The following is a 72,089-nucleotide window of genomic DNA, read 5'->3' on the forward strand; positions in this document are numbered from 1 at the left end:
CCTCCAGTATGTTCTGTGTAATGTGTTGATGAGGTTGTAGAACCCCGGAGTGTGTGTTTGCAAGAGGAAGTGGGATGTTTTTATCTGTAGCATGTTCAACAGCTCTGTGTATGACATAGCTGTGTATGTTAGGCAGATGTCAGCTGTGCCTGGGCAATGTGCACTGGAGTGTAGCCACAGTTGGCTGAGAGGGTCTGTGTATTGCATGTGTTTGAGGCTGGTAATCCCATTAGTGAGGTGTGTGCCCTGTCAGTGAACATGTACAGCACACATTATGGGTAGGTGTGTTAGATGTGTACATGGCCTACACCTTAGCTATGACATGCACAGTGAATTGCCAAGCATAGCCTTAAACCATACGCACCGGCATCCGGGCACTGCCTTGCTGGTATCCCAGAGGTACCTACATTTAGATGAGATAGAGTTGATGTCAGTGGCCACAGCTGTGGCATTGCTACAGGGTGTGTGCAGTATTACAGTAAAACAGCTGAAGTCCACAGTACTGCAGATTATGCACAACTGATTATCAGTACTACACAGCAACTGACTCCACATCTCACATATGCATGATCTACCTGTACAGATGCATGCACAACAGTGGTCTACTGATATGGCCTGGAACCTTACCTGCATGCTCCATGTCTGGTGTGGGTAGCACCCATCTCCATGACTGTATATGTCTGTAGCTGTTGTGGGCGGACAGGTGCCACCAGCCTCATGAGCAGCTTCTCCACTCTGGTGAGGGGGGGGATGGATGGTATGGCCCCCTGTTGCAAGGTAGTCACCCCACACGGCAGCTGCACGGCGACACTACAATGATGGCAGACCTGCTCATACGTACGATTGTGCATCCCCACCTTATTCACCCTGAGGACCACATCGTTCCGCATGGCAGTGCACGCATGCTGGTCCTGGCTTGTCCTTGGGAACAGCAGCTGGTAGTGCTGGATGATGCTGGTGAGTATTATATCATCCTCAGTGGCAGTTTATTCTGGATTCCTGGGGTGCTCCATAGTCTCTGAAATACATAAAGATGGAAATATGTCTGAGCAATTCATATGGTACGTTTACCATAATACAATACACATATCAGTCTCCCGCCACCATATCCGCTCCAACTTAATGTTCACACACCGCAAGTGGTATGTCTTCGGTTTATCTACCATTAGGACATATATTATATTGTACAACACTTTCTGCTATGTGTTTATAGACATGCTCCCTGTGGGGACACTAGAGTTGCTGGGCTGTTACAAAGTATTTCACCTGTATGCCCATTATCACTGCCACTATGTTTCCATATATGCATGTGGTATGCTTGCTATGTGATTGCTACACATCTGCCATTCTGTGTTATTGGGGATATCTATGCATGCTGTTTGACATGCTCTGGGATTGTGTGGACTATTACAACCCACATATGTAGCATGACAGTGACACAACAGTATGTGTAGGGGTTATTTGCCAGCAGGAACACCACTCCCACCTAATGTGGACATGTTACCAGTCCACATCACATCAACAACCCACCATGGAACCTCATTATCTACTGTTCCAGCACTACCTTCATGTGGAACCACCTCAGGGGATGGTGGCCACCCCCCCCCATGGAGCACACAGGCATATGTCTGTCACCCACAGTTAGGTCCAGGGTCTGGTGTATAGGGAGTTCCGCAGAGGCATGGGGTATGTGCTACATCACTTGGAGGCATGCAGTACACATGCACAAGGTTAGACATGCATGTTCCTCCTGCTCAGCGCACAGCCCAGGCACCTTTATGACCATGTAGATGCTGTTGTGACTGTCCATGGGTGGGCACCATGTTCCCTTTGTTCCCATATGGGGGCTCAATGGCCTCCACATTACAAATAAAACTACCCATACACAGTGTTTAACCACCACATGTGTCATGTACCAGCCTTGTATGCTGTCTTGTTTGTCACCCAACCAAACCTACATACCAATATGTGCCTACTACCCTTCACCAACATATATATCCCACCTTCTCACACAATTGCGATGCATTCCCTACACATACTGTTGTGTCACTGTCATGCTACATATGTGGGTTGTAATAGTCCACACAATCCCAGAGCATGTCCAACAGCATGCATAGATATCCCCCATAACACAGAATGGCAGATGTGTAGCAATCACATAGCAAGCATACCACATGCATATATGGAAACATAGTGGCAGTGATAATGGGCATACAGGTGAAATACTTTGTAACAGCCGCAGAAATACCTCACAAAGAGGATTACCAGCCTCAGACAGATGCCCTACGTTGACCGTCTCAAAAAACTCCAGCTTTACTCCGTCGCATATCGCCTACTCAGAGGTGATCTCTGCCTAACATACAAAGCTTTGTCATACCCAGAGCTGTTGGACATGCTCCACTTAAAGAAATCCCAATCCCTCCGAGCTACACGCTGTAGGGACCAAAACCTTGTCACCACAATAAACAGAACATTGCCAGAGGGATAGATTCCTGTCCCAGAGACTTCCCATACTCTGGAATAAACTACCTATCTATATCAAACAAAGCTCCTCATTAGCACTCTTCAAGAAAAATCTTGATGATTGAATGGGAAATAGGAAATTCACCCCGGGGATCACCTCTGTGGCTCTGCTAGACAGTGGCACAGGAAAATAATTTTCTTGGGTGGCAAAAGCCAGGTTACCTTTTTGGCTGGGCTTCTATAGGCCCCAGAGCTGATAGCCTAGTACCTACTTATGAACCTATATATCTGTCAATGAGTCCATGCATGTTCGGCTCATATTTTGGCTTGTACCTCACTCTCTTAGCAATTGACATGGATGAGCGCAGCATTGAAGTCAGTAACTAGTGCCGACACTTTTGTGTTCCAGACTTCATCTCCTTCTACATATGTGTTCTAATACATATAACTGTGTAACTAGCAACATTTTAAGTGTATTAGAGCAGTAGTTGACAAATCCCTATTTGTACCCACATTGTGGCATACTTTGTCCAGACTTCTTGCATTAACAGGTTGTGTGGTATGATGTTACTACATTTCCTGTACTGTTGACTGATTGTGCTGGATGATATGTTTGTGAAAACATCGGGTTATGTACATCTGCCATGGTTTAATGGTAAATCACTTTGTGTGTGGAGTTCAGGGTCCTTGGTTCGAGCCTTGCAGAGACAGTTTATTTTGTTGCTGGGCAGAACACGGGCCGTTGGATACAGAGTGATTAAGTCACTTTAAAGCAGTTGTACGCGGGTGTGAGTGGGTTTGCACGTAGCTAAGCAATACTAACCTCCGGTTACAGTTTATTACACTCACTTAGCTTCTACTTTGCTTAATCTGTCTAGGCAATGCGTACTCGTGCGCAAATGCACTTAAACATGCTTACTAGTGCTTATACATGCTTACTACTGCTTATTTGTGCTTAAACCTGCTTACTAGTGCTTTATTCATTATGACACTAACACTTCACATGTGCTTTTCATGCAGTACTCCAGTTCACATTAAAATGTTATTTAGTAGGTTATACAGTAAAAAAATGTTCATATACAGATTTCACATGGGGTTATGTGCTGCAGTGGGACTTGAACCGGGAATGCCCGCTCATAAGGCGGATGCTCTGACCACTACACTATTTATGTCCTGTTGCTGTTGTACACATGGGGGACTGTTAGTGGGGATATGTGGACACCAATGACCAGTCTCGCTCATTTAGTCACACTTCCTGCTGTTCTACTTTGCAGAGGCGTGTTTATTCTGAGAACTCTGTTCTCGGACATGCCCCCTGCACTCGTTCACACTCCGTGTAGGATTAGAAATTCAGGCAGCATGCCTTCATTAATATACATGGCACGCTGCCGTCCTCCTCCTAAACTGCCGCTTCCGTGCAGGACTAGACTAGTCCTGCATGGAAGATTAGTATGTCCGGGGCTATGCTTTAAGTTATAGTTTAATGGTATTTAAGTGTCTAAGAAACTGGATAATGTTATGAATAAAGTACCTTCAGTATAGGTTTTGAAAACAGGTTTTGTGATGAGTAACAAAATCGTGAATCACAGTACAAGTTAGCTAGTCATACAGTGCAAGATATTTAATTTATCTCGCAAAGCAAAGTTCTGCATAGTCCAATTTCTTTACTTTTTTATTTTGAATTACTGTTTCTTGTTCATTTGAGTAGAATGTATTAACTGCATATTGAATAGGATTTTATGTCATTTATGCAGGTTTTTAGAAATGGGTTGCTTTTTGAGAATATATTTTGTAATTTTGTGACATTGTCTTATTATTTAGTAGTATGGTGAGGGTTATGCCAAGATCTGTCAGAGTTATGGCTTAACTTTGTGGTTTAATTATTATTTCAGGTTGATGTTTAGATTCAAGTCTCTTTTGCCATAATATCATTTTCTGGTTGTCTGTCTGGTTGCATTTGTGATTTTTTTTTTTATTTTTTTATTTAAAATTGTATATATTTCATTTTTGAGGGCTCATTGAAACGGGAGTAATTGTTTTGTAGGTGGGTTGTGTGTATATGTTTTGGAAACATAGCATGTGAAGTTTATTTCCTGTGTTATTGTAACTGTGGCTGAATTACAGTGATTATGTAGACTGAGTAATAAATACTTGATGTTGCACTTAGTTGTGACAACTACTTGACACCATACTTAGCAGATATATTTTTATTTATTGTTACTCTAAGTTTCATGTAACTTCTTTAACCGCCCTTTATCTATGCCTATTGTAAGGATAAGTTGTGTTGTTTACAGAATGACTGTTAGTAAAACTAGCATATATTAATGCTGTTTATATTGTTGTTTTCTTAATGTACACAGCTGGAAAAAAAGTTCAAGTCAGATACATTATTAGATAGTTGAAATAAATAATAGTAACTGTTGAGCATAAAAATAACCCTTCCATCACTTGTTTGTTGAAACAGGTAAACCTTCAGGAAAGCTTTCAAGAACAGCTTGACTTTGATTCTTGAGTGTTATAGACAGTAGTGTAGGAAAGGATCAGCGTAAAATAAGCGAGTGGCGAGCTGTAAATGTGCCTTGTGAGTCTGTGTAGGAGCATGTCTTTCTCTGCCTTAAGATCAAATGGCCACTTTAGATAAGACAGTTTTGTCTGTTCCAGCCTCTGCAGTTGTTGTAAACCTATCTTAAAAGGCATTCTGCATCTTGCAGGACTGGTGTTCTCCATTCTTTAGTAGAGGATCTGTTTAAACTCTTGCAGATGAACGTCTCTCCCATTCCCCTCTGAGCATAAGTGATTATAGCTGTTGAGAACAAGCTATGACAAGGGTATCCTTTTCAATAGGCAGAGCTCCAAATGAATTAGATGATATTCATCGTGTTTCACTGTTGCAGTCATCACTGTTGGGTTCTTCCTGCCGGCAGGCAGTCCTCGGTCGGCCAGAATCCCAAAGTCTGGGTCCGGCGTCGGCTGTTCAGTCATGCTCCCTGATGTCAGAGCACCTGGAGTACAAAGCTGCCAGCCGACGCCATGTTCTCCAGTCTTTCTTGCCGTGCAGTGAAAGCAGTTCGCAAGTGCCGGTTGGCTGACTCCTGATATTTTTTCATACTTCAGTCCGAAGACTTACTTCTTCTTCTTCTCAAAGCTAAGTACCCCATTGGGGAAACTTTTTTCTTGCTCCAGTCCGATGTCAGAAAAAGTTAATAATTGCATTTCTTGTGGGAAGCAAATACCTCATAAGGATTTCCATTCTTACTGTATTCCTTGTTTAGACCCTGACCACGACGTAGTTAGTTGTCGGTTTTGTGTTGATTTAACCAATGTACAATTAAGCGGAGGTACGATTTCGCTTTTCACTACTTTGGTAGGTGATTTAATTATAAAATGTCGTCTGACACTCTTCCGACTACCGGAGTTCCCAAATGACGCAAGGATAAGGACAGGCCTCCGAGGTCCAAATCAGACGACGTAACACAACCAGAGCCAGCTTCAGGTTCGGCCATTGTCAGTGAGGCGCTTTCGCAGCCCCTGTTGTCGGCCATTTCGGAACCGATAGCCGAAACAGACTCCCACAAGGAGCCAACTAGGCCTTTGAGCACTCCAGCTGCAGGACCTTCGGACAATGCTCCCTCGGATGGATCCGGAGCCGCTGTGCAGGTACCGGCTTCCGAGGGGGTTTTCAGGCCAACACAGCTTCTGATAAAGGCAAAACCAAGGACAAAGACAAAGACAAAAAAATTTAAGGCACCAGCCCAGGCCACTTCTGATCCGGGACCCAAATCCCAGAAACAGTTACTCAAAATGGCTGAGGACTTGCTAACCATGATTAGGGGTTCACATCCCCCTCCAGACAAAAGGCCAAGACAAGAGTTGGATTATGAATCTTCTGATCAGGCATCTATTTCTTCAGTGTCTTCCTCTGAGCAGGAATATTCTTTCCCTACTTATATGGATTCTGATGCTGAGGAATCTATTCCTTCATCTTCTCCCCCTGAGGATTTTTCTTTTGGGGAAACTTTACATGACATGAGGGAACATTTTCAATAGGAGGGACAGGAGTACTCGGAATCTAAGAGAAGGCTCAGGGATTTCTTTCTTCCCCAACATAGACCCCTGGCTATTCCACCTATTTTGGATATTGTGGATGATGCCTTTTCTGAGGCTAATTTAACTCCTGATTCCTTTCCTCCAGCCCCTGCTAAGCCCGACAGATATTACAGGGTCCCTGACTCCCACCAGTTCCTTTACAAAAATCCTACTGCTGATCCAGAAACCATTTCTCAGGGTCCTAAGGGGGTTAAGGCTGCCTCTCCTAAAAATCCTGTTCCGACAGTTAAGGATTCCACAGCTTTGGAGAGATGGGGCAGAAAAGTGTATACTTCTGCTACTTTATCAAGTAGGGCTTTAAATTGCCAATTTCACATGCTAAAATATCAGCAATTTCTACTGTCTGTTATGAAACAAAAGTTAGGTACCATTTCTGCATGTGCAGATAACAAGGAATTACATGATTTGATGCATGCTACTGAACAAGTGGGGAAGCATGGTTTACACTGTGGTTTTGATGCCTTGGAGGCTTCTTGCAGGGCAGCTGCGTCTGGCACAGTCATTAGAAGACATGTTTGGTTAAAGGAACAAAATTTACCTGATCAAGTGAAAGCCAAGTTACTGGATGCTCCTGTTCAGCATAATGGTTTGTCTGGGCTTAAGGCTGAAGAGGTGATAAAGAAAATGGTGGATAAGGTAAAATCCATGCAAACGGTTAAGGATTTCTTACAAGTTCAGCCCCCTAGATTTAGCAGAAATTGGCCTACAAAAAATTGGTCTTTTCCCAGCTCGGACAGGTCTCAGAGGGGTAGATATAGGCGCACCAGAGGGAGGCCTCAAACACAGACCTCTTACAGACCTAGACAATGGAGTGCTTCCACCCCCAGGGGTGGAGAAGACAGACCTCAATCTTACAGAAAACAGGCTCAATGACTCCCCCTGCATGGTTCCAGGAACTTCTCTCCTGGTTGCCCCTCTAGGAGGAAAACTCTCTCTTTTTCAACAAAATTAGACTTGCATAACCCAAGACAAGTGGTTTCTGGATGTAGTTTCAAGAGGTTACAAATTCCACTTTCATACCTTGCCAAGACCACACGGATGGCCAGACCTACCAAAACACCAACGGTCCGAGGCATTAAACCAGGTGGAATCCCACATGACTATGAGGGCCATAGAACTGGTTCCACAATCAGAGACGGGGCAAGGTTTTTACTCAAGGCTCTTTCTAGTTCCCAGAAAGCAAAATTCATGGAGACCCATCCTGGATCTGTCAGTCTTAAGTACTTTCCTGGAGATACCAAAGTTCAAAATGCTTACTCTGCAGCAACTCCTGCCAATGTTGAGCAAAAATGCATGGATGGTGACACTGGATTTAAAGGAGGCTTACCTACACATCCCTATCAGACAGGAGTGCAGAAAATACCTCCGGTTCAAGGCCGGTTCGACAAATTCTCTGCGCTGCCCTTTGGCTTGTCTACTGTGCCCAGGGTCTTCACCAAGTACCTGGCAACAGTAGTAGCTTATTGCAGACTCAAGGGTATTCAAATTTACCCTTATCTGGACGACTGCCTTATTCAAGCAGACAGCAAGGATGTTTTACTCCAGCACCTGCAATTTGTTCAAAATCTTCTCAAGTTTCTGGGATTCACTGTGAACATAACGTCAACACAACAGATAACTTTTCTGGGTGCTCTTTTAAACACAACAACCCAGATGGCATTCCTGACAGCCAAAAAACAACTACAGCTGGCTTCCACTTTCAAAACCTTGGCTTCTATAACTCGGCTTACTGCAAGGAAATTCCTGCAGGCTTTGGGTTACATGGCTTCCTGCATCCTTCTCATACCAAATGCAAGACTACACTTGAGAAAAATACAATGGTACCTAAAAAGCATATGGTCACAGCATTGCCACAGTCTAGACACACAGATTGCTGTCTTGCCTTGCCTACAAAAGGAATTCCATTGGTGGACCATGGCATGTCTTCACAACAAAGGCAAAGCCTTCAGTCTACCTCCAGCCAGCCAAGTGTTAACCACGGATGCCTCGGATTACGCATGGGGAGCCCACTTGCAGGGAAAGGGTCTGCAAGGTTTTTGGACAGAGGATCAGAAGCACCTACATATCAATTTAAAAGAGATGTTGGCTGTACAGAATGCCCTCTTGGCTTTCAGGGATCTTCTACAACCAGGCCAACTACTGATACGAACAGACAACACCGCGGTTATGTGGTACATAAACAAGCAGGGGGGGCTCACATTCCTACCCCCTTTGCAGACTGGCCATGACTCTATGGAACACAGCACTAGCTTGCAAAGTGGAGCTACAAGCTCAGTTCCTGCCAGGGAAACAAAATACTTTGGCAGACAGCCTGAGCAGGAACCTGTCAGACCCACACGAGTGGATGCTAGACACCCACATATTCAAGATGATTACAGAAGCCTGGGGCTGCCCGGACATAGATCTCTTTGCATCCCCCCTCAACCACCAGTTACAGATTTTTTGCACAAGGACTTCTCACAAGCTAGCATGGAAAGTGGATGCACTATCATTCACTTGGAAAAACCTCAAGGGGTATGCCTTTCCACCACTGCCTCTTCTACCAGGGGTATTGTTAAAGATCAAGCAGGACAAGCCCAAGATGATGATTCTACTGGCCCAAAATTATCCTCGTCAATTCTGGTACTCAACACTGAAGAATCTATCTCAGGAGCCACCTTGGATTTTGCCTCAGATTTGCCAATCTTTTGTCCCAACACCAGGGACAGGTTCTGCACTCTCATATCAAAACTCTCAGCCTGGCGAATTCAGGGTCTATGATTAATCCTTCCCTTCCCAAAAAGGTCATGGATGTTATCTTAGAAGCCAGACAGCCTAGCACTAGAAAATCTTATGCAGGCAAATGGAAGAGATTTTGCACCTGGATGCATGCTCAGGATTTGGATCCTCTCATTCCTAATATCCCTCTGATATTGCTTTACCTAACAGACATGTTACATAATGGTTTATCCTTCTCCTCCATAAAAATGAATGCCTCAGCTATCTCTGCACATTACAATACAGACCCTCCAATCTTTTCACATCCTCTTCTGAAACAATATCTCAGAGGAGCAAAGAATTTAAGGCCCCCTAGGACTCCACCCATACCTGCCTGGGACCTCAACTATGTTCTGGAAAAACTCACTCTGCCTCCTTTTGAGCCTGCTGCCACAACTGATATTAAGTATTTATCATGGAAAACAGCTATCCTTCTGGCTTTGACTTCAGCCAAGAGAGTCTCGGAGTTACAAGCACTCATGGCTGTGGAACCTTACATTATTTTTCACCAAGATAGGGTGTCTTTAAGGACTAATCCAACTTTCATGCCTAAAGTGGTTTCCAAAGTGGCTTTAAATCAAACTATTCACCTGCCAACTTTTTTCACTAATCCACAAAATAAGGGGGGAAGGATCTTGCATTCCTTGGATGTACACAGACAACTTCATTTCTATCTGGACAGAACCAAGGATATCAGGAAAACAGAGCAACTGTTTGTTTCTTATGCAACAAACTCCCAAGGCAAAGCCATTTCAAAACAGACCATTTCTAAATGGATTGCGCATGGAATTAGATTTTGTTACTCTCATCATGGAAAGCAAATACCAGGAAAAATTAGGACTCACTCTACCAGAGCTGCTGCTACTTCAGCTGCCTTTCTCAGGGGAGTACCTACCAAAGATATTTTGGAAGCTGCAACTTGGAGTTCAGTGCATACTTTCTCTAAGCACTATAATCTCCCTCTTTACTCTAAGTCTAGGGCAGGCTTTGCTTCTGCAGTCTTGCAGGGCCTTCTAGCTGCCCCTTCTTCTCTATAACCACCACCCCTTATCTCAGCTTTGGGATTCAACCCTACAGTGATGACTGCAACAGTGAAACACGATGAACATAGTACAGTTGTGTACACTTACCATAAATGTAGATGTTCGAGTGTCTTCACTGTTGCAGTCTGGGTTACCCTCCCTCCTGTCCCCTCTTATACTTACACTAGTGTGCTTCCCTACTTGACCTTCTTCTGAGGTGTATTTGCTACAGGCTATGGGGTTTGTGGTGTGTTATTTTTTGGTTATTACTATTGGCCTTCATTTTTAGGCACCTGACATCTGGAGCAAGAAAAACTGGAGAACATGCCGTCAGCTGGCAGCTTTGTACTCCAGGCGCTCTGACGTCAGGGAGCATGACTGAACAGCCGACGCGGACCCAGACTTTGGGATTCTGGCCGACCGAGGACTGCCTGCCGGCAGGAAGAACCCAACAGTGATGACTGCAACAGTGAAGACACCCGAACATCTACATTTATGGTAAGTGTACACAACTGTACTTTCTTTGGAAAGGTACACTCTAATTTAAACAGTTCTAACAACCTGAACTTACATAGCCATGGTCCTGTCAAACACTTCCTCCTGACTATACTTTTCACCTAGCCCGAAAGTCTTTTAGCCCACACTGCTTTTCAGTGTGACTTACTGAGTAAAGTTTATGTGGCATTTCAGGTGTACTAGCACCAAAGTCTTAACCAGATTAAGCGATAGCCTGATGATTTTCCATCATTCTCAGAACAAGGCTGCATTATGTATGGACTGAACACGAACAGGATTGAAGACCAACAGGATATCATACACATAAAGATGTTGAACCAGTCTATACTTTCCTGTAGTTTGTTCTAGCTGCAGTATTCTGAGCAAAGGAGAGGTGACCAAAAAAAAGAGCAAAATGTGACTTAGCCTAGGGGAACCCTGTGATTGAAGTAGTGAAATGGGAAAGGTGGAGGTGGTAAAATTACCATGCCATACTTTCTTTTTACTTTCTGGAATCCTTCCTTCTCCCTTTTCTGGTGGCTGGGAGTCTACAAAGCTATAAGGATACCCCTAGTTTCTGCAAAGGCTTGACCACCAACATCTCACTGAAAGACAGAAGAGACCGCACTTTAAACTTTGGAATGTGGGTCTGTTCCCTGGTGTTTTGATTTGGTGGGGATTATAATACTGGACAGAGGAATGGTTGTGTCTGTATGCTTAAAAGCTTTAGGCAATAGGAGATGGGTGGAGACTTCTGCTGTGATGTTTGCAATCCTGTTAATGAAAGACTGCATGAACCCTTTTACATTCCATCTCTGATAATACACAATTTTGTTTTAGACAAGCTTGGCAAAGTTTTTGCTTTATTTTTCAGATAAAGTATTGGCATGTTTATTTTTGGGAACGTTTGAAAGAAGCAGTTAAATTCTTCAGAGGATAGTCATTTCAACTGTATTGTGTTTATCAAGGTTAAAGAAAAGAGACGAAAAGTGAGAAAGGAAAAGAAATGCCCATTTGTGGACATTCTCACGCAAGCGTATGTACCCAGATTACTTTGATAATGCCTTCAGTGTTCACTCTTTGGATACCAAGATGTATGAGAAGTAAATACTTATAAGCATTAACTAATTATGAAGCACATTCCTCATTTTGAATAATAAAAAATATATTCCATGTTCAGCCCTGCTCCACATTGAGCAGGCCTGTCAAGCATTCATTGTTTAATTGTTTTTAATAACTATCCATAGCAGATTATGTTAAATCACATTAATTCATCAAAAGAAATGTTTGTAAGTATTCATGAACAGTTTTAACCACATTGTCAGCTTTGTAATTGAAGTTGATAGTAAGTGTACCACATTTTGCCCACTTGTTCCACTTTGTGAGTGGTGGTGGTCCACATTTTGAAGACATAATTCTGACAGTTTTGGGAAAGAGTAGCTTGTTTAAACATATTGTTAAGTGGGAAATAATCATTTTCTTTTACTGATGAGATAATTCAAGATAACACCATGTAACACCATAAATATGGTTTCAATAGGAAGCAAGTAAGATGAGGAAAAGTGAAATAATAATAACGAGTCATGCATTGAAGGGTAGGAGATGTGAAAAACTGAAAGGCTGCCAGCCTAGTTAGATAGAATTTTGTAAATAATTCTATGTCATTTGTAAATATTAATGTAATCTTCAGGCTGGTTTTACAAATGTAACAGAGAACTATATGTTATGATTAAGCTATATGTTGTACTGGGCTTCAAAAGTGTAACCACAGTGCACTCTGCTGGAAGAAAGCTGACAAGTCAAGCATTGTATGACTGTTTGATCTCAAACCTGGAGTCCTGATATCTGGACCAGCAATTTTTTTTCTATTGTTTTGAGACCAGAGTTAATTGCTAGATTTTACATATGTCTTTTATTGCTGTGGCTTCCTGCAGGTGCACACTGCAAAAAGAAATGTAAATTTTGAGTTTCTGTTAGCCTGGGAAGCTAAATCAGAACTGATAAGAATGATGTAATCTAAAATGAGTCAGCAGTGATGTATTATCAATTTAAGACTTTCTCAGAGAGAGAGAATCAGAGCAATTTGCATTTGTCTTCAGAACTGACATCACCAGCACTCTGCCTTTGCTCTGTATGTAAGTAGAATGTAGAACAGTATCGCTCTTAAGAGTTAGATAGGACTTTAGCCAGATTTAGTGTAGCTGTTTTCTATATGCATGTCAGACTATCCAACAATATTGTTTTCAAGCATTTTCGTGTGATTTCTGAACTTTTGACTAGCACTGTATTGAATTAAGATTTGTCTTGTGTTTTTATTATTAAATATTTTTAAACCTTTCAACTGTGGCTGTTTTGTGTAGAGATAATTTAAGCTCTAGAGTATATTGCATGTATATAGTGATACTGTCCAAGTTGCTCCAATAAGCCTTGCTGTTCGTCATACTTACTAATTGGATAATAATATTGCACAGTAAAACTGGACACCCTTTTGTAAGGGCCTTATTAGTAGCTGATATTAATGGTTGGTTGCAGTGATTTCTACCTTATAACCTGGGCAGAGAAGGGGGCATAGCTGGAGAACCTGTGCCAGCCTTCCCCAGGAGTGTCTGTGTGTTTGTATATACCTCGTATCTAAAAGTGTGTGTGTCAGCTACTTGGGCAGGGGCACAAAGCACTGGTTGGACAGAGAGTGTGCTGGAGATTTTAGCTTGCCCACTAGGCTGAGACCTGTACCCTATAGTTGTGCCAGTGGGGAGTCTTATTGGGGGATCTGGAGAGAAAGGGAGAAACCAGCCCTGGACTGACTGTGATCTCTGTGTGCTCTTAAGAGAAATTGTACTTTACTGTGTGTGTTCTTGTTATCCTTCCCAATGTGCATGCCCCACACTGGTGCTAGTGGTGAGGATTGAGGCTTCTTGATTACTGGGCCAGTGCATGGGCATCGCATATTAATTGTTTGGCAGTGGAGGGATATCAACATCAAATATTAATTGTTTGATAGTGGTGAGTTAGCCACATCACATACTAATTGGCTTGTAGTGGTGTGGATAGTGAATTTCTGTAGCGTGTGTACAGTGTTAAAGAAAATGGAGGACAAAGCTAAATCTATGCAAACTGTCAAAGATTTTCTACAAGTACAGCCACCTAGGTTTAGTAGACACTGGCCTACAAAGAATTGGTCCTTTCCTGTGTCAGACAGACCTCAAAGGGGCAGATCCAGATTCCCTAGAGGCAGATCCCAGGTGCAAGGTTCCTATAGGTCAAAGCAATGGGGTGCTTCTACCTCCAAAGTTGGAGAAGACAAATCACAACCATACAGGAAACAGTCCCAATGACTTTCCCCTGCCTGCACCAAGCACCTATCTCCTGGCAGCACACTTAGGGGGAAAATTAGCATTTTTTTCTCAAAATTGCCACGTTATAACCCAGGACAAGTGGGTTCTAAATATCGTGTCACAAGGGTACAAGTTCCATTTCCATATTCTGCCAAAGGCAAACGACTGGCCAGATCTGCCAGAAAATCAATGGGCAGAGGCACAAAAACAAGTCTCATCCCTCATGGACATGGAGGCCAAGTACCAGAGCAAGAGCAGGGACAAGGATTTTACTCAAGACTGTTCTTGGTGCCCAGAAAGGACAAGGCCTGGAGACCAATACTGGACCTGTCTATTCTGAGCACTTTCCTGGATATACCAAAATTCAAGATGATGACTTTGCAGCAGCTTCTGCCCATGCAGGGCAAGAACGCTTGGCTGGTGACTCTAGACCTTAAAGAGGCATGAAGTTACCTCAGATTCAAGGCTGGCTCAGTGCATTACCAATTCTCTGCACTGCCCTTTGGCTTATCTACTGCACCCAGGGTCTTTACAAAGTGCCTGGCACCAATAATTGCATTCTGCAGACAAAGAGGAATACAAATATATCCTTACTTTGATGACTGTCTAATGCAAGCAGAGAACAAGGACATTCTTCTACAGCATCTGGCGTTTGTGAAAAGACTTCTAACACGCCTAGGGTACACAGTCAACGAAAAAAAATCAAAACTAGTATCCTCTTAAGAGATAAGATTCCTGGGTGCAAGCTTAAATACAACTGCCCAGATGGCTCATCTCACACCAGACAAACTAAGGCAACTGACTACCTATTTCAAAATGTTGGCAACAAAGGCCCAGTTATCTGCAAGAAAAATTCTGCAGGCTTTGGGATTCATGGCATACTGCATCCTACTAATTCCATATGCAAGACTGCATATGAGGAAACTTCAATGGTACCTAAAAAGTGTTTGGACTCAACATTGCCACAGCCTGGAAACTGATTACACTCATTCCCTGCCTACAACAGGAGTTTCGATGGTGGGCAAAGGCTTGTCACCAAAACAAGGGACAGCCATTCACATTACCCCCAGCCAGGTAGACACTAACAATGGATGCATCAGATTATGCCTGGGGGGCTCACATGGCAGGAAGATGCATTCAGGGCACATGGTCCTCAACCCAAATGCATCTACATATCAATCAAAAAGAGATGCTAGCTGTTGATAATGCCCTGACAGCCTTCAAGGACCTACTTCATCCGGGACAACTACTGATGAGGACAGACAACACCACAGTCATGTGGTATATAAACAAGCAGGGGGGCACACATTCTTACCCCCTTTGCAGACTAGCCATGACTTTGTGGGACACAGCATTAACTTACCAAGGACATCTGTAGGCACAATTCCTGCCAGGAAGGAAAAATACTCTGACAGACGAACTCAGCAGAAACCTCATGGATCCCCACGAGTGGCAGCTGGATCCACAAGTCTTCAGCATGATAACAAGGAAATGGGGATGCCTGGACATAGATCTATTTGCCTCCCCTCACAACTACCAGCTACAAAGATTCTGCACAAGGACTTATCATCGACAAGCATGGAAAGTGAACGCCCTATCTTTCAGCTGGAAAAACCTGTCGGTATATGCCTTTCCCCCACTGCCTCTCCTCCCCAAATTACTCCTAAAGGTCAGACAGGAGAAGCCAAAAATGATACTGATTGCCCCAGACTGGCCCCGCCAGTACTGGTTTCCAATCCTAAAGAACTTGTCTCAATGACCAGCTTGGACCTTACCTCAGATACCTCATTTACTGTCCCAGCAAAACAATCAGATCCTGCACAGCCAACTCAGGACTTTAAACCTGGCAGCATGGCGGATAATGTAGTCTTACAAAACACACCTCTCAGTAAAGCTGTGATGGATGTCATTTTGGAGGCCAGAAGGCCTAGTACTAGAAAATCTTATGCTGGAAAATGGAAGAGATTCTGTGCTTGGGACCAGGCACAAGGAACTGATACAGCTGTGCCAAATATTCCTCTGATTTTGCAATACTTAACTGAGAATGCTGGACAAAGGCCTATCTTTTTCATCTATTAAAATTCATGCCTCTGCCATTTCGGCTCATTACAATACAGAGCCACCAATCTTTTCTCATCCCTTATTAAAACAGTACCTCAGAGGAGCCAAAAATTTAAGGCGTCCAAGGAGGTCACCAATGCCTGCATGGGACCTCAACTATGTCTTGGAAAAACTCACCCTGCCTCCTTTTGAGCCAGCTGCTACTGCTGATATAAAGTTTTTATCTTGGAAAACAGCTCTGCTCCTAACAGTAACTTCTGCAAGACAAGTTTCAGAGCTACAGGCACTCGTGGTCGTGGAACCTTTTATCATTTTTTATCCAGACAGGGTCTCTTTGAGGACAGACCCAACATTTATGCCTAAGGTGGTGTCCAGTGTGGCTCTTAACCAAACTATTCATCTGCCAACTTTTATCCAAAACCACAGAACAAGGGGAAAGAATTCTGCATTCTTTGGACGTACACAGACAGCTTAGATTCTACTTGGACAGAACCAAAGTTTTCAGAAAGACAGAGCAATTACTAGTGGCTTATGCTGCAGGATCACAAGGAAAGGCTATCAAAAAAGAAGACTATTTCAAAGTGGATAGGCCATTGCATTCATTTCTGCTACTTACACCATGGCAAGCCAGTGCCTAAGGGCATTAGGCCACATTCAACCAGAGCTGCAGCCACTTCAGCAGCCTTTCTCAGAGGAGTACCAACCAAGGACATTTTAGAGGCTGCTACTTGGGAGTTCAGTGCACACCTTTACAAAGCACTATCATCTGCCACTCGACTCTAAATTCAGGGCAAAATTTGCCACTGCAGTTCTGCAGGGCCTCATAGCCGCTCCTAATGCTGTTTAGCTCCAGCCTCCCATCCATAGCTTTGGGACTCTACCCAAATGTAATGACTGCAACAGTGAAACACAAAGAACATAGTACAGTTGTGTACGCTTACCATAAATGAAGATGTTCGAGTGTATTCACTGTTGCAGTCCAGGTTACCCACCCGCTATCCCCCTTTCTTCTGATGGAACCTATGTGGTGTATTTGCTTGTAAATGAAGGTAAAGTTTATATTGGTGCATGTGTATATATATATATATATATATATATATATATATATATATATATATATATATATATATTTCAATAAGAAGGTTTATATATATATATATATATATATATATATATATATATATATATATATATATATATATATATATATATATATAAATTTTGTCTACCCTTTTAGGGGGCACCTGACATCTGGGGCAAGAAAAACTAAAGAAAATGGCATTGGCTGCATCTTTTATACCCCTGACGACCTGACTTCAGGGAAGGGGTGACAGCAGCTGATGCAGGACCCAAGACTTTGAAATTCAGGCCGACTGAGGGCAACCTGCCAGCAGGATTACCCAAATGTAATGACTGTAACAGTGAATACACTCGAACATCTACATTTATGGTAAGTGTACACAACTGCACTTTCTGGTTAAAGCACTTGGACTTCAGGCCAGTTATTTTTCAATAAGAAGGTTTGTGGTCTGCACTGTTGTGGGAGGAGAGGGTAGATTCTGCTCTTTTGAGCTGGGAGTTTCTGGTTAAAGGCTTATTGTGCCTGCTTATTTGAACTGTTTCTTTCTGAAATTGGTATGCCTTGTTTGCTGTAGCATAGACTAAATTCAGACCTGCTGAATCTAGCTTTGGTTGTATAACTTGAGCACTAATCCAGACCATCTTTTTTTGGGGAAGGTTCCTATGCACCCTAGTGGCAGGAGTGTGCAGTTAGAATTTGTCTGATCGAAGACTGCTGGAATGGGGCTCAGTTTTTAGCTTTCTGTTGGTTAATTTGTTTAAATCAGTTTGCTCATTTACTACTGTTATATTAAAAAATATATACATTTTATGCATCGCTGCTTAGCTAGAGATAAACTATTCCCGGCGCCATAAAGTCTTCTGTTGAAATTTTCCCTTAGAACTAGCCAGTTTTTTTAGTTTTAGCACTTAAATCTGTTTGAGCTCAACACTTGTTCAGAAGTCATTGTAAGCACTAAATAAGCTACAAATTACTACAGCACTCAACTTTACTCACTTGTTTAGAGGAAAAAAAAATAAGCACCTATCCAGGCATGTCTAAGGGTCAGCTCCCAGTGTTTTCTCCTGTATACCTGATGTATCTGGGCATCTTGGGGCAATGCAGCAATTGCCTCATGTACACAGACAATCCTCTCCTCCTACCACCCAACACTACAACCTGTGAGTGATGCCCTTATATAGCCAAACTGGAAGCAAAGCTCTCTTCACCCAAGACTAGACAGTCAAGAGGAGAAGGTCAACACTTGCACCACACCACACTCATCACATAGTCCCTCAAAACCTACACCACCAAAACAGAGACATAGAAACACAATACACACACCTACATTCGTGGAGGCTCTCAATAAAAATCTGCTCAAGCAACAGAGACCTCCAAAGCAGAAACGCAAGCAACTTCTACCCCCCTCAACACAACCCAAATGACACACAGCCCACGAACTCAGTGTGCCACTCAACCACAGCCCATAAGGCATAAAAACGTACCCACCACTCTAGTCATAGGTGACTGTAGTCAGGCATGCTGATGTTCCACTCACCAGGCCACATGCTTTATGTGGCCAGGATCTGCCACATAAAGCATGCGTTCAGGTCACTCCACATCAAGTATAAATATGACTCTGTCATTGTCCATGTTGGTGTGAATGGCTTGAGACGTACCTCCCTGGACTACATGAAAAGAGACATGGAGGACCTGTCCGATTTTGTAGCCCAGGCAGTTATGACCCTAGCCCTGAGAAGCATCCTGCCATCATCCAGAATGATACCACAGTACAAGGACAAAATGATTGACTTGAACAATTGGCTAAGCTTCTGGTGTCATTCTAAGGGGATCCAGTATTGCCTGGGATGACATGATCGACAGACCACGATGGTTTGCCAGAGATGGCCTGCACCTGTCGCCCTTGAGATTCCGGATACTGGCTAAGGCTCTTACTACCCCTATAGTGACTTTATTAGGCAAGGGTCAAATGACAAATTCATCACCATAACAGGTACAAGCAAGCAAAATCTGAGGGTAATGCTACTCAGTGCTAGAAGTCTAAACCTCAAAATACATTCACTTGAGGCACTCTTTAAAATGGAAAACATTGACATCTGTGCAGTGACAGAGACCTGGTTCAAGGCTCCAGAGAGCACCCCTGCATTACCAGGCTATAATTCATACCACACCTTTCGGCCACAAAACCTGGACCAAAACACTAAAGGCAGAGGCATGTCCATATTCATTAAGCGATATCCACACCTCCAGGCTAGTTGCTCAGCAGAATGCATCCAGGATTGTCCAATTGCAACTAACTCTGGGCAAGACCGCAATCTAAATTGTAACTTGCTACAGATCCCCCACCATGCCCCAAGATTCCCACTCCTCATTTCTTGATGCACTGGAAAATATTAAGGTACAACCCAACACCCTCATAATGGATGATTTTCACCTACCCCACTATTAACTGGGAAAACTACTCCTGTACCAAGTCTTTTGCTCAGCGTTTTCTGGAGTTCATAAATTACAGTGCCTTGGATCAACTTATCCAACCCCCACCAAGGGTAGCAATATCCTAGACCTGGTCATTATCAACATGGGCGATTGGTGTTTCACACTAGAGGTCAATTTCTCATTGGTCAGATCCAACCACAAGCTAATCACCCTAGACATCCACATTCCGTCCCCACCCCCTATTAGAGAAACCACTGTAAAAACTTTGTCCAAAGCTACCTTCACACTTCTTAAGACAGAAGTGGCAAACTTCACAACACCCATGCAGATGGACAATAGAGATACGACTGCTGAATCCTACACAAATGCACTTTATAAGCATTTACACGAGTGCATGGATCGTGCTATCCCTAACAGAAGCAAGATGCTATCCTTCAAAAAAAAAAAAAAAAAAAAAAGGAAGCCAATCTGGTGGTCCCCTGCCATAAAAAAACTCTACAACAGAAGAAAGAAACTGTTGCAAAAAAGAGTAAAATCTCATGATTGGAGGAACTCCCTGGTCAGCCTCAGTAAGAGGTTGATATCCCTCATAAAATCCTCCAAAGCTAGTTACGAAAACAAAATTGTCACTGATTCTAAAGACAACCACAAAGCATTCTATAGCTATGTCAAGAATCTCAATGGCAACACTCGGATCTGCTCTGAGTTACAGCACAATGGCACTAAATATACCGAACCAACTGATATTACGAACATCCTGGCAGATAGGTTCAGTGCTACCTTTACCACCCTCTCACCCCCTAAAGGGCCCATCTCTATACTGGAAGAATGCAGAGTTCCTTTAATCATGGCTACACAGGTAAAAAACACACTCTCCAAAGCCATGAACACAGCATCCATGGGACCTGACAACATCCCATGCTGCATTCTACCCGTAATACAGAATTAACTGGCACCCCACCTAAGCACCATGTTCAATCATAGCCTCACCTCAGGCTTTGTGCCCACTGAATGGCGCACAGCGATGGTTATCCCACTCCACAAAGGGGGAGCCACCACGGACCCCAGGAACTACTGCCCATTAGCCTAAAGTGCCTGGTCTGCAAGGCCATGGAACGTGTCATCATGGAACTTATAAACAAAGACATTGGTAATCTCAGAACTCTGTACCCCACCCAGTTCGGGTTTGTAAAAGGCAGATAATGTTTCCTAAACCTGATAGACTTTTTTGAAGCAGTCACCAAAGCCATAGACGAGGGTAAGGTGGTTCACACAGCCTGTCTAGATCTCACCAAGGTTTTTGTCACCACCCTCACTCTGGAATTATAGCTAAACTCACTAAACTAGGTATAAATCCCTATGTCACAAGATGGATTACCAACTGGCCCACTGACAGAACCCACACTGTGAAAGTAGCAGACTCCAAATCCGACTTCAGATCAGTGACAAGTGGAGTACCACATGGTTCAGTCCTGGGTCCTCTCCTGTTTGGTATCTACTTTTCTGAAGTACAGGCTAACATAGAAGGTCTTTGGCTAACGAAGTTCGCAGATGACTGCAAACTAGGAGCCATAATCGAAACTCCTAACGATGTGGACATCCTACAAAAGGGCCTCACTGAGACAGATGCCTAGTGTCAAAGCCATGGCCTCAAGCTCAATGCCAAAAAGTGCACTGTCCTCCCCTTTGGTAAAAACTCTGTACCCATGAGCTACCACATAGGTGGTAGTCTACTTAACACCGAAAGTGTGATAGAGACCTTGGGACACAGGTGGACAGTAGTCTCTCCTTTGATAATCACATTGCCACAGTAGTCAGGAAATCCTTTTACGTGGAACACCTCATCACAAAAGGTTTCTCATCCAGAAAAAAAGAGGTCATTGTTCCCCTCTACTTGTCACTTATTAGACCCTTTATAGAGTACAACACCCCTTTTGTTATGCACCTCACAAGACCTCTACAACAACTGGAAAGGCCGCAGAAATACCTCACAAAGAGGATTACCCGCCTCAAACAGATGCCCTACGCAGACTGTCTCAAAAAACTCCAGCTTTACTCCATTGCATATCGCCTATTCCGAGGTGATCTCTGCCTAACATACAAACCTATGTCAAACCCAGAGCTGTTGGACATGCTCCACTTAAAGAAATCCCAGTCCCTCCGGGCTACATGCTCTAGGGACCTAAACCTTGTCACCACAATAAACAGAAGATGCTGGAGGGATAGATTCCTGTTCCAGAGACTTCCCATACTCTGGAACAAACTACCCATCTATGTCAAACAAAGCTCCTCATTAGCACTCTTCAAGAAAAATCTTGATTGGATGGGAAATAGGAAATTCACCCCGGGGATCACCTCTGTAGCTCTGCTCGACAGGGGCACAGGAAAATAATTTTCTTGGTGGCGAAATCCAGGGTACCTTTTTGGCTAGGTTTATATAGGCCCTAGGGCCAATAGCGTAGTACCTACCTATGAACCTTTGATGTTAGCCAGAAGTGCCCTTTGCAGCACCTGCAACGTGCCCAGTGCTGACTCCTTGCGAAATTCGTATGGTTTTGCTTGTATTGGTAACATATCCAAGTACGATTATAAGTTATTTTTTTATAAGACTCCTTGATCCTAATGCTATTAAAACTGTTTTGGTGTCTTTCTTCCATGTTACCCTCGTTTCTGCCTGCAGATCCTGTTTTTTATGACTTTGTGTCTCTCTGCACATAGACATTTTAGTCACTGGGTGTAGCAATTTCAATAAACAATGCTACTTTTGTCTTCTTTTCATGGACTACTATATCTGGTTTTCTAGCATTATTTTTGAACTGTAGGTAATGGGTGAGCCCATGTGATATAAACTTCACCATTTTATACAATGCTTTGTGGTTCATGTTTCCAGTGTTTTCAGCTCTTTTAGTATTATAATATTTGCACAATCCCTAATGCAGCAGTCATGCCATATTATTATGCTTATAAAGAGTCTTTTTGCCATTAGTGTATCACAACCAGCAACAAGATGTGCAACTGTTTCCAGTTTTGTTTTATAAAACCTACATTTGCCTGTTTCTCCCACATGTTCAATGGACTTTGTAAACCAACATGTACGTAGTCCATTATCTTTTGGTTTAAATCCACCTCTCCTTAACCATTCCTGCATTCAGTCTTTAGCAACATGAGATTGTTCCAAGAGTTTTCTATACTTCCAACTATATTTATGCATTTTCCACATTTCTTGCCTTCTCATCTGGTCCTTCAACTTATATTCTTTCTTTTGTTTTTTTTTTTTTGGCACATTTAATCGCTATCTGATTTTTATCTACTTCTGGTTTGATTTCCATTCCAGCCTGACACTGATATGCTTCTGCTAAACTCAGCACGGAAGTTATTTTAGACTTATTCTTAAGTTTCAAAACTTTCACTGTGTTTGGGCTGGGGATAGTATGGATCTTAAGGACATCCTGATGGTCTAGTTGCTCACATCTGCCAGGGGGAGGGAGTGCACTTATGGCCTATCCCTATTTCTCTGTCCCTCCCTTTTAGTTCTGTGGTAATCTCCAAAGATGTGGGCATGCAATGGGGGATATGTATCATAACTCCCTGCTTCTGAAGCAGCTCAGCCATATCCACTACTCTTATTCCTCCTTTGGACCATGCCTCCTGATGCAACATCTCCAGCCTCCACCAGGGATCATTACTGGAGACATTCATGGAACCATCTTCCTTCCTGGGATGGTAATGCCCTCCTTCCCTTCTGCTCTGTCAGTTGCCTGAACCTCTAACTGAACCCAGGTTGGCTGGTCTGTAGTCAGGGTTTTATCCCTGTATACTATCTGATTGGTTGTAGAGTTATATTTCAGAATTAGTTTTACATATTGAACCCGGGTTGGCTGGTCTGTAGTTAGGGTTTTATCTGTACACCATCTGAGTGGTTATAGAGTTGTATTTCAGAATTGGTTTTAAATTTCTAATAAAGCCGTTTGGGAGAGCACTTTTTACTAAGGCTGCATGTTTAGATACAGAGGTAATAAACCAGCAGTATGTTGAATTTGTCAAATGCTGAAAGACATTGCTTTCAGATGCAGATACATACCTTATGCTATTGAACGCACAATATATTTTTACTTTAATTTATTTGCTCTTTGAGAAACAAAAGGGAACTATACATGTTTCTTACTGAAGCGGAAGCCAAATAAATTTGTAGTTGGAAGTCTATGAAATTATGATAACAAAGTGACAAATTGAAAGCCAAAACCTGGGTTATGTCCTCAATGTGCTCCTAAAATACCAAAATGAAAAAAAAAAAATGGCTGTTTCAACGCTGACTATCCCAGTATAATATGTTGTTTTGATAATATGCACATTCTTTGATGGTGAAGTAGTCAGATAAACTTCTTGAAGTTAAAAGCTGTGATTTTTCTCACACCCAGATTCACTGCCGACAAACATTCATACGGATTCTTAGAAGCTGAATTAGTGTTTGACCAGGTAACGGGTGTAGCTAATCACTTTCATATACATACTAACTTCCCATCCCCAAGGATGGCCACATTTTTACTGTGTATACCTCTGATGTCTGGTGTTCAAAGTGGAATAAATCATATTCATAGTAATGCATTTCTAGTTCACTGCAGGTCATATACACACACACACACATATATAACAGTGATCAAGTACATTTAATGTACCTTGCATTCACATAAAGATGGTCTCCCTCCCCATCAAAGTTTCTGGCTGTGTTTACCTCTGATGTTTGGCCATGATGACAGTGAAAGAAATAATGGCTACCATAATGTTGCTCTCAGGCACATACCCTACCCTGTCTTGAGAAGCCATAATGCCATTTATTTTACATGACCTAACCAAATGTTATATTTTGTTTGCCCAATCCTTTTTAACATTTTTAACAACAACCTACATTCATCTTGCAGTCTCTCATCTGTAATACAATATGAAGACGACTCTACTCTCTTATCTGTCTCTCTGAACTACACACACTAACACAGAATTCCTTTATCTCTGTTGAAAAAGTGGCTCAGAAACAATCAACTAATCCTTAACCCGAAGAAAACTCAACTCCTTCTCTTCCTACCTCAGACACTCTGTCACCTTAAATCCAATTTTTCTCTTTCCTCACTAGATGGCACCATTATCTCCCCTGCCTCACACACCAAACTCCTTGGGGTAATAATTGATGACCAATTAAAATTTAACTTGCACATACAATAGGCCATCAAAAAAAACCCCAGCAATAAACTCGGACTACTTTATAGGAACAAAACATTCCTCACTACTGCCACTAAACACACTCTTGCACAGGCATTTATCTTATCTAGTCTTCTGTATGCTCCCCCAAACCTTACCAATGTCCAAACTACCCCAGTGAAGAAACTGGAACAAACATGCAACAAAACTGCCAGATTTATTCTAAACCAACCACTCTCTTCACATCACTAACAAACTTCAGTGGCTGGAATTTCCGCACCTTTCTCCTACAGTTGCAACTTCACACTACCTTTTCCATACTCAACAACCGCTCTGCCTACCCTGCTGTCGCCTCCCATGTTACTCTCTACTCTCCCCCCGGCCTCTCCGGAGTGCTGATCAGCATCTTCTCTCACTTTATAAACCCAAAAGGAATATTGGCAAACTACTTTACAAGCACTCTGTCTCACTAAATTGGAACAAACTCCCTCTCCATATTAGATCCAAACTTTCCTTTCCCTGTTTTAAAAAGGAGCGTAAATCCCATCTACTAAACTCGAAATTATGCCGTTGCCTTCACCACACGTAGTCTTAGTCTGTCCTACTGTATAACCTGTTGCATCTCCTAACTTTCTTTCTCTGTTAGTAACTTCTGCTTACACTAACCTCCTAAACCCTTAGCTCTACTACTGTAGCCCTACTACAGCCCCCTCCTTTCTCTCCCTCTCCCATTCTCCACACTATTTATCTCCCCCCCCCACTTCCTATCAATGTATATACATTGTCCTTCTTTTGAACAATGATTATCTTTTGTTTTTACTCTCATATGTAGCACATTTTGACCACTGCTATCAGTGTAATTCTTAAAGTTCATATTTTTTCTTTTGTTTTTCTCTTTATAATTAATTTCGTATTTGCATTGTTGTTTTTAATAGTTTTTGTCCTGCATGTTTGCCTTTGCTTATGTTTGCTGGGGCTGTTTCCCTTGAGTCTCCACTGAAAATGGGTTGCTTACTATCAAGGCAATGCAAATAGCTAATAATCTTTTCTTTTTACAATTATTTTGTATTGTAATTGTTATTTAATATTTGTATATTGTCACTTTACTTATGTTTGCTGGAGCTTTTTCCCTCGGGTCTCCACTGAATATGGGAGTTTGTTTTCAAACTCAGTTGGACTAACCTGGTTAACAGATGTGAAATAAATAAATGCCCCTTGTGTTCATGCAAAGCCCTCTTTCCGACTATGAACCCACTAATATAGCCATTTTTTGACTTTGTGCAGCTGCGAGTTTTGATTGTGCCCTCTTTGAGGTAAGTAATTGGTCACTGTATTGTATTTCAACTTGTTTCTTTCAGGAATTTGCACTGTCCCGCTTGGTAAGCCATCTCATTGATTAGCAGGGGCTTGCTGTCAAAGATAGTCTGCTTATATTCTGCTTTCCAAATGTTATATTCTGTTTTCCCACAAATATTTAATTTACTGCCAAGATGTGGTATGTTGCACCATTCTGTGTCATATTTATTGCTTTATTATTTATTTTGCTTGTGGTAAGTGAGTAAGCCCTACAGGGCAGCTACCACTTTCAGAGGTGACACAAAGAAATCTAAAATTAAAAAAAAAAAAGTAATTAAAAAATGTGTTGCTGAAGCAGTGTGTATTCTTGCACTACATACAAGACATAAAATATCCCTCATATTTGCATTGTCTGATTCAGAAGGTGATATCTAGAGATGAGATCATATGTTCAGAATTTATGCATTGAAGATGGATGACCATCAAGGAATATAAATAACCTTTTAAATAAAATGTGATTGTATGGTCACCGACCCATTCATCTTTTTAAAGTAAGGTAAATATTTATGCTTCTAATGTTTGTCATAATTTTTTTTCCAGTGTCTGTGGACTGAATGTGTAATTAATCAACTACTATTGATGGTAAAATCGAGTGATTTAGAATCCATATATTATATGAATTTTAAAACAAGGCTGTTAGGTCTTCATTGTTCATAATGCAACTTTCCTTTCATACCTCTCAACTGTCCCGATTTTTCACATAATGCTGATGTCCTTCAAGAATGCAACTGCAGTCCTGACATATGGGTTGTCCTGCCTCAGGCAGCCCTTCGGTCGGCCAGATTCCAAAGTCTGGGTCCGGCATCGGCCGATGTCGCCTCCTCCCCGACGTCAGAGCGGCTGGAGTACAAAGGCATCAGCCGACGCCATCTTCTTCAGTCTTTCTTGCCGCGCGGTGCCCGAAGCAGTTCGCAAGTGCCGGTCGGTCAGCTCCTGTGTTTTCAGTTACCGAAGTCATCTAAAAGCTAAGTACCCCGTTGGGGAACATTTTTTTTTGCCTCAGCCGATGTCAGAACAAATAGAGAAAGTTAATAATTGTTTGTCTTGTGGTAAACAAATACCTCATAAGGACTTCCATTCTTACTGCCTCCCTTGCCTGGGCCCAGACCACGACGTCTCGGCCTGTGCTGCCTGTGCTTGCTTTAATAAGCGCACTCTCAGGCGCCGGGCAGAATTTGCCAAAGACTTTTTTGGCGAATCCTATGCTTACATCATGCCATCGGAACAACCGACAGCACAAACTACCAAAAAACGAAAGGACCGGGACCGACATCCTCGGCCCGCGTCTTCCACCAATATAATGCCTAAGCCCTCCGCGAGTGCTTCGGTCCACTCCGGAAGCGGTAATTCAACCGCTCCAGGCCGACGACACCGCGTTAACACGTTCTTCGGTCTCGGAGACTACACCGGTGCCGGTTGTTGATTTTCCTCCAGAAACCGAAGTTCTGGATCTACCCGACACCATTCCCGTGGACAAAGTTACCCCTGCACGTGGGGCAGCTAGGCCTCCTGTATCCATGTCCATCAAGGCCTTTGCACGTGCTAAGGCCGCCAGCCAGGCCAAGGCCCATCCTAAACCTACTTCTCAGGCCCCTTCTTCTGATAGACAGATCATGTCTCTTGCTGCAGATCTAATCTCTCTTATCAGGGGGTCTCAGCCTCACCCAGACAGAGGTTCTCAGCCTCCTGCAGAAAAAAGGCCTAGAACTGAGCAGGCAGACAACCTCTCTTCAGATGAAGCCTCTGGGGATTCAGAGCATTCAGATACCCAAGAAGAATCCTTCCAGGCCTATGAGGGCTCCGATGCTGAGGAATCAATTCCCTCTGCCTCTCCTCCAGAGGATTTTTCTTTCGGTGAAGTCCTCCACTCCATGAGGGAACATTTTCTCAGCATTGCCATTTGGCTTATCTACTGCGCCCAGAGTATTTACGAAATGCCTGGCATCAGAAGTGGCACATTGCAGACTCCAGGGGATTCAAATATACCCTTACCTGGACGACTGCCTCATACAAGCAGACAGCAAACAAACCTTGATAAACCACTTGGACTATATCATTCAATTGCTGCAGGCTTTGGGATACACAGTCAACATTCAAAAATCAAGATTACTGCCATCCCAAGAGATTATCTTTCTAGGAGCAAAGCTGGACACACAGCTACAAATGGTTTAACAGATTACTTCAAAAGCCTAGCAAAACTAACCCACCTGACCGCAAGGAAGACCCTGCAGGCCCTGGGGTTCATGGCATCTTGCATTCTTCTAATCCCTCTGGCAAGACTACACATGAGAAAGCTGCAATGGTACCTAAAAAGCTTGTGGTCGCAACACAGCCACAACCTAGAAGACATAATACCACTCATACCATGCCTGCAAAGGGAATTTTTGTGGTGGGCTCAAGCAAGTCACTTAAACGAAGGCATGCTTTTCAACAAAGCTCCAACAAGTCAAACTATTACAACAGACGCCTCAGACCATGGATGGGGGGCGCACATGGACGGCAGATGCATTCAAGGGCAATGGACTCCCATGGAAATGCATCAGCACATAAATCAAAAAGAGATGTTGGCAGTGATACATGCAATAGAAGCCTTTGGAAAATCTTTTCAGCAAGGTCATCTGCTAATAAGGACAGACAACACCACTGTCATGTGGTACATAAACAAACAAGGGGGCACTCATTCCTACCCCCTCTGCAGACTAACAATGATTCTTTGGGACAAGTCCCTGAAACTGAACATCTACTTGCAATCCCAGTTTGTTCCGGGCAAGGACAATGTTCTGGCAGACAGGTTGAGCAGAAATTTCTTGGATCCACATGAATGGATGCTACACCCACGCATTTTCTCACAAATAACATCTGCATGGGGAAGACCAGACATAGACCTCTTTGCATCTCATCTCAATCATCACCTGGAAAGGTTCTGCACAAGGATACACCATCCTCTAGCTTGGAGAACGGATGCTCTTTCCTTCAGCTGGAATGCTCTAACAATTTATGCATTCCCTCCTCTACCTTTGCTCACCAAGGTGTTACTGAAGATCAAGGCAGAACAACCAAGAGGAATCTTGATAGCTCCAGACTGGCCAAGGCAACACTGGTATCCACTGCTACTGAGCATAACTCAAACCAAACCGTGGCCCTTGCCTCAATGGCCTCTGCTCCTGACTCAACACAATTACAAGACTGTTCATCAGAACCTGCAAACCTTAAAGCTGACAGCTTGGAGAGTTCCATGACTGTGACCCATGACTCCCTCTCCGAAAAAGTTCAGGAAATTTTGCTGGAGGCACGCAGACCTTCCACCAGAAAAACCTATTCGGCCAAATGGAAGAGATTCACCATCTGGAATGTCAACAAGGGCCAGGATGCATCACTGATGAACATACCTCAGATATTAGAATACTTGGCAGAAATGTTTCACAGTGGACTCTCATACTCTTCCATCAAAATCCACCCTTCAGCTATCTCAGCACACTACAACTGTGATCCACCTGTGTTTTCGCATCCCTTGCTAAGACAGTTTCTAAGAGGCATAAAGAATATTAAACCTCCAAGGAAACTACCAATTCCTGCATGGGACCTCAATTACGTCTTGGAAAAATTAACTCTTCCTCCTTTTGAACCAGCAGCATCTTCAGAAATGCAATTTCTCTCTTGGAAAACGGTTTTCCTGTTGGCAGTCACCTCAGCAAGAAGAGTCTCGGAGATACAGGCCCTCATGGCAGTTCCTCCTTTTCTCATCTTTCATCAGGACAGAGTTTCCCTTGGGACCAATCCTTCATTCATGCCTAAGGTGATATCCAGAGTGTCTCTAAACCAAGCAATTCACCTGCCTACTTTCTTTCCTAACCCTCAAAATACAGTGGAAAAGCTGCTGCATACTTTAGACATTCACAGACAACTACGCTACTATTTGGACAGAACAAAGTCCACCAAGAAGTCTGACCAACTGTTTGTAGCCTATGCTGCTGGAGCACAAGGAAAAGCAGTCACCAAACAAACTATCTCAAAATGGATTGGACACTGCATCAGATTCTGTTACTCTTTCCATGGAAAAAGTGTGCCAGCTAATATTAGACCACACTCCACCAGAGCTATGGCCACATCCACAGCCTTTCTAAGAGGAGTGGCTACAAAAGATATTCTAGAGGCTGCTACATGGAGCTCCATGCATACATTTACCAAACACTACAACCTGCCATTATACTCCAGATCCCGAGCAGGCTTTGCTTCGGCAGTCCTGCAGTGCCTTCTAGCTACACCATCTCTTGCTTAGTCCTACCACCCCCAGCTTGGCTATGGTATTCAACCCATATGTCAGGACTGCAGTTGCATTCTTGAAGGACATAGTGCAGTTTTGTACCTACCATAAATGTAGATGTCCGATAGATATGCAACTGCAGTCAGGTTTTCCCTCCCTCCTACCCCTCTGTTTTTCCTTTTGGGTCCTTTCTCCCCTTGCCTATCAGCTGGGGTTATATGTTATGGTGTATCTGTTTATTACTGTTGTGCATGTCTGGTTTTTCTGTTTATCCATTCACAAAAATTAGCCTTCCTTGGAGGGCACCTGGCATCTGGGGCAAGAAACACTGAAGAAGATGGCGTCGGCTGATTCATTTGTACTCCAGCCGCTCTGACGTCGGGGAGGAGGTGACATCGGCCTACGCCGGACCCAGACTTTGGAATCTGGCCGACCGAAGGGCTGCCTGAGGCAGGACAACCCATATGTCAGGACTGCAGTTGCATATCTATCGGACATCTACATTTATGGTAGGTACAAAACTGTACTTTTTTGTGCCTCATATTTTTAGTCTGTTCCTCATAAAATGTGTGGCTGTCTGGCAAATAACTGAGGATTGAAGTCCCTATGTAATAAGTCATTTTGAGTTTCAGACTTCATATCCTTTAGAAAAATGCATGCTAACCCAAAGCCTGTTATTCCAGTGATGTTCTAAGTTTTTAAGTGTAGTAATGAAATGTCTCCCTGATTTTGTCCTATGTCCTCAAATATTATTTTTGGCTTTGTCATGATTTCTTGCATAAAGGGTTAAGGGGTAGCCATTGCTTTTAAACCTATGTTAAATAAAGGAGAATCTAACTATTATAAATTGAGCTCAGTTGTCCATACTGTTTAATGGTGTGACTTGTTTAATACGTTTCCTTTCGACTTGTGAATATGAGTAGAAAGAAATGTGTAACTGCAGGATAAGTTGTATTAACGTTTTAAACAGTTAAGCAAAATGTGGCTTCCCCAGATTTTAAAGATCTTAATAGCAGCTCTAATTATTTATTTAGCTTGTTGTTGTTTACCATAATATGCCGAATGACAGGGCCCAAAACCTTAATGCCTGTGAACAACAGCCATTTCATGCCGATTAAGAGAATACACTTTAACAACTTGTTAGTGTGGATGACCATGGCATAATATTTATTAACATTCTAAATATAATTTCTTGGCACATTCACCTTTAAAAGGCTACTATTTATTTCTGTGTTCTTTTTCTTTAGCATTCAGTGAACCGTTTTATAATCATTCTGGTATTTCAACAATCAACATTAGGCATTTCCAGAGAAGCTGAAAAACAATCAAGTAAATAACACTGATCCCTGAGGTACATGCTTAGATAGATTTGTCCACTTAGAAAAGTGACTAAGCAGCTTGACTTTTGGTCTCCTTTCACGTAATCCATTTCAGTTCCATTTTACCATATACTGGATTACTTAATGCTGATTCAAACTGCCAGCAACTGTGCCATGGGAAATATGAGTCAAAAGCTGTAGACAGATTCAGAAAGACAGCTTTAACAGAGATTCACGTATAAAGGGCTTCATTAAGGGTCTGCTAAACAAAAAACTGTTACACTTCTTAAAGTTGATCGGCTACATAAAAAAAACATGTTGAAATAGGTTCTTAAGTTTGTTTTTTTAGATTTAGACAGTAAGGCTAGGAGGCACTTTTCAAAACATTTACCATTCATATGCAAGACATGTAGGCCTATAAGCTTTTACTATATCAGAAGAGCTATCTTTAAAAACATGGAGAATAATAGATATTTTCCACTCCTCAGGAACTACCTTTTCTTGAAGTAACGAAGTGAACAGATTGTGCAGATAAGAGTACATCTTTCAGCATGTATCACAGTATCATAGTAGAATACTAAGCTATCTACCCAATGAGACATTTTAAACATAGTCGTACTTCCCAGTAAAATTTGATAGGTTTTTGTTCCCAAGGGTTTTGTGGGGCATATGCATACTTTGGCATGGATGACCGAACATTCACAAGCTTCCTCTCTCTGTTAGAGACATAAATGTCAGATCAGGGATGTATTTCCAACTTTTGCTTGAATAGGTACAGAGATGAACACTGCTTTACGTGGATGGAACACGTATTCCAGAGAAGTGGGAGCCTGTGAGACACATACACCTGTCCCTCCAGCTTGTCCTAGTTATGTTGCAGGCAAGGATTAGGTCCCTAGAATGGGTGTTCCCTAATGTTATTTGTGTTATGGATGTGCAGCAGGTCCATTAGATCTAGACTGGAGGATGCTTTGTAAGCCAGGCATAGGTCGCTTCTCAGCAGCCTGCAGGAGACTGAATATAAGGACAAGGCATTGAGGCAGTTTGCATAGGACCTGTTTTCCACACTATATACATTCTTTTTGTGAGGAATCCCAGAGGACACTCCAGTTGCTGCATATGCCTGGCTAGGTACATACCAAAGGGGGCCATTGTGCTCAGTGATTTCTTAAGAGAGCAGAGTACAATGGAATGATGACATATTTGGATCTAGGTGTCATACCCCTGCTTATAAATCGTGCAACATAGAATGATTTCCTTACTACAGTAGACACACAATGATCAAATGCCAAATCACTGTCAACATGTATTCCCAAATCCCTGACTACAGAGTCTACGGTACTTATTGCAACCAGATTTTTCTGATCATAAAGGTTGATTCCCGATGGTGAAATGTGACCGGTAATGTTTTAAAAATGGGAGACAATGTGTTTGCTTTGACAAGGAAGGGATAATACGCAAGTACAGAGTCTACTGTTAGGGGTGTATTGTCAGTGTGGTAGCCTGTTGGGGAGGCTCTTTTTCTGAAATATACTACAATGCACTTTTTGGCACTGAGTTTTATAGCATGATTCTGGCTTCTGTTATTAGTGTGTGTCAGACCTTCTTGGAGGATGTTTGTATCTTGGGGGGGATTTGTTGACTACACCTAATTTGCAATAATCTGCTATCTCATTCAGCCAGAGGCCCATGACTTATGCCTTGACCTCGAGGAAGTGGATGCCAAACAGGAGTGGCCCCAGCACTGAGCCCTGAGGCATCTGACTAGTAACCAGCCCTTTTATGGAGAAAGAGTCCCCTAGTCTAACTTTATGGGTACTGTCTATAAGCCAGCTGGCTATTCATTGGATGAAATAGGGGTTTATACCTAGTTTAGTGAACTTTTCTACAATGTCTGAGGGGTGTTGTATGTATTTTCTGTGCATGCAATTCAAAATTTACATCCAGTGAAGTAAATACAGTGAAAAAAAATGTAAATAGAACTAATGAGGTGCAAGATTACCCTATCAAAACATTTTTACAACTGATTTACATACATTTCAAACCCACTACTGTATAATATGAAGTTTTGATAGGGCAGTCTTGTACGTTATCGGTCTTATTTACATTATTTCATTTTATTTACCTTATTGGATGAATTTTTTAAATTAGGCACACAGCAGGTTATAAATTCTGGGTGATTGTGGGATGGACTTGGCTCTGAAGAAGTCTGCTGTATTTGTATGGACAAAAACGCCGAACTGTCTGTGATTAAACAAGATATAGTTTAAATTCACAGGCTGGATTACATCTGTTTTGGAGGCCTTGAAGAGCAGCACTTTTGTTTGGTTATTGGTTTACTTGTTGCCACATTTACCCATTGGTGACATACATTAAACATTGTCCACTGTAGTTTTAGGGAGTAAAATATATTTCACTGTAGTTTTAGGGAACAAGTGTCATAAGAAGTGGTAAAGTTGCAAGTTATGAACCTAGTTCCTAAGCTGTCAGTAAAAGTTATTTTATAACAAACGCACTACACCCCTGCATGTTTCATGTATCTATTTTCTTTATGCTCTTTTATGTTTGGTAGTATCTTCTTTACTTCATTTGTCTGTTAATTACATCTGTTTCTTCAAATTAGGGGGTTTAGGTAGCTGGTTTAGGATTTTATTAAAAGTGTGTGCAATGAAAGGATTTCTATTGAAGTTCTAAGGTAAATTTTAATCTCACTTCATTTATTCAAAATATTGTAATAGATTACTAATGTCTAGTTTAAGGTTTGTTCCTTTTGTGGTTTGACTACAATTTAGATAGCTTATTTTATTTTTTTTATTTCGATTTGTATTTTTTTCTAGTATTTTTTTATTATAATATGAACAAATTTCATTTTGGGATTTTGATTTAAGTGAACAGTTTAACTTTCGAGGGAGTAGCATGCGTAGGTTTTATGTAGTACGTGAAGTTGCATTGTTTTTGTCTGTGGGAAGTGCATTGTATAAAGTTTCTGTTCTTCTTATTTTAACTATCTTTATTCTAATAAGAATGAATTCCATTTCCAAATGGTTTAAGTATGTAGTATTTGGGAGGGCTGCATATGTACACTTATGTGTCTAGTGTATAAAGTTACTTTAGTTTGTATTGTAATGTGTTTTGAATGTTTTGAGCATTTCCATTTATTTTTCATCTTTTAACATTAGTTTTACATGTTTCTAGGTCTGGGCTTAGGCAGGTTGCTGTATTTAGGCTGCTGCAGTATTTTGGGGGATGCCAATGTGTGTGTGTGGTGTGTGTTGTACAGACTTCCAATATAGTTTTAATGAACCACATAACTATGCCAAGATCAGACGAGCTTTTGTAGCTGTACTGATACATCAGTGGTGTGGTAAACTCTTAACAAAGCGACAAGATTACGTATAAATGTTGATTCACCAAGAGTGTGTAGGAATAAAAATATGTCCACATAGTGTACCGGGCATGTATTTTCGATCTCCTCTTTTAGCTACAGTCCTCAGTTAGGATATATTTTATAGGCAAGTACTAGGCAATCAATTTACCCTGGAGTTACTTAAATATATGTTCCCTGTCTTTTGCTAGTGTATCCAGTTGTCTTTTTTCCTTCTTGTATCAGGCCTGTGTTCAATATACTGATTATTTCCATTTTTGCCACAAGCACCATTGTCACCTATTAGCCATCTTACAGCAGTGGAGACGTATAGACACTGGTAGAGTGTGCCCTTAACAATGGTAAATTCCCTCCATGTCTGCTGGTTTGTACAGGGAGAGCTGAAAATTTTTTATCTAGGGAGTCAGCCATATAAACACAAGGAATAATAAAATGCGTAAGTCCTGATCTACTTGGGCAGTGAGTCTCAGAGTTTTGCTGAACTTGCTTGACTTTTATTCATGAGTAATATGTGTTTGTGTTATGTATCAAGAATTTTTCTCGCGAATGCTCTCCCATCGCTGTTTAATTTTGCTGCCACCTTTGTTTGCCTGATAAGAATTTACACTGTTATGCGCTACAAAGATCACCTGGAAGGGAAAGTAAGCAGCTGAAACTGATTGCTACTGAGGGACTGCATTCTGGCAAACCAGGTAGTGAAAAAAAACAAACGGTGCTAAGGAGGTACAATGCAAATTCATTTTGAACTGAATATAGACGTGCTGTTTAGTCCCCCCCTCCATATAACAGTATTGCTACAAAATCTTCAGTAAGGGCTTACAGATTTGAGTGTAGCCCCATTGTTGTCATTTTTTTTCAGTCTGCCCTTGGGGAAGAAATTGCTGAAATGTTATTTATTCATGAAGTTTGACAAAGCAGCCTCTCACCTCTTTTTGCCATTGCCTGTACCAAACATCACTGCAACTCTTTCCATTTACAAGGCCTCGGTATGATACGGCAGCATGCTTGTGTCTTTTTCCATGAGACATAATTGGACTTGGCAAATTACCAAGACATGAATTTTTCTCACACAGCGCTGTTTTTTGTAATCATGAAATATTTCACTGTAGGAAAGAGACCAAATTGTGTCTTGTGCTATTGTTTGGAAAGAGTTGTTATAAGTATTTTTCTTCCTAAATGAGCCACATCTGTGCACAAACGTCTTGCAACATAACAGATCCTTCATGAGAAATGCACTGAAATTGTTTTGTTTTTTAAACATTGACCAACTGCCTTGAAATAAAAGGAAAAATCAGTTGTATCCAGTGTTTTTTTTTTAGTTCGCCGAAGTTTCATTTCTTGGTAAGCAGCCTGTGCATGCTGGATAACGATTCGTACTTTTTACCTTTGAAAGAAACATTATAAATAATAAGAAAACCTCTCGAGAAATTGGATATATCCATTCTTCCCATCTGAGGCAGTAAAGCCATTATTTAAACCTTTACTAGGCAAAAGCCACCCTTGGAGTTTTAATATGTTAGCATGTGCATAGCCTTCACTTTATTGTACTTCTTATTTTATCTATTTTTTGTTACTACTTATCTGAGCCTTTTGTAGAAAGTAAATTGGGCAGATGCATTTCACTGTTACTCAGTCTATATTGTTATCTATCTCTGTTGGTGAGGGACAAGCTTTTACTGTGGTCATAGTGAGAAGTGCGATAGACACTGATAGGCTGTGTAGTTACTGGGCAGATTGTCCATGACACAATTAAGGAGTATAGCCCGACTTCCCAATTGCCCAAAGAATCGTCTGGTCATGTGACTTGCCCTGTGTCACTCAATAGGCGAAAGGCAACTTGAGGGACTCTAAACCTGAAGCAGAGTCATAACACCGCATAGTGTCAATCCTGTGCACTAACTGCCAGACAAAAATTAATTCATTCACCTTGTATGAGGAGAGAACCTACAGCTTTTTGGTCTTCATGCCTTCAGGAGGTATTGTATAACCCTGTCAGTAGGTAGCCAGTTTACTACCTGATTAGCCTCTGACACAAGTACAAGAGTCTCGTGTGCTGCTTGAAGCTGTGGTAGCAAGGCATACTGCTGCCTGAAACATTAAAAGCTGTGGAGAAAATAAAATGTTTTATCACACACTCTGCAGAAAAACACAGCCAATGAAGCACATGAAGGGCAGTGGGCCCTGTAACAGATTTTAGTAGTGAATGATCGATGCTGAGAACTAGTGCCACTAAGTACCGAACTCTTGCCGAAGCAGTGACATTCCATACTCACTTTTTCACTTATAAAATTCCCCTGCTTGCCTGTATCCCTGGTAGTTAAATATACTAGTTTACTGTATCTTGGAGAAAAAATGAATTCTCTACCATGCTGCAGTCTTGATCTCTAACTACAGGTCAGACAAACTGCCTGCACATTTACTGTTATACCTTAGAATGAGCAGCTGTCACCTAGCAGTTAAGTGTAGCACCCCTGGTAGTGAATGCCCGTTTTCATGACTCAGTATGTTAATGTGCAACACGTTTAAATAAAAGAACAAAATGTTGGCCTGTTGCAGTGGCAAGGCATCTCACTTTGATGTTATTACCCGAGATTTGAGAACAGGCTGGGGTTCTAACGATGGTCAGCTGAGTGAAAAGATTGTCAGGTCTCATAGGTTCATAGGCACATACTAGACTCAGTCTGCAGACTATTGCAAGTCTAGTCAATAACCGGAGGTCAGAATCAAACCCTGTACTTTGTCTCTGTGATGTAAAGACAGACCTTAACCATTATGAGAACCCCTGACTCCCTTTATGCCAATCTCTCCCCACTAAATATTAAGTTTGTCTCTACAGTAAAAACTGTATGGATGCATTAGATGTCTGTCCATAGGGTCACAGTGTGTCAGTCATGATTCAACATCACTGTGAATGCACAAGGACAAAGAAATTACGCTCCATATCACAGACAAATTTGCCTTTCCAGTTCCCCAATAAAAATGCTTGATGTACACAATCCTAGTGCCATTAATGAATATTCTTCCTTGTCAGCCTCTTGGCATAAGAAATCTGGACAAAGCCAAAAAAGAATTGTGTGTGTGGGGGACGACGACACAAAGGCCCAAAATAGGGACAGATTTTAAATGTTAATCTTATAAATGTAGAAAGTTGTTAGAATAGAAATGTGTTAGTAATTATTTTCTGAAGGATATGAAGTCTGAAACTCGCATGTCTGTCATTAAGTGATGTCAGTCCTCAATGATTTACCAGAAAAACACAAATTTTATGAGGAACAGATCAAAAATATAAGAAAAAAATGTGGACATTTTTGCCAGCCACTGGTAAGAGGTCAAGGTTGTAGTTTATTTGCCTATTGTGTAATACCCTCTGTGAGGAAACTGTGCTAAGTTAAAGCAAATTAATTATTCTTAATCAAAACTGTAGTTATTTGTAAGTTTTGCAGCATGAAAAAAAATGTGTGACATGTATAGAATGAAGACAATGACAATAGTGTTGTGTATGTGACTGCTTTCAGTGGGAATACAGTAAAACTATTTGAAGGTAATCTGGGTATGCAAATGTGCATACCTTTGCTGTATCAGCCACTGGAAATGCACAAGCTAGTGTATTTCTTCGTGCCGGTCCCAAACCTGGATAAATGGGGAGGGTTACGTCAGGAAGGGTATTTGGTTGCCAAATGACACATGCTGATAAACATACAGATTTCGCTACAGGATTGGTTGAGGCCCGGATTAACAATGACTACCACCAGTACTGTTAGCCAACAGGGTGTTGATGGAAGGTGGGCTACTGTTGGCTGAAGGAGAAGAAGAGGGGGAAGGCATGCCCAAAGGCAGGAAGAGAGGAGGAAGGTTAAGAGTGCAGTAGTGATGATAGGAACTTTGAATGCTGGCAGTATGACTGGTATTGGGAGAGAGCTAGCTAATATGATGGAGAGAAGGAAGGTTGATATATTGTGCGCCCAAGAGATCAGATGGAAGGGGGGGGTGTATTGAAGGTGGGTTCAAATTGTTCTATCATAGTGTGGGTGGGAGGAGAAATGGGTAGGGGTTATCTTGAAGGAACAGTATGTCAAGAGTGTTTTGGAGGTGAAAAGAATGTTGAAGAGCGTGATGTTTATGAAGCTGGAAATTGATGGTGTGATGATGCATGTTGTTAGTGCATACGCTGCACAAGTTCGGTGTGCGATGTATGAGGGAGAAAAGTTTTGGAGAGAGTTGGATGAAGTGGTGGAAAGTGTACCCAAGGATGAGAGAGTGGTGATTGGAGCAGATTTCAATGGGCATGTTGGTGAAGGGAACCGAGGAGATGAGGAAGTGATGGGGTAGGTATGGTGTTTAGGAGAGGAATGCAGAAGGTCAGATGGTAGTGGACTTTGAGAAAAGGATTGACATGGCTATGGTGAATACGTATTTTAAGAAGGAGGAGGAGCATAGGGTCATGTACAAGAGTGGAGGAAGATGCATACAGGTGGATTATATCCTATGCAGGAGGTTCAGTCTGAAGGAGATTGGAGAATGTAAAGTGGTGGCAGGGGAAAGTGTAGTTAGGATGGTGGGCTGTAGGATGATGTTGGTGAACAAGAGGAGGGGGGAGAGTGAGGGCAGTGCCAAAGGTCAAATGGTGGAAGTGGAAAAAGGATGATTGTGAGGTGGAGTTCAGGGAAGAGTTAAGACAGGCACTGGGTGGCAGACAGAGGGACTGAGCTGGGGAAAGATGTGTAGCAGGTAAGGGTGATAAAGGATAATGACTAAACATACTGACAAGTGAGGAGAGTGTGTTGAGCAGATGGAAAGAGTACGTTGAGGGTTGAATGAAGAGAGTGAGAGAGACTGAAGGTTGGATGATGTGGGGATAATGAATCGGGAAGTGCAATGGATGAGCAAGGAAGAAGTAAGGACAGCTATGAAGAGTGGAAAGGGTATTGGTCCAGACGACGTACCTTTGGAAGCATGGAGGTGTTTAGGGGAGACAGCAGTGGAGTTTTTAACCAGATTGTTTAATGAAATCTTGGAAAGTGAGATGATGCCTGAGGAGTGGAGAACAAGTGCTTTGGTACCCATTTTTAAGAATAAGGGTGATGTGCAGAGCTGTAGTAACTACAGAAGGATAAAAGTGATCAGTCACATAATTAAGTTATGGGAAAGAGTAGTGGAAGCAAGGTTAAGAAGGGAGGTGATGATCAGTGAACAGCAGTATGGTTTCATGATAGGAAAGAGCACTACAGATGTGCTATTTGCTCTGAGAGTGTTGATTGAGAAGTACAGAGAAGGTCAGAAGGAGTTGCATTGTGTCCTTGTGGACTTAGGCATATGACAGAGTGCCTAGACAGGAGTCACCCCTTGTATTAATATATGCTGTATTCATACTGGTATAACTATTTCACATGTATAGTTAGTAGCATTCAGAATCACTTGCGTTTGTTTTGTGATTAAATGTGGATTTACAAGCCATACTGTTACAGATAAATGATAGTAGCTGCAAGAATCATGTAATCATAACCCTTGTCCGTGAGATATAATTTGGTGGCAGTATGTATTGGGCATGGGGCTGGCAACTTGACACCATAAAAACTCTACTGCCTATCAGTCTGTGGACTGGTGATCCGCTAGAGCAACCCTTAATGGGAGAAGCCGAAAGACATTGCTTTTATGTTTGATTATATACACCTGTTCATCACACTCCTTTGTGCTTACCAATGCATTTTGCTAGAAAAATGCCACTTCAACAAACCCTGCCAGTAGATATCAAAGCACAGATTGTGTTTGTGCTTATTTGGAATATCATGATTGCTGTATTCATACTGGTATAACTATTTCACATGTATAGTTAGTAGCATTCAGAATCACTTGCGTTTGTTTTGTGATTAAATGTGTTTCTATTTCCTAGCTCTATTCAGTTGTGGCTTATGGATATTCTTTGAAAGTATAGGTTTGACATTTTGTATTTGCAGTGGAGATAAATCTAGTCTGATCTGAATTATTTCATGGGACTGTACATTATGTTTTGGAAGAGGTTTTACATTAGTATGTGTAGCTTTCTTATGCTGTAGAATCAGGGTGTTTGGTCGCTGTGCTTGTGGATGATAAACTTTCCTTCTCACATAATTATATTATGGTTTGTCTTTTCTATACTACTACATTTAGAAGTTCTTGCCACTGACACTGCATCACAATTTCAGTTCAACATCTAGATGAAGGTCCCTTTGAGAAGTATGAGAGAGTAGTATGTGGAGGTATGCACTCTATCTTGTGTGTCATTGCAGGATCACAAATGCATGTCACATTATCTGCAGATGATACCCTAATATATAGTATTATGTATTTGCAGACTGCAGTCTCCTTTTATTTTGAGGACTAGATCTGTATAACTAGTCAAAAAAATTGTGTGTGAGAATTGCCCTCTTACCAACAACTTTGAAAGCAATGCGTTGTCTTCAGAGCAGGCTACTTGGATATTGTTGGACCATTGGGGTCAGTCGAATGCCTGTGTTTCCCATCTTGTGCTTGTGTGAGGAAAATCATTCCAAAACACAGGCATAGTAAGTGTGTTCACTCTGAGGGAGACACACGCAGTACCTATAAATGTCTGATTTGTAAGGAGTTTCCTAGAACAGCTGTGTAAAAAAATTAAAGTCGAAACTTAAGTTTTACTTAAGCATGTCTTATCTGCCAAACTGGGCAGCTAGCTGTTTCTTGTTATTCTGCCTGTCAGATGATCAACCATATGGGACTTCCAGCATATTCTAAAACAAAAGGAAAACTTCCTTCTTTATCAACTGTTTGTCAGGACTATCATCCCTCTGTGCCTAAATTGATGAGCATGTACCTAAAAGTACCGTGAAAGTATTTGTTCATTCTCTTGAGACTAATAAGCTCACTCCTCTGATAGTGGTTGTCCAGTTGGATAGAGGTGTTTCCCCACCTTACCGAAATCCAGGCTCATTATGTCCTTATGTGCTCCCCACACTTACCTTCCCAGTCATAGATTTCAGCAGGTTGGCAGAAATGAAATTGAGGGCTCAGATCATGTGATCTTGTTCCTCTTCATGTTTCATCTTTTGGATGTGGTGAGTCACTGTTATTTTTCGCTGTTTTACCCCTTCTCAAGCCACTTAAAGTACATTTGCTAATACAACAGAGTGAACCCTCAGATTGCGGGCCGTGTCTCAGCAGCATCTGTCCTGATGTTGTCAGTTCATTTGTGCTTGCTATGGTGACAACCTCATTACCATAATTCATGGTGCTAATGCGTCTGGCGTAAATGATTTCCGTCACTGGCACAGTTGACGTCCATCTTCTCAGTGCTGATGGTTATCTTGGCACTAATCCCCGGCATCATGTGCCTGGATTGGCATCACTGTTGGCTTTTTTGATGTTGGCTTTGCTGGTGAGCTGCCTTGCTCCTAGGTTAACCATTAATAAGGATGATCTGAGCACTGATAACATTTCTGACTTCAACTTCAAGGTTGAGTTGGGCTTTGTCACTTTCCTTGCTTCCCTTCAATGTGTTACATTTCTGCTCCACTACTGGCACCTTTATGTGAAGGTCAGCTTTCTCTAGGTCTCTTGGACATTTGGCTGGTTATTTCCCAAAAGAGATGAAATTTCACAGTCCTTCTGGTGCCTCCAAAGGAAATATCCTCCCCCAAAAGGTATTCTTTCACTTCACAGCCCACTTAAGAATTGTCCTTGTATATCCAAGTTTCTAGACTTCCCTTTGAAACTAGAATTCCTACTGGATGATTCCAAGTTTTGGGGAGTACCATTTACATCACCTATTTTGCCCACAGAGGAGATTCCAGAAGACATAAAGGTTCACCGATCAAACGTCATGGGTGGTACCTCCTTTGGTGCCCTCTTGAAAGATGACAACAAGATCACATGGGAGAACCCTGACAGTGCACTTAGATGTGAAGCATGCAAGCTACATCCTTTAGCTTCCTAGGGAATAGAATTTTGCCTCTGAGACTTCCAAGCAGGGTACCCTTATATGTTTAGCTGCCCATGTAAAAGCTACCACACCAGTGAGCCCTATTGTCCGTTGCCTGGACAAAGAGTCAAAAGTGATGGATAAATTTGGAATGAAGGATTATGTATTTGCCAGTTTTGCCAAGCAGATACCCAATTCCATCATATAAGTTGAATTTTTGAGTGCGACATGACTGACGAAATACATCCAACTATATAAGAATTGCCAGATGGCCAATCAAGGACAGACTTCTTTCATGGTTACACAAGAGTAGTATAGGAATATTTTATCTTTTCTTTTTTCCTAGCAGAATATTTACCTTTGTGTCACTTAAATGCCTTTGAAAGATGTTTGGGATCATTGTTAACAGTAAAATAAATGTAGTGACATGGGTGGAAAATGGACTTGAAAGGCATAAAGAAATACTTTTTTGGAAATGAAATGTGGTAAGGTTAAAGGAATGCACCATACAGCTGCATTGGGAAGCTGCCACTGGCTTAATCATTTGCACAATTTACTAATGACATAAGTGATGCAGGTAAGGATAATCGAGATGTTCTTCGTGTTTCACCGTTGCAGTCATTACATTTGGGTAATCTGCTGGCAGGTTGCCCTCAGTCGGCCTGATTAACAAAGTCTTGGGTCCTGCGTCAGTTGCTGTTCCTTCTTCCATGACATCAGGGGTATAAAACATGCAGCTGATGCCATTACATCAGTCTTTCTTACCGCGCGGTGCCCGAAGCAGAAGCAGTTCGCAAGTGCCGGTCGGCCGACTCCTGAAATTGTTTTCGAGTTTCATAACCGAAGTCTTCAACTAAAAGCTAAGTACCCCGTTGGGGAAACTTTTTCTTGCTCCTTACTGATGTCAATAAAAGTTAGTAATTGCATTACTTGTGGGAAGCAAATACCGCATAAAGATTTCCATTTGTACTGTATTCCTTGCCTAGGCCCTGATCACGACGTACCTTGCTGTCGGTTTTGTGCTTTGTTTAATCAGTGCACTATCCGTCGTCGGTACATTTTTGCTTCTAAATTTTTTGGTTCTCGGTTTAGGGGTTGGGAGGGTGGCCTAATGGTTAAGGTGTTTGCCTTGCAAACACAAGGTGCAGGGTTTGAATCTCACAAGGGATAATTGGCTAGGCTTAAAATGGCTCCCAAGGGCAGTTAGCTTAGTACTAATCTATGAACCTATAATTATCCAGAAATGTCGTCGGTTAGTCATCCGACTACCGGAATACCGAAAAAATGCAAAGAATAAGACAGAGACAGGCCGTTGAGGTCCAAAACTGCTGACGATGCTTCTCCTAAGCCAGTCGCCAGTTCGCCGGTATTCAGTGAGGCGCTTTCTGATACCCGCTACTTCTGATTCGCAGGCCTCTGCTGAGACCCATTCAGAGTCCGGTATGCCACAAGAAGATTCACTTATGGAACCCACGGATGTCTCTACCTTGGATGGGTCCGGAGCCGCTGTGCAGGCACCGGCTTCTGAGGGTGTATTCACGCTTACAGATTTGTATAGTAAACCGACTCCACCTTCAATATTAAGGCCAAAATCTCGATCTGTGTCTAAAAAACTGACGCCCAGGCCACATGTTCAGACCCCCTATGCCTAAAAAACAAATGATCAAAATGGCTGAAGATTTAATTACTCTTATCAAAGGTAGTCAAACCGCCCCCCTTCTAAGAGGCTGAGGGCTGAACTTGACTATGACTCTTCTGAACAGGACACTGTTTCTTCTGACTCTTCTAATGAACAGGATTTATCCATGCCTACTTATGAGGACTCTGATGCAGAGGATTCCATTCCTTCTGCTTCTCCCCCTAAGGATTTTTCTTTTGGGGAAACTTTACATACCTTAAGGGAGCATTTCCAATGGGAAAGTCAGGATTTTTCTGAATCCAAAAAGAGGCTTAGGGATTTCTTTCTTCATCAGCATAGGTCTTCGGCTATACCTCCTGTACTTGACATTGTTGATGATGTGTTTTCAGAATCCAGAATGACCCCTGATTCCCTGCCTCCGGCCCCTAGTAAGCCAGACAGATACTACAGGGCTCCTGACTCCCACAAATTCCTTTTCAAAAATCCTGTTGCGGATTCTGAAACCATTTCTCAGGGGCCTAAGGGCATTAAGGCTTCTACTGCTAAAAATCCTACCCCTTCTGATAGAGATTCCAGGGTGCTGGACAGATGAGGTAAAAAGGTTTATACTTCTGCAACCCTGGCAATCAGGGTTTTAAACTGTCAATTACATATGCTAAAATATTGACAGCATATCATGGGACTGCTTAAACAGAAAATGATGTTGATTTCTGATTGTGTGGAAAATAAGGATTTACAGGATATATTGCATTCAGCCGAACAAGTTGGAAAACATACTTTGCAATGTGGTTTTGATTCTTTGGAGGCCTCCTGTAGGGCTGCTGTTAATGGGTCTGTGCTTAGAAGGCATGCTTGGCTTAAGGAGCAATCTCTGCCTGATCATATTAAAGCAAAATTGTTGGATGCTCCTTTGCAGCAGGACCGTCTGTTTGGCAATAAGGCTGAAGAAGTTCTAAAAAAGATGGAAGATAAAGCTAAATCTATGCAAACTGTGAAAGATTTCTTACAAGTACAACCTCCAAGATTTAGTAGGCACTGGCCTACCAAGAACTGGTCCTTTCCAGTTCCTTCCAGAGCCCCTCAAGCCAAACCCAGACATTCCAAAAGCACCAGGTTTCAGTCCCACGGGACATTCAGAACTAAACAATGGGGTGCCTCTGCTTCCAAATCTGGAAACAACAAGACACCTCCCTATGGTAAACAGTCTCAATGACTTTCCTTTAAAATTACCAAGCACTTACCTCTTAGCCGCCCTTTTGGGGGGAAAACTGTCTCTTCATGCAAAAAACTGGCAACTTATAGCCCAGGACAAATGGGTTCTAAGTATAGTGTCCCAGGGATACAGATTTAATTTGCACATGTTGCCAACTCCAAATGGATGGCCAGACCTGCCCCCAAATCAGTGGGCAGAGGCTCAGAGATTAGTTCTTTCCCTCCTAAACATGGGGGCAATTCAACTAGTACCAGAAGAGGAAAAGTGACAAGGTTTCTATTCAGACTTTTCCTAGTACCCAGAAAAGACAAATCATGGCGTCCAATTCTGGACCTATCCACTCTAAACACCTTTCTGGACATTCCAAAATTCAAGATGCTGACTCTTCACCAGTTACTTCCTATGCTAGGCAAAGAAGCCTGGTTGGCAACTCTAGATTTAAAAGAGGCTTACCTGCATATCCCAATCAGGGAATCTTGCAGAAGATACCTCCGCTTCAAAGCAGGCTACTTGCATTATCAGTTCTCTGCACTGCCCTTTGGCTTATCTACTGCGCCCAGGGTATTTACAAAGTACCTGGCTCCAGTAATTGCATTTTGCAGGCAAAGAAATATTCAAATATACCCATACCTGGACGATTGTCTAATTCAGGCAGAAAACAAGGTCATTCTTCTAAAACATCTGGCTTTTGTAAAAAGGGTTCTAATTTGTGTAGGATACACTGTAAACGAAAAGAAATCACAACTGGTACTCTCTCAAAAAATTACATTCCTGGGTGCAAGCTTGAATACAACAGCCCAGATGGCTTTCCTTACGCCAGAAAAGCAAATTCATTTGGTGACTTACTTCAAATAGGTGGCCACAAAAACCCTGCTATCTGCAAGACAAATACTGCAAGCCTTGGGGTTCATGGCCTCCTGCATTCTTCTAATTCCATATGCAAGACTGCATATGAGAAAACTTCAGTGGTACTTAAAAGGTTTATGGAGTCAACATTGTCACAGCCTGGAAGCAATGATTCCTATCATACCTTGCCTGCAACTAGAGTTCCTATGGTGGGCAGAGGCCTGCCACCAAAACAAGGGACTCCATTCACACCACCTCCTGCCGCCCAAACTCTAATTACAGATGCATCAGACTATGCATGGTGGGGACTCATCTGGCAGGGAAGTGCATTTAGGGCAAATGGAGCCCAAATCAAATGCACCTTCATGTCAATCAAAAAGAAATGCTAGCTGTACAGAATGTACTGACAGCCTTCAAGGACTACCTTCATCCAGGACAACTACTGGTAAAGACTGACAACAGCACAGTTATGTTGTACATAAACTAGCAGGGGGGTAAACATTCCTACCGCCTCTGCAGACTAGCCATGGCATTATGGAACACTGCCTTGAGCTATCAAGTACAACTACAGACTCAATTCCTGGCAGGAAAGCTGAATATTTTGGCAGACAAACTAAGCAGAAATCTCATGGACCCACACGAATGGAAACTGGAACCATGGATTTTCCACATGTTGACATGCAAATGGGGGAGCCCAGACTAATTGGGTTTAAACTATTCCTGGCTCCACAAAGTCTGCTCTTCACTTTTTCCCTTAGAACTGCTCTATCTCTCAATTTAAACACCATATTCTCATTCTAAGGCCCTTCACTGGTCCAATTAAATAATCCTACAAGTTAGCACTATTAAACCATAAGCACTACTTACTCTTATACTCTCTACGATTACCCTGTCCCCTATTGGTCCATCTTAAATTCAGTTTCCCTATATTGCTCTAGCATGTCCAAAGGTCAGTCAATGGTTTCCTCTGCAGTCCAGCTGGTGAATCAGGGAATTTCGAGGCAATGTTACAACTGTCTCATGTACACGGACAACCCTCTCCTCCTCCAAACAGGTTCAAATATATGTGAGAGATGCAACTATTTAGCCAAACTGGAGGCTGAGCTCTCTCATCTCAAAACTGGTGTAACCAGTCAGGAGGAGAAGGTAACCTCACACAACACAATTCCAGTATCACATAGTCCCACCACATCAGCGAACCAAACACATAAATGCACAAAAACATACTCAGAGGCTCTAAATAAAAATCTACCTAAGCAACAGAGACCTCCAAAGCAGACATCCAAGCAAATGCTACCTCAAAACAAAACACGCACAACACATAGCCCACAAAGTCAGTGTGTCAAGCAGCCACAGCCCTTAAGGCTGAATAACACACCTGATACTCTTGTAATAGGTGACTCTATTGTCAGACACACTGACGTCCCACTCACCAGGCTGAATAAAGAGAAGGTCACGGTGAGCTGCCTGTCGAGTGCTAGGATCCGCCACATAACGCAAGCACTCAGGTCACTCCAAAGCAAATACAAATATGACTCAGTCATTGTACATGCTGGTGTGAATGACCTGAGACGTACCTCCCTGGACTACATGAAGAGAGACATAGAGGAGCTCTCTGATCATGTAGCCCAGGCTGGTATGACCCTGACCTTGAGCAGCATGTTACCCTCACCTAGAATGATGCCACAGTACAAAGACAAAATGATCGATTTTAACAATTGGTTAAAATTTTCATGTCATTCAAAGGGGATCCAGTGTCTGTCAGCCTGGGATGACATGCTCGACAAGCCACGTTGCTTCGCTAGGGACGGCTTGCACCTGTCACCACTGGGCTTTCGGATATTGGCAAAGGCTCTTGCCACCCCCATAGTGCCTTTTTTAGGCAAGGCTCAAAAGTCAAATCCACCCCCATAGACAGCACAAGGAACAAGAAACTAAGGGTAATGCTGCTAAACGCCAGAAGTCTTAACCTCAAGATGCATGCACTCGAAGCTCTCCTCAGTATGGAGAACATCGATATCTGTGCAGTGACAGAAACCTGGTTCAAGGCTCCAGAGAGCACCCCAGCACTACCAGGCTATACCTCATATCATGCTTTTCGGCCCCAAAACCCAGACCGAACCACAAAAGGAGGGGGAGTTTCCATATTTATCAAGGATATCCACACTTCCAGGTTAGTGGCATTGCACGAAGTATTGGAGACCATACATGTGCAACTAACAGTGGGCAAGACTGCTTTTCAGTTTATAGCATCCTACAGACCACCCTCTCAAAGTCAGGAATCCCACTCGGCTTTCCTGAAAACATTGGAGAACATGAAGATCTCTCCAAACACCATTATATTGGGTGACTTCAACTACCCAAACATTGACTGGGAGCACTACTCAAGCCTCAGCACCTTAGCCCAAAGGTTCCTGGAAATTATAAACTCAAATGCTATGGAACAACTAGTCACCACTCCCACAAGAGGGGACAAACATACTAGACCTGATCATTACCAACATGGGGACTCTATGCTCCACACCAGAAGTATATCCCTCATTGGTAAGATCAGACCATAAATTAATTTCACTGGATGTCCACATCCCGACCCCACCCCCAGCCCAGAAAACCACAGTGAAAAACTTCTCAAAAGCGAACTTCTCACTTCTCAAAACTGAAGTGGAATCCTTCAAGGCCCCAGGGCCAGTGGAAACTACCGCCCAAACTGCAGAATCCTATATAAATGCATTCTACGGACATCTCCAGGAATGCATGGATCATGCTATCCCAAACAAAACCAAGACCCAATCATCCAAAGGCAGGCATCCAGTTTGGTGGACCCCTGCCATAAATAAACTGTACAACAGAAGGAGGAAGCTACTACATGATAGAGCAAAATCCCTAATAGGGAAGGCATCTCTGATCAGTACTAGCAAAAAATTACGATCCCTCATAAAATCCGCCAAGGCCAGCTTCGAGAGAAAAATTGCACAGGACACCAAAGACAATCATAAGGCTTTTTTCAGTTATGTTAGAAACCTGGGCTGCAACTCCCAGACTTGTTCTGAGTTGATTCTAAACAACAAAAAATACACTGAACCCACAGACATCACCAATATCCTGGCAGACAGGTTCAGTGCAAACTCCCCCCCCCCCCCAAAAGAGCAAGTATCTATCCCAGCAGAGGGCTGCCTCACAAACATTTCTGATGCTCAGGTGAAGGCTGCCCTCTCCGAAGCAAAAAAACACTGCTTCCATGGGACCAGATGGCGTCCCAGGTTGCGTCCTACATGAACTCCAAGAGGAACTAATCCCTCAAATAAAACAGCTATACAATCTCAGCCTCACTACAGGATATGTGTCCACAGCATGGCGTACAGCAACAGTGGTCCCACTCCACAAAGGTGGAGCCTCTACGGACCCTGGAAACTATCGCCCCATAAGCCTGACTAGCTTAGTCTGCAAGGCTATGGAGAGGATCATCATGGAGCTCATAAACAATGACATTGGGGACCTACAGAGACTAGATCCTACCCAGTTCGGCTTTGTCAAGGGCAGATCCTGCCTTTTGAACCTGGTTGACTTCAAAACAGTCACCAAAGCCATAGATGAACGGAAGGTAGTCCACACAGCCTATCTGGACCTTGCAAAGGCATTTGACACAATACCCCACTCGGACATCATAGATAAGCTATCCAGCTTAAATATAAACCCCTATGTCACAAGATGGGTCGCAAACTGGCTCAAAGACAGAACCCACAGAGTGAGAGTTGCTGGAGCTATGTCAGACTCGAAACCAGTTACAAGTGGCGTCCCACAGGGTTCTGTCCTGGGACCACTCTTGTTCGGTATATACTTTTCCGAGGTACAGGCAAACGTGGGAGGACTATGGCTCACCAAGTTCGCAGACGACTGCAAACTGGGCGCCGTAATCAACTATCCAGCTGACACAAACATCCTTCAAAAAGGTCTCACAGAGTCAGATAACTGGTGCCAGCGCCATGGTTTAAAGCTAAATGCCAAAAAATGTATAGTCATACCCTTTGGCAAAAACAATGTGCTCACAAATTACCACATAGGTGGAAACCCATTGAGTACAAAGAAAGTTATTAGGGACCTGGGGACCCAAGTTGATAGCAATCTCTCCTTTGAAAACCACATTGCCAAAGTGGTTAGAAAGACCTTCTACATAGCCCACCTCATCACGAAGGGTTTCACATCTAGATCAAGAGAGGTAATCATGCCCCTTTATTCATCCCTCATCAGGCCCATCATAGAATACAGTGCCCCTTTTGGGATGTACTTACCTGACACCTGCAGCAATTAGAAAGACCCCAAAAGTATCTCACCAAGAGGATCAAGGGTCTCAAACAGATGCCATATGCTGCTCGGTTAAAAAAACTCCAGCTCTACTCAGTTGCATACCGCCTACTTCAAGGCGATCTATACCTGACATACAAAGCTATGTCAAATCCAGAATTAATGGACATGCTCCACCTCAGTAAATCTAAATCCCTTAGAGCCACACGCTCGAGGGACTTGAACCTCAGCAGAAATAAATAGAACTTGCTGGAGGGACAGGTTCATAACCCAGAGGCTCCCTTCGCTCTGGAATAGAATTCCAGTTCATGTGAGGCAGAGCACCTCACTGAATCTCTTCAAGATGAATCTCGATAGGTGGATGGGGATCGAGGTTTGTCCCAGGATTACTCCGTGTCACTATTAGACAGAGGCACAGTAAACTAAACCTTAAAAAGGGCACAGTATACTCAAATCAAGGGGTGGCGTAAGCCATACAGAATCGGGCTAGGCTTATAATTGCCTCTGGGCAGATAGCCTAGTATGAACCTATGAACCTATAGATCTTTTTGCATCACCCCAGAACTGCCAGTTGGACTAATTTTGCACAAGAACACCTCACAAAAAAGCCTGGAAAGTGGATGCTTTGCCCTTCAGCTGGGAAAACCTATCATTCTATGCCTTTCCTCCTCTGCCTCTGCTCTCCAAAGTTCTACTAAAAGTCAAACAGGACAAACCAAAAAGGATTTTGATTGCTCCAGACTGGCCTCGCCAACACTGGTACCCACTCCTATGCAATCTGTCACAAATTTCTCCATGGCATCTGCCTCAGAGACCTTCCTTACTGTCTCAGCAGAACAATCAAATTCTGCACCCTCAACTCCAAACATTGAATCTTGCAGCTTTGCTGATCACTTAAATTCCCCCCTAGCATCCCTCAGCAAAAATGTGATGGATGTCATTTTGGAGGCGAGAAGACCTAGTACTAGAAAATCTTATGCTGACAAATGGAAAAGGTTCTGTGCCTGGAATCAGTCTCAAGGGATGAGCACAGCAGTGCCCAGTTTACCTCAGATTTTGCAATACTTAACTGAGATGTTTCACAAGGGCCTGTCTTTTTCTTCCATAAAAATCCATGCCTCAGCCATCTCAGCTCATTACAACACAGAATCCCCTCTCTTCTCTCATTTTCTGCTAAAGCAGTATCTCAGAGTGGTCAAAAACTTGAGGCCACCCAGGAGAACTCTAACCCCTGCCTGGGACCTTAACTTTGTATTGGAGAAACTCACTCTGCCTCCATTTGAGCCAGCAGCTACTGCGGACTTGAAATTTCTTTCCTGGAAAACAGCCTTCCTTTTAGCAATCACTACGGCTAGAAGGATTTCTGAATTACAGGCCCTTATGGCAGTGGAGCCTTTCATCATCTTTCATGCGGACAAGGTGTCACTCAGGACCAACCCTTCCTTCATGCCCAAGGTGGTATCCAGTGTGGCTCTAAATCAGTCCATTCATTTGCCAACTTTCTTTCCCAATCCACAGATCAAGGGGGAGGGAATTCTGAATTCATTGGATGTACACAGACAACTTAGATTTTACTTGGACAGGACTAAATCTTGAAGAAAATCTGAACAACTGTTGGTAGCATTTGCTGCAGGGGCAGAGGGAATGGCTATTTCAAAGCAAACCATTTCCAAATGGATAAACCATTGTAGTAATTACTGCTATAAGCACCATGGAAAACCTATCCCCCAGGGGATCAGATCCCATTCCACCAGGACTATATCTACTTCTACAGCCTTTCTTAGAGGTGTTCCTACCAGGGATATTCTTGAAGCTGCTACCTGGAGTTCAGTTCATACTTTCACCAAGCACTATCATTTACCAATTTTCTCTAAATCCAGAGCTGGCTTTGCCACCGATGATGTCCTTCAAGAATGCAACTGCAGTCATAACATATGGGTTGTCCTGCCTCAGGCAGCCCTCGGTCGGCCGGATTCCAAAGTCTGGGTCCGACGTCAGCTGATGTTGCATTTCTCTCCGACATCAGAGTGGCTGGAGTACATAAGCATCAGCCGACGCCATCTTCTTCAGTCTTTCTTGCCGCGCGGTGCCCGAAGCAGAAGCAGTTCGCAAGTGCCGGTCGGTCAGCTCCTGTATTCTTCGAATCCGAAGTATCAAAAAAGCTAAGTACCCCGTTGGGGACCTTTCTTGCCTCAGCCGATGTCAGAAATTACTGAAAAAGTAAATAATTGTTTATCTTGTGGTAAACAAATACCTCATAAGCATTTCCACTCTTACTGCCTTCCTTGCCTTGGCCCAGACCACGACGTCTCGGCCTGTGCTCGCTTCAATAAGCGCACTCTCAGGCGCCGGGTGGAGTTCGCTGAAGACTTTTTCGGCGAAAAATTCGATTATGCAATGCCGTCGGAACTACCGACATCACAGACTCCTAAGAAACGAAAAGACCGGGACCGACATCCTCGGCCCGCGTCTTCCACCGACACCACGCCAAAACCAACCGCGAGTGCCCCAGTTCCCTCTGAGGTGGTTATTTCACCGCTCCAAACCGAAGACGCCGCATTACCGATTCCTCCGATACCGGAGACCACACCGACGCCAGTTATTGATTTTCCTCCGGATACTGAAACCGAGGAAATGCCCGAGACTATTGCTGTGGATAAGGTCACTCCTGCACGTGGAGCTGCTAGGCCTCCCATGTCCATGTCTATCAAGGCCTACACACGTACTAAGGCAGCCAGCAAGACCAAGCACCTTACTGCTAAAGCCTTACCTCAGCCTACTCCTGAAACACAAATCATGACTATGGCCGCAGACTTAATTTCCATGATCAGAGGTTCCCAGGCCCATCCTGAGAGAGGATCCCAGCCTCCTCCTGATAAGAGGCCCAGGGTTGAACCCTCTGACCCTCTCCCTTCAGATGAAGATTCTGAGGACTCTGTTCACTCCGATAGCCAGGAAGAGCCCTTCCAGACCTATGAGGACTCAGATGCAGAGGACTCCATCCCTCGGCCTCCCCTCCTGAGGATATTTCTTTGGGGAAGTTCTGCATTCCATGAGGGAACATTTTAAGTGGCAAGGCCAGGAATATTCTGATTCCTGAAAGCGCCTTCGAACCTTCCTTAAAAAGCCCCAACACAGGCCCTTAGCTATACCTCCTGTGCTTGATGTTTTGGATGATCTATACTCTGACTCCAGTGTTACCCCTGAAACTCTTCCTCCTGCTCCTGCCAAGCCTGACAGATACTATAGGGTCCCAGAAACACTTTCTCATTTCTTTAGGGCCCATGCTGTTGATTTAGAAACAGTTTCACAGGGACCGAAAGGGGTTTCAGCTACCACCTCCAAAAATCCTTTGCCTTCCAACAGGGAAGCTAGGTCATTAGAGAGATGGGGGAAGAAGGTTTACACCTCCACTACTTTATCTATGAGAACTCTCAATCGTCTCTTTCATATGTTTCAATATCAGGATTAACTGTTAGATGATTTACAGAAAACATTGGCCTCTCCTGAACCTTTAGATAGGAAGTCTTTGCAGGAGGCTGTACATAATTCTCAGCAAGTTAGCAATCACTTTCTTCAGTGTGGATATGATGCATTGGAAGCTTCATGTAGGGCAGCTATGACAGGGGGCGGTCATTCGTAGACATGCATGGTTAAAAGAACAACCTCTACCAGATCATGTTAAGGCAAAACTTCTTGATGCACCCTTGGAAAAGAACAAGCTTTTTGGCGCTAATGCTAAAGATGTGTTAAAGTCCATTGAGGAAAAAGCCAAGTCAGTTCAGACAGTCAAAGATTTCCTCCAGGTTCAGCCACCCAGATTCAGCAGGAATTGGCCTTCTAAAAACTGGTCATTTCCTAATCCTGAAAGATTTCAAAGGGGCAAAAACAGGCGTGGCCGAGGAAGAGGACAATACAGAGGTTCCTACAGGGGACGACAATGGCAACCAGCAAACCAAAGAAGTGACACAGGGGTTTCTCCTGCCCCACAAGGACAATCTCAATGACTTTCCTCTACTTCCGCTGACCAAGGAGCAAACAGAAGCTCCTTTGGGCGGAAAATTATCTCTGTTTTCAGACAATTGGCACAGATTGACAAAGGACAAATGGATTTTGGACATTATAGACCAAGGTTACAGGTTCCACTTTCATACCTTGCCAAGAAAACAAGGCATGCCAAACCTACCACAAAACAAGAGGGCAGAGGCTATCGAGCAAATTTCTCTGCTTGCTCAGATCAAAGCAATAGAAAAAGTTCCACAACAAGAACAAGGCCAGGGGTTTTATTCAAGACTATTCCTTGTTCCAAGAAAAGAAACTCAATGGAGACCAATACTGGATTTGTCCGCATTAAACACTTTTCTCATAGTACCAAAGTTCAAAATGCTGACTCTACAGCAACTCCTTCCCATGCTGGGCAAGGGGTCTTGGCTGATTACTCTGGACCTCAAGGAGGCATACCTGCATGTCCCTATCAGACACAGCTGCAGAAGATACCTCAGATTTCTTGCAGGGCCAGAGCATTATCAATTCTCAGCATTGCCATTTGGCTTATCTACTGCGCCCAGAGTATTCACGAAATGCCTGGCTTCAGTAATTGCTCATTGCAGGCTCCAGGGATCCAAATTTACCCGTACCTGGACGACTGCCTCATACAAGCGGACGACAAACTGATTTTGACAAAAAACTTGAATTATGTCATACAATTGCTACAGGCTTTGGGATACACAGTCAACTTCCAAAAGTCAGGACTTCAGCCATCCCAGCAAATAACCTTCTTAGGAGCCAAAGTAGACACAGCCTCTCAAATGGCTTACCTGACAGAAGACAAGCAAAAGAAGTTAACTCGTTATTTCAAAGGTTTGGCAAAGCTCACCCAGATGACTGCAAGGAGATTCCTACAGGCCCTGGGTTACATGGCATCCTGCATTCCCCTGGTTCCATTAGCAAGACTACACATGAGAAAGCTTCAATGGTACCTAAAAAGCTTATGGTCTCAACACAGCAACAACCTAGAGACAACCATACCGCTCATTCCATGCCTACAAAAGGAATTTCTATGGTGGGCCTCGGTAAGCCAGGCAAACACAGGTATGTCGTTCAAAAAACCTCAGATAACAGAGACCATGACCACAGACGCCTCAGACCTTGGATGGGGGGCGCACATGGAGGGCAGATGTATTCAAGGACAATGGTCTCCAAAGGAAACACATCTGCATATCAACCAAAAAGAAATGCTGGCAGTAATGCATGCCATCGAGGCCTTTCGACAACAACTTCAGCAAGGCCACCTGCTAATACGGACAGACAACACCACTGTGATGTGGTACATAAACAAGCAGGGGGGCACCCATTCTTACCCCTTTTGCGGACTGACAATGAATCTTTGGGAAAAATCACTGAGCCTAAACATACAGTTGCAATCCCAGTTTGTTCCAGGCAAAGACAATGTGCTGGCGGACAGCCTAAGCAGGAATTTCCTAGACCCCCACGAGTGGAGGTTACATCCAGAAATCTTCATACGACTCACCTCGACATGGGGCAGGCCAGAAGTAGACCTATTTGCCTCCCACCTCAATCATCATCTACAAAAGTTCTGTTCAAGGACATATCATCCACAAGCATGGAAAATAGATGCTCTCTCATTCAACTGGAACTTCCTAAAATCTATGCATTCCCACCTCTGCCACTGATGACCACAGTATTACTAAAGATCAAAGCAGAGAAGCCCAAGGGGATCCTAATAGCTCCAGACTGGCCAAGACAACACTGGTACCCACTACTACGGAGCATATGTCACAACAAAAAGTGGGCCCTTCCCTAATGGCCCCAACTTTTGACTCAACACAACTTCAAGACAGTACATCCCAACATTCAGACGCTGCAGCTAACAGCTTGGGAGATCCTATGAATAACCTCAATCTATCTCTCTCCAAGGAAGTTCAGCGGATACTAACAGAAGCCCGAAGACCATCCACCAGAAAGGTTTACTCAGCAAAATGGAAGAGATTCAACATTTGGAATACCAGCAAGGGTCATGATGCATCATTATTGAACATCCCACTCATTCTGGAATATTTGGCAGATATGCTACAGAATGGACTCTCATATTCTTCCATAAAAATACATGCTTCAGCTATTTCAGCTAGATACAACACTGATCCACCTGTGTTTTCACATCCTTTGTTAAGGCAATTCCTTAGGGGAGTCAAGAATATAAAGCCACCAAGAAAGACTCCAGTACAGGCTTGGGACCTCAACTTTGTCCTAGAAAAACTGACTCTACCCCCCTTTGAGCCAGCAGCTTCTGTGGACTTACAATTTCTCTCATGGAAGACAGCTTTCCTGTTGGCAATGGGTTTCGGAATTACAGGCCCTAATGGCAATACCACCGTTCATAACCTTTCACAGAGACAGGGTCTCCTTACGAACCAACCCTACCTTTCTGCCAAAAGTGGTATCTTGGGTTTCTTTAAATCAAGCAATTCACCTGCCTACTTTCTTTCCCAATCCTGAGAACAAAGGGGAAAGACTGTTGCATACCTTGGACATTCACAGACAACTTCGCTACTACCTGGACAGAACCAAGACCAGTAGGAAGTCTGATCAGCTTTTGTAGCTTACGCCCTGGAGTACAAGGAAAAGCAATTTCAAACAGACTATTTCAAAATGGATTGGACATTGCATCAGATTCTGTTATTCCTTCCATGGAAAGAGTGTACCAGCCAATGTCAGACCACACTCCACCAGAGCTACAGCCACCTCTACAGCATTCTTAAGAGGGGTGCCTACAAAGAACATTCTAGAAGCTGCTACATGGAGCTCCGTGCGTACATTCTCCAAACACTACAACCTCCCTTTATATTCCAGATCCAGAGCAGGCTTTGCTTTGGCAGTCCTGCAGGGATTGATAGCTACACCATCCTTTTCTTAGAGCATTCCACCTCCCCCAGCTAAGCTATGGTATTCAACCCATATGTTATGACTGCAGTTGCATTCTTGAAGGACATAGTACAGTTTTGTACCTACCATAAATGTAGATGTCCGATAGATATGCAACTGCAGTCGGGTTTTCCCTCCCTCCTTCCCCTCTATGCTTTGGGTCCACTCCTCTCCCTGTTATCCTTAGCTGGGGATATCTGTTATGGTGTATCTGTTTATTGCTTATTTATTTGTCTGGAAACCTGCTTTTGTCTTCCAATTTGATTACAGCCTTCCTTGGAGGGCACCTGGCATCTGGGGCAAGAAACACTGAAGAAGATGGCGTTGGCTGATGCTTATGTACTCCAGCCGCTCTGACGTCGGAGAGAAATGCGACATCAGCCGACGTCGGACCCAGACTTTGGGATCCAGCCGACCGAGGGCTGCCTGAGGCAGGACAACCCATATGTTATGACTGCAGTTGCATATCTATCGGACATCTACATTTATGGTAGGTACAAAACTGTACTTTTTTCAGGGCCTTATAGCCGGTCCTAATGATGTATAATTCCATCCTCCCAACCATAGCTTTGGGAATCTACCCAAATGTAATGACTGCAACAGTGAAACACGAAGAACATAGTACAGTTGTGTACACTTACCGTAAATGTAGATGTTCGCGTGTATTCACTGTTGCAGTCCTGGTTACCCTCCCTCCAGCCCCCTGCTTTTTTTTTCTTACTATGTCTCTCCTTTCTTTTACTACACTTAAAAGCCTTTTTGGTGTAGTTGCTTTTGTTTGGAGATATATTTTTGTGTTTTAAATTATTTATATATATTTTGCTCCCCATTTTGGGGGCACCTGACATCTGGGGCAAGAAAAACAGATGTAATGGCATTGGCTGCATGTTTTATACCCCTGACGACCCAACGTCATGGAAGAAGGGACAGCAACCAACGCAGGACCCAAGACTTTGTTAATCAGGCCGACTGAGGGCAACCTGCCAGCAGATTACCCTAATGTAATGACTGCAACAGTGAATACACTCGAACATCCACATTTATGGTAAGTGTATACAACTGTACTTTTGTTTACCAATTCATCTGTACATAGATAGAAGCAGAAACAGAGTGAGCAATCCTTAACTTTAAGCAAAAACAAACATTTAATATAAAGATGTAGAGAATCGCAGTCTTTATTTTTTCCGAATAGTAGCATTTATTAAACCATTCCTTCTGACAGATGAGTGCTGTAGTTGTCTTTTATTTTAGAATTTTCTCTTATTTATCTCTACCCAACTATATCAAGCAAAGTTCTTCATTAGCACTCTTCAAGAAAAATCTTGATGAGTGGATGGGAAATAGGAAGCACACCCCGGGGATCACTTCTATGTCTCTGCTCGACAGTGGCACAGGAAAATAACTTTCTTGGGTGGCGTAAGCCAGGGAACCTTGTTGGCTAGGCTTATGTAGGCCCTTGGGCCGATAGCCTAGTACCTACCTATGAACCTATGAACCTATTTATACACGAGTTAACAAAATACAGTAATCATCTGTATTGGAATAAAAGCAAAAGGAGTGTTATCTAATAGGGCTGAGGGGCCAAGGGCCTAACCAATGAGGGGCAAGGAAATTACCTGGAGATGATAGGAGCAGGGTGCTGGAGAACTGGTCTGTGGATTATGAGCACTAGCTAACCCAACTGTGGGGACTTGCAAATGAGGAAGAGAGAGACGGAGCATGATTGGGCCATGAGTGGCCAGTGGATAACATGGTATATAGGGGGAATGAATGGCTTTTTAGCGTGTAGTTCCTTTTAAATGATTTTAAATTAATTCTGAAATAATTTTAAAATGGAGGCTGTTTGGAAGGACTAATTGGAAGGAGACAAAGTAGAATTTCACTAAAAGTCAGTAACACTTTTTGTGTCTCAAAAAGGGTGATGTTTAAGGTCACAGAACAACATCTCGTGTCTGAAGTTAACTGAATTCTTTGGTTGGATAAAGAGACATCTGCCACTCTATAGGCCAATATAATGTGGTTTACCTAATCATCGAACGTGAAATGGCAAAACATCATTGGTAGTTGGTGGGAGGTTCAACCTCTGATGTGTGGGTGATTTGCTAGGAGAGAAACCATTGCTAATTGGCCCAGAATGTGGGCATCTGTCACTTTATAGGCTGATATAATGCATTCTTGTTCAATCATGTAACATGAAACAGTGAAACACAATTGGTTAAAGAGTTCTGCCTTCATGGTTTCTTTGGTTGGGCAAGAGAAAAGACATCTGTTACTCTATAGGCCGATACAATGTGGATATGTTCAATCATGGAATATGGAATAGCGAAATATTTTTGGCTACTAACAGGAGGCTTGACCCTTGATATGTGACTGATTGGTTAAGATAGAGAACAGACTGTATATAGAAGCGATTGGTTAAGATAGAGAACAGACTGTATATAGAAGCGAACTCAAGTGAACTGCATAGAGGCATATTAGTTATGGTTTTGGATTAAAGGCCGAACAGTTTTTACAACTAGTTGTAAGAAGAAATAGCCTGTATTGGTCATGTTTGGAAGTGAATACTAGAACTACTGTTTATTGTCCTTCGATGAAACTTTTTATGTTTTGAAATATTTACTTCCTGAATCCTCTTTCACTGAACAAAAAGAGGCCACTCTGGTAATTACGGTCATTGGCTTATCACATCCATGTCATGACGGGATTGGATAGATTCCTTCACATATATTTAAATATGTATAGAATTGAACCAGTTGGCACAAAAAGAATGACATAACAATGAATGCCTTTATAATATAAATGGGCTGGCTTAGTTAAGAGTCTCTAAAAGAGTATAAACTAACAAAACATCTTCTTTGATATAAGTATATGTCCTCAATGGGAATTTCTTGTACGTGAAAGCATTGAATTTTTGGACGTCTCCTGACTACCGAGATAAGAGGGAGGCTTAGGAAATATATTACTTAGTACTTATGTCCTTTGATTGAATTGGACAGAACTGCATTGTGACTCTGTTGGATTCCTGAAGAGGAAGTTTAATGCAAAATGATTGGCTATAAAATGTAGGTGTTTTTAGGAACCAAAAATTATTGGAGGTTCACTCATTTTTAGAAATTTTAATGATGCAGTTCGAAATATATGATCTGAGGAAGGCTACAAAGTTGAAAGCATTTATCGAACTGGTTCACAAGTTTTTATTTTATTTTGACATTAAATAGTTTTAACAGTTTTTGCTGCCGTGGTGGTTTACCGAAGTTCCTGTTTTTTTGCTGACCTTTTCCTCCTTCGGGAACTTTAGCAGTGTACAGGTGTATTTTAACATTTTGTTGGTTATTATACCAGGGCTTTCTTGGGAGGAAAAAGATTGATAACAAATGCATAAATAAAGCAAGAGCTTGGGATATGGAGGCTTTTTAATTATGAGAACAACTGTATCTTGTAGCAGAAGAGGAGTGCAAGTGTTGCTGAGGCGAGCAAATGTAGAAACTGAAGACTGAAACTAAATAACTATAGTAACTGTAAATAAAACATTGTAAAAATAAAAGTTCAAAATAAAAATAAATGCCAATACAAATACTAATAAAACTAAGAGTTAATCGGAATAAAGGGTGCGGGAGTGGTGAGGATGACTGGGAACCACTGTGATTGGAGGACTATGGGGCTTAAAGGTTGAAGGAGTAGTGGAGCTGGGAGTGGATGAAGAAAACAGAAAGTGGCTTGGATTAGAGACAACTGGGAGATGTAAGGGCTTAATTGAGGGTGCCGTAGGAAGACTAAGATAGGTCGCAAGCAGTTGTGAAGAAAAATCCCAGTAACGCCCACAGAGACTGTGTGCTGTGCCATACAGTTGGGAAAGTATGAAAATGCCAAAATAGAAGATCCTCCTAATGGAGTTAGCGTTGTTCAGCTGAGTAAGAATATCTAGGGGAAATGATATTTGAGGGGAGATTAAAAAACGGACTAGAGAAGAGAAGGCCATGGTGACCACTACCAGAGAACGCAGTCCAAACAAAGAAATGTGTGTGCAGTACTATACAAACCTTTAGCTTAAAACAAGTATCATTATACAGCTAAATGTCTAACCATCTATATAGGACCAATTGTGCTCATGACCCTATAAATAGTCATATCAAAGTCAAGTCAAACAACTTAAAAGTCATTTCAAAAGCTATTTTGAAGCTGTGTCAGTGCAGCATAGTTTCCCAAGACGTAATCATACTTTTTCTCTCTTTTTATGTTTTACTCCAATGACATTGAGGACATGAACTATTCAAGTAAATGTATGCATGATAGCTTGCAAATTGCAAAATGCAACATGAAGAAATGGTGATGAACAAGGGAAACGATAGCATGTGGTTTGCGCCTGCAGATTATAAACAGATTATAGATTTTTCAGTGCTTTCACCTGTGCTGCTTCAGATCTGTCAGGAGACTCAGTGTAAACCTAATAGTTAGAAAATCCTGGATAACTGGTGCAAATATTATTTAGACTGTAGAAAATAAAAAAATAAAAGCAAAACCAGTAATCAAAATAAAGTCAGTACAGACAACAACTAAAAGTGGGAGCTGTTAAACTGAAAAACTTTCAAAAACTATCAAGTGGGTTATGTGGGATGTAGAATTCAAACTCTTATTAATTGTTTAGTATTTATTAATATGCATGGTGGCCTAGTTTCCTGAGGTTTAGGATGCTGTTTATGGAGACCTGTGTGTTTAGTTCTGGAGGTCTGTGGGATTCCAGCCTTGTTTGCCATTCAGCTCTCTTTTTTTCCAGGTAGTCATTGTGTGGTCCTTGTAGTTCTTCCTTTAGCAGGCGCAAACTGCATGCTGTGGTTTTCTGGTTCATCACCATTTCTTCATTTTTGCATTTTGTAATTTGTAAGCTGTTGTGCATACATTTATTTGAATAGTTCATGTTCTCAAGGTCATTGGAGTAAAAAGAGAGAAAAAGTACGATTATGTCTTGGGGAACTATTCTGAGCTGACACAGCTTGGTTATGGCTTTGGAAATGACTTTTACATTGTTTTGATTTGACTTTGATGTGACTGTTTAGGGTCATGAGCACAACTGGGCCTGCTTAGATGGTTAGACACTTAGCTGTATAATGATAATTGTTTTAAGCTAAAGGTTTGTATAGTACTGCTCACAAATTTCTTTGATTGGATTGCATTCTCTGATCGTGGTCACCCTGGCCTTCTCTTATCTAGTCCCTTTTTTTAGTCCTTTACCCTCACGTGTTATTTCCCCTAGATATTTTTAGGTTCAACTGAACAATGCTAACTCCGTTACAAGGCTCTCCTATTTTGGCATTTTCACACTTTCCCAATTGTACGGTGCAGCACAGTTTCTTTGGGGATTATTGGTATTTTTCTTCACGACTGCTAGCAACCTATCTTAGTCTCCCTAGTGTGCCCTCAACAAGTCTCTTATATCTCCCACTTGTCTCTAATCCAACCCACTTTCTGTTTTCTTTATCCAATCCCAGCTCCACTACTCCTTCCACCCCTTAGCCCCATAGTCCTCCAATCCCCGTTCTTCCCTATCAGACTCACCATGCCCACACTCTATATTCCGATTGACTGTTAGTTTTATTAGTCTTATTTACATTTGCTCTCCTTGGCGACACCCGCACTCCTCTTCTGGTACAAGATACAGTTGTTCTCATAATTAAAAACCGTCCATATCCCAAGCTCTCACTTTATTTACATATTTAGTTATGCATTTGTTATTAATCTTGTTCCCCAAACAAATCCCTGGTGTAATAACCAGGTCACGGCAATTTTTCAGTATTGTGCCCCTTATAGGCACTTGTAGCAGGTTCGCTTAGGCAGTTCTTAAGTTTTAGTTGAGTCTGTTATTCTTATAAAAACATCCACATTATCTGGGGGCTTCAGTGCTTGCACACAACATTGTACAAACAAATTATACTTTTTGTCTCCTTCCAATTAGTCCTTCAAAACAGCCTCCATTTTAAAATGATTTGAGAATTAATGTAAAATCATTTAAAAAGAACTACGAGCTAAAGAACCATTCATTCCCCCTACACACCATGTTATACACTGGCCGCTCTTATTGCCCAGTCATGCCCCATATTTTCTCTTCCTCATTTGCATGTCCCCTACAATTGGTTTAACTAATACTCACACTTCATAGGCCGGTTCTCCAGCACCCTGCTCCTATCATCTCCAGGTAATTTCCTTTTCCCTCATTGGTTAGACCCTTGTCCCCTCAGCCCTGTCAGATAACACTCCTTTTGTTTTTTATTCAGATACAGATCACTAGTGTATTTTGTTAACCTGTGTGTAAATAAGAGAAGAAATTCTAAAATGTCAGACAACTACAGCGCTCACCTGTCAGAAGGAATGGTTTAATAAATGCTACTATTCAGAAAAGATAAAGACTGCGATTCTCTACATCTTTATATAAAATGTTTGTTTTTGCTTGAAAAGTTAAGTACTGCTCACTCTGTTTCTGCTTCTTTTTGAGTTCTGGCCCGTATTTGACTAGCATTGTTTTCCTCAGAGAGAGCCCTAAAACAGTGCATTTGTTGCCAGTGTTTCTATTTTTGTTTAATTCCTGTGTACATAATCAAAGAGTAGATGACGTCTAATAGAGAAAAATTAACTTGTAAATAAACCATAGGTGAAACTGGTGCCTAAATGAGTGACAGCTGGTATAATGCATTAAATTTCAGAGGACTGCAGCAAAGAGAATTTGTGACCTGCAGAAATACAGACCCCACCGATAAGATGCATAGTAAATGCAGCAGTACATTGTTATGTAGAAATGAAACCTTCAGAAGAAATTAAAGTAGTAGTTGCAAATGGTGTTGCTGACATACAGCATCCTACTCAGAGAGATAAGCACTCATAACTGCAATAAATTTAAGGAATTTAAAGTGAGATGGTATAAAACCATGATAAGAATGGAACAGTAGGGACATATGAGGGGAAAGTGCTTCAAATGAAGCTAAAGCGTACATAAATGGGGTGCCCTGTTGTCTGTATGTACTTGTTTCTTGTACCATTTAGCTAGTATTAGAGATTCTTAATAACTAGAAGCCTAGCACTAACAAACCTGTCTTTGTAACAAGTCCTCCAGTACTTTATTTATATTTGATTTAAATTTCTCACTAATTTCTAGATTATACCTGTCACTACTCTTTATTGTTATATCAGAAATGGTTGATGAATGAATATATTTATAGAGATCTTCCTTATCATACCAGTTTTGTACATCTATAGAGTAATAATGTACAAGTATAATTGAGTATATGAAATTCTTGCTGTATTTCTTTGGAGCTCTTCTCCTGACCCCACTTAAAAGGGACTATTTAAAGCACAGTGTGTTATCCCATTCAACAAATGGACCTAAATTAATAAATTTCATCAATGTTCTATTGTATATGTATTTGCACGTTTTAATTTTCTTTTCTATAGTATCAGGAGAAATTTAAGTAAGTACCAGTTTACTTCTTTGAGCATCCTTGCATAAACCATCCAGGAACAGTGTCAGGTGGGCACTTTGTGATCGAACACAGTGGGCTTAGACTATACCAGATGTCACGTTAAAATATCCTGACCACTTGATGCAGGTGATATTGTACATGACTTGATGTTATACCTGACTTGTTAAAAACTATGCTTTTGCATTTGCTATTGTGTGTTGTGGCATATGATAGCAGAATTTCAGTATTGCTAGAGCAAGAAGTGAGTATAGGAACTCCGGAAGTACTAAATATTATTATATTATTACAGGTCCTCCCCAAGTTGCTAGGCATTTCCTTTATTTCTTCTGTTTTGCTTTGTGTCTTTCACTGAGTAACCTAACCTTTTTACATTTGAAAGGAGTGCAGTAATTATTTTAGTAACGTGAAAATAAACACTCGTTCATTTGGATTCTTGCTGCAGATGGTTTTCTAGTTCATAAAGTGTCAAGGATCTGTGTCCTGTTTTGTTTTTGACTGTAAAGAGTTTTAATTCTTATACCAGCACTTGGAAGTTTTGAATGGTATTCTTGGATTGTTTCCTTCCTGTGTTAGAAACTGCAGCTGCTTTTTTGGCCTTTATCTCCTAGATGTGAGCAGCATTAAAGTTAATGCAGTGGTCAGAAGAGGTCAATGTTTGTACTGCGTAGTAACCTTTTATTTACTGAAATGATCTCTGTTGAGTCTGAATCTTGCATTTGGGTTTGCATTCAGTTCTGGTGATAGAGATCTAGAAGTGTAACTTAATGCTGTTATCAGAGGCTTCGTTAAGCCCGTTATTTTAAGTGAAGGACATATGGCCTAGGTGAACATTCATGAAAAGCTCAAAGCTATATTTAACTTGTTATTTGTTTTGAATTCCTCTGACCCCCCCCCCCCCCTTTACATACAGCAGTGGACTGCTATATTATTAAATGTAGTAAATGTTTTAAGTAACTAAATAGCACCAAAAATAATGGGGATAGTTTGTGTATATGCTTTAAATCATTTTACTTCAAACGCATTTTGTTTACTACATCAGTGTCACCCCCCCCCTTTTTTTTCATTTTGTACATGTCTGAGTTTCTGTAGTTTTTTGATGTGGTATTGTTTTGTGCTAGCAAGCAAAATATGTTGCCATTGCTTGCTATATTAGAAGCAGTTTTTTTTTTGGGGGGGGGGGATTTTCCTCCTCTCTTTAGCTGCCTAACCAGTGCCATCACTGGTTCTTCTAGCCACCACCAACCCTCGTCATTCATCTGTTCGGGTTGAGGTCGTAGAGAAAACTTGAGTGTCCTGGGAGTTTGTCAGGGAAGGTTTCCTTTATGACCCACCCCGTGGCTCCCCCTCGCCCTTTTAGTTCTTGTGGTAAAATCCAGAGTGACATTTTGCCCCACCTCTATGGCAGCTATGTCTCTGTCCTATTCCCCCTTTGGATGCACACCCCCTTTCTGATAGTGATATTCCCAGCCTCCACCAGAGATTATCCCCAGAGATGACCACAGAGCCGTCCTCCCAGAGGAATGATGATGCCATTCCCATCCTGCTGCTATGCCAGTTGTCTGAGCTGCTAATAAAACCCAGGTTGGCTGTGCCATTGTCCGGGATTTATCCCTCTACACTTCTGGAATGGCTTTTATTGTCCTTTATTAATGCCTCATTTGATGGCTCATCTCTTTTTGGGTAGAAATTTAGACACCTTGACCAAGAGTGAGCAAGTCGGGAAGATGCTGTTTGCCATAGGAGTTCAATGTGCTCTCCCTCAACTGACATTTTCTTGGAACCAGATAGGGAGAAATCATCTCCTTTTTTTAGGTGACAGGCACAGTGGATGCTGCCCTCACTTCAGGGGTGGTCGACAGAATCATGTTTTACATGGAGGCCTTTCAGTGACCCTGAAGGGTTGCCTGACTGTCCTGCTCTGGAAACAGTTGGGAGTCAATTTGCTCTACACGCAAAAGCTCGTGAGACCATCACCTTGGATGCATAGGTATTATGAGTTATATCTAATTGCTATTCAGTTCCATTTGTACAAGTTTCCTGTGTAAATCCCAAATGATGTCCAGACATTCCACCCCACAAGAGAAAAGTGGCAGTCATCAAAATCCAGAAGCTTCCAGCAAGTCAAATCATCCAAGAGGTCCCACCTGACAAGCAAGGTCCGGGGCCTATTCAAGGTTCATTTTGGTTCCAAAGAAGAAAAAGGACATCAGGCCTATTCTGGATTTGAGCAAGTTGAATCCGTTTGTAAAGCAGACCAAGTTCCGTATGGTCACGGTGCAGTCCGTTTTACATCTTTTGAGGAAGGATGACTGAATGTGCTTGATTGATCTCAAGGAGTCATATAAAGATTATGAGGTGGTCCAGAAGATTTCTCTGCTTCCAGCTGTGGTCCATTCAGAACCAGTTCAGAGTGCTGCCATTCAGTCTCACTCAACAGACTACTGGTCCCATGGTTGGTCTGTCCAGCGGCAAAAAGAAAAAAGTTAAGCAAACAGCCTTTGCCACCTCAGCAGGCTGTCCTTTTGCCTCAACCATAAATGGATGACTCTCCTGCGACAGTTTGTTGTACCTCAGACCACTCATCTTTTCCTCCAGATCCCTCTGGTGCATCACCTACAGCCACAGTGGACTGGGGTTTAGCCACTTCCTCTGAGGCTGTTGGGGGTCCCCACTGTGGGTAAAGGAGAGCCAATCTTTGTTGATCCTGAGTGAGGGAAAATTGAAGGTTTTCCTGTTTTATCAGAATGCAGTGCCCATCCCTGGGGAAGCTACTGTTTCTGCCATTAGTAACATGGTTTGCTCCATTTTTTCCTTTTGAAAAAGAAACTGAAAACCGAGCATGTGTTTCCTCCTTCTCAATTTCCTTTGGATAGGAGTAGTGTACCGGGTCTGGCTCAGGGTTTAATTCAGGATGTTGATCCTTCTTGTAAGGTAGTTACTGACAAAGATAGAGAGATTCCTCTTTTCCTGAAGAGATTCAAGATTCTGAATCCAAATAGAAAGATGCAGGGACAGATGCAATGTTTTTCCTCAGATTTCTGATTTGGACTCAGAGTAGAGCTCATTTTCTGATTCCCCGTATGGGTGCTTCTGTTTCTCTATAACGACTGCTAGAATGTGCCAGTGTTTTCAGCGAGAGAACTCTGAGGTTTCTCAGTCCCTCGGAAAATACTATCAGTTGTTACAGAAGGATTTTCCAGAACCTACATCCATTCCTCCTCTTCTGTTTGCTTTAGAGGATGTGTGCTACTGCCTGTAATTTTCCTGATAGTCAGCCAGCTGGCCCTAAAAAGGCAGATAGGATGTATAACCTTGGGGATATTCCCCCGGAGGAGGGTTCACCAGTGTCCCTCTTGGACAGGGGCAGTAGGTACTGATTTTAGTGTCTGCTTGAATCAGACACCCTTGTGAACTTGGATTGAACTTGGCTAGGCTTGTAAGGGCCCTGGGGCTGTTAGCCTAGTAACCTCCATTGATCGTATGATCCTGTAATGTCCCTCAGTCATTTACATTTTTGTACACTATTACCAAACCTGACCCAGCACCTATAATTATGTTGATCCCACTGCTGTTAAGCACTTTAATTGCAGTACCACTCATTCTGATATGGATGGGAAATTATTGATAGGTTTGGGAACAAAAGTGTATACTTCTGCAACTTTGATTTCCAGAATTTTGAATCGTCAGGCTAGATGTTAGTTTGTTATGCTTGCTTTAAATTACTTTTGTTTTTTTTTGTATTACACAGGTGACTAATTGTTTACACTGTGTTTATGGCTCTGTTGGTACTTCTTCAGGGCTATGGCTATCGGTACTGTTTTGAAGAGGTTTGCATGGCTTCATTCTCAGAACCTCCCAGATGATATGAGATTTTAATTGTTCCTTGGACAGAGATTTAGTGTTTGTCATCTCTGCTGCAGGGTGATTAAAAATGTGATGAAAGGGACAAAGCTGATCCAGGGACTGTCTAAGATTTTTCATCTCTCCTTTTCCAAATTTTCTAAGGGATTTTCTATCTCCTCATTCAGTTTTGGCAAGAAAAACAGGATAAACAGTCTTAAAAAGTATACATAAACAGTCATTTAAGAAGAAATGGCAAGGGGTTCCAAAAAAGAAGTCTCGAACCTCCCAAAGTGAAGGACCGTCCAACAAGTCTGAATGACTATTCAAGAGATCTTCTCATCCTGTCCCTTTTTTCTTTCAGAAAGCCTGAATCTCCATTTTTCTCTCTAGCAACAGATAGTTTCAGACAAAAGGGTTCTCAAAACCATTCATCAAGGCTACAGATGGCAGTAGGAGGAAATTCCTCTTCTCCGGATGGTCATTGCTTATCCTCCAGATCAGACTCTTGTTTCCCCTGGTTCTTCATCACATACAGTCCCAAGGAATGATAGAACCAGTTCCTCCTTCCCAAGTAGGGAAGGTATTTTATTCAAGGATGTCCCTAGTGTCAAAGAAAGAAAATTCTTGGAAACCAGTTCCAGATTTTTCTTTCCTAAAACTATTTGTAATAGTGCCCAAATTCAAAATGATGTCACTTCACAACCTGTTATCTCTTAACCTAGACTTAAACAATGCTTATTACACCTTCCTGTTCATTCAGACTTCAGATGCATCTTAAAGGTTTGTGTGTCTGTATCATAAACAGTTCTCTGCCTTACCCTTTCGACTATCCACTGCATCAAGAGTGTTCTTAAAACGTCTAGCTCCAGTTATATGTTCATTGCAGACTACAGGGTATCCACAGTTTTCCATATTTAGATGATTTGCTTTTCTTTGAGAGCCTTTTTCAAAGTGTCAAGAATCTCTGTCATGTGAGAGATCACTCACACAAGCTGGGATACCAAGAGAACATTCAAAAGTCTTTCCGGAGTCCTTCACACAGGACTGTGTGTCTGGAATGTCACCTAGACATGTCAAGTTAAATAACTTTTCTTTAACAGGAAAACCTAGATCTTTATCTAGATCTGTTTTAATGCTATCTACTCAGACTTTGTCACTGTGAGGGAATGCTTCAGGATTTTGGGTCTGATGGCATCTGTGATTCTCATGATACCCCTGGCAAGATTCCATATGAGAAAAAATAGAATTGTATCCGAAATATCTTTGGTCCCAGCAACAACCTTTATTTTTTCAGATCCCAGTGTTGGAATTTGTTGAAGAGAAATCTTTTAGTAGAGACAACAGATCTCCTTAAATCCAGGTCTCCCCTTCTCTCTCCCTACCTGCTGCAAAGCAGTCAGTCACTTCAGATGCTTCCGACTTTGCTTGGGGAGCAGTTGCAGGTGGTGTGGGAAACCAACGACAGATGCAAGCACATAAATATCAAGGAGATTGCTTGCCCTGATAAAGGAACTTAACTCTCTGAACTATGTTTGGTCACCTGGACCACTTAAAGTGGTTAATAAAATGTCACAGTAATGTGGTACGCCAACAGGCAAGGGGCCAGGTTGTACCCTTTTTGCAAAAAAGGTTTTCTAGTTGGTGCCAACAACATAACCAGCACCAATTCAAGGCTAGTTGTTCTCTGGTTCTGCAGTATTTATGTGAGTTACTATCCTATGGCCTTTCTTATTCCCTGTGAAGGTTCAGTTTATCTGGCATTTCAGCATGTCTATATATGGGTCCTCCTGTTTCAGTGCAGTCTCATGTCAGAATGTTATTCGGAGGAGTTTTGCATAAGAAGCCTCCGAGAAAACCGGTGGATCTTAATTCTATGTTAAAGAAGCTAAGACTTGCTCCATTTGTACAAGCTAATTTGGTTTACTTGAGATTCTTGACACGGAAAACAGTTTTATTGATTGCTCTGACCTGCAAGAAAGGTATCTGAGTTGCAAGGGGTTATGGTAAGTCTATTCTATCTCATTTTCCATAGGGACAGGAGTTCTTTGAGAACTAATCCCCCTTTTATGCCTAACGTGGTATCCAAGTTTACTTTAAACCATCTTACTGTTTTTTTTTTGTCTTGAACATAAAAACGAGGGAGAAAGGGTACTTCATACGTTTTACCTTCATATTGTCGTAACGGACAATATCGATTGCACATTTGGGCAAACCAAATGTGCGAAATTCAAACTTCGACATTCTCAGAAGTTCGAAAGTCATCAAATTGAACAGCTGATTCGCTGACTTTCGAACTAAAATGTCAAAGACACATCGTAATGAGGGGGGCAAGTGCCCCTGCACCCCCCCACACCCCCTACTTTACTATACCAACTCCAAGATTGCAGTACAGTGGGGAATGGGATCATTTCCCGATCTCCACTATAGTGCAGTCTGCACCCATAATGTCGAATCTGCAATGAGCGAATGCCAATGTGCATTTGCCCATTGCACATTTGGACAATTTTTGTCGAGGTTTTGCAACTTTGCAAACCTCCTTTCGCACAAAGTGAAGTCGCAAGAGAGCATAACTCACTTGTGAAGGTAAACCACTTCATACATTGGATGTTCACAGACAACTCGGGTACT

The sequence above is a fragment of the Protopterus annectens genome, chromosome 3.part1 (genome assembly GCF_019279795.1).
Source record: "Protopterus annectens isolate FY-2018-M chromosome 3.part1, PAN1.0, whole genome shotgun sequence".
NCBI lineage: Eukaryota > Metazoa > Chordata > Ceratodontiformes > Protopteridae > Protopterus > Protopterus annectens.